This window comes from Rutidosis leptorrhynchoides, chromosome 2 (assembly GCF_046630445.1).
Source record: "Rutidosis leptorrhynchoides isolate AG116_Rl617_1_P2 chromosome 2, CSIRO_AGI_Rlap_v1, whole genome shotgun sequence".
Classification (NCBI taxonomy): domain Eukaryota; kingdom Viridiplantae; phylum Streptophyta; class Magnoliopsida; order Asterales; family Asteraceae; genus Rutidosis; species Rutidosis leptorrhynchoides.
This window is the reverse complement of record NC_092334.1, coordinates 659,997,570-660,069,658: the sequence shown is the minus strand read 5'-3', so window position 1 is coordinate 660,069,658 and position 72,089 is coordinate 659,997,570. Positions and strand designations below refer to the sequence as shown.

The window sequence follows — 72,089 nt, the reverse complement described above, 5'->3', positions numbered from 1 at the left end:
AAACGCTTGAAGACATGCTACGAGCATGTGTTATTGATTTCGGAAACAGTTGGGATCGACATCTACCGTTAGCAGAATTTTCCTACAACAACAGCTACCATTCAAGCATTGAGATGGCGCCATTTGAAGCACTTTATGGTAGAAAGTGCAGGTCTCCGATTTGTTGGAGTGAAGTGGGGGATAGACAGATTACGGGTCCGGAGATTATACAAGAAACTACCGAGAAGATCATCCAAATTCAACAACGGTTGAAAACCGCCCAAAGTCGACAAAAGAGCTACGCTGACATTAAAAGAAAAGATATAGAATTTGAAATTGGAGAGATGGTCATGCTTAAAGTTGCACCTTGGAAAGGCGTTGTTCGATTTGGTAAACGAGGGAAATTAAATCCAAGGTATATTGGACCATTCAAGATTATTGATCGTGTCGGACCAGTAGCTTACCGACTTGAGTTACCTCAACAACTCGCGGCTGTACATAACACTTTCCACGTCTCGAATTTGAAGAAATGTTTTGCTAAAGAAGATCTCACTATTCCATTAGATAAAACTTGTAAAAACTATATGATGACATATATATGGATATATATATAGTTAACATGATACTATGATAAGTAAACATATCATTAAGTATATTAACAATGAACTACATATGTAAAAACAAGACTACTAACTTAATGATTTTTAAACGAGACATATATGTAATGATTATCGTTGTAAAGACATTTAATGTATATATATCATATTAAGAGATATTCATACATGATAATATCATGATAATATAATAATTTAAAATCTCATTTGATATTATAAACATTGGGTTAACAACATTTAACAAGATCGTTAACCTAAAGGTTTAAAAACAACACTTACATGTAACGACTAACGATGACTTAACGACTCAGTTAAAATGTATATACATGTAGTGTTTTAATATGTATTTATACACTTTTGAAAGACTTAAATACACTTATCAAAATACTTCTACTTAACAAAAATGCTTACAATTACATCCTCGTTCAGTTTCATCAACAATTCTACTCGTATGCACCCATATTCGTACTCGTACAATACACAGCTTTTAGATGTATGTACTATTGGTATATACACTCCAATGATCAGCTCTTAGCAGCCTATGTGAGTCACCTAACACATGTGGGAACCATCATTTGGCAACTAGCATGAAATATCTCATAAAATTACAAAAATATGAGTAATCATTCATGACTTATTTACATGAAAACAAAATTACATATCCTTTATATCTAATCCATACACCAACGACCAAAAACACCTACAAACACTTTCATTCTTCAATTTTTTTCATCTAATTGATCTCTCTCAAGTTCTATCTTCAAGTTCTAAGTGTTCTTCATAAATTCCAAAAGTTCTAGTTTTATAAAATCAAGAATACTTTCAAGTTTGCTAGCTCACTTCCAATCTTGTAAGGTGATCATCCAACCTCAAGAAATCTTTGTTTCTTACAGTAGGTTATCATTCTAATACAAGGTAATAATCATATTCAAACTTTGGTTCAATTTCTATAACTATAACAATCTTATTTCAAGTGATGATCTTACTTGAACTTGTTTTCGTGTCATGATTCTGCTTCAAGAACTTCGAGCCATCCAAGGATCCATTGAAGCTAGATCCATTTTTCTATTTTCCAGTAGGTTTATCCAAGGAACTTAAGGTAGTAATGATGTTCATAACATCATTCGATTCATACATATAAAGCTATCTTATTCGAAGGTTTAAACTTGTAATCACTAGAACATAGTTTAGTTAATTCTAAACTTGTTCGCAAACAAAAGTTAATCCTTCTAACTTGACTTTTAAAATCAACTAAACACATGTTCTATATCTATATGATATGCTAACTTAATGATTTAAAACCTGGAAACACGAAAAACACCGTAAAACCGGATTTACGCCGTCGTAGTAACACCGCGGGCTGTTTTGGGTTAGTTAATTAAAAACTATGATAAACTTTGATTTAAAAGTTGTTATTCTGAGAAAATGATTTTTATTATGAACATGAAACTATATCCAAAAATTATGGTTAAACTCAAAGTGGAAGTATGTTTTCTAAAATGGTCATCTAGACGTCGTTCTTTCGACTGAAATGACTACCTTTACAAAAACGACTTGTAACTTATTTTTTCGACTATAAACCTATACTTTTTCTATTTAGATTCATAAAATAGAGTTCAATATGAAACCATAGCAATTTGATTCACTCAAAACGGATTTAAAATGAAGAAGTTATGGGTAAAACAAGATTGGATAATTTTTCTCATTTTAGCTACGTGAAAATTGGTAACAAATCTATTCCTACCATAACTTAATCAACTTGTATTGTATATTATGTAATCTTGAGATACCATAGACACGTATACAATGTTTCGACCTATCATATCGACGCATCTATATATATTTCGGAACAACCATAGACACTCTATATGTGAATGTTGGAGTTAGCTATACTGGGTTGAGGTTGATTCCAAAATATATATAGTTTGAGTTGTGATCAATACTGAGATACGTATACACTGGGTCGTGGATTGATTCAAGATAATATTTATCGATTTATTTCTGTACATCTAACTGTGGACAACTAGTTGTAGGTTACTAACGAGGACAGCTGACTTAATAAACTTAAAACATCAAAATATATTTAAAGTGTTGTAAATATATTTTGAACATACTTTGATATATATGTATATATTGTTATAGGTTCGTGAATCAACCAGTGGCCAAGTCTTACTTCCCGACGAAGTAAAAATCTGTGAAAGTGAGTTATAGTCCCACTTTTAAAATCTAATATTTTTGGGATGAGAATACATGCAGGTTTTATAAATGATTTACAAAATAAACACAAGTACGTGAAACTACATTCTATGGTTGAATTATCGAAATCGAATATGCCCTTTTTTATTAAGTCTGGTAATCTAAGAATTAGGGAACAGACACCCTAATTGACGCGAATCCTAAAGATAGATCTATCGGGCCCAACAAGCCCCATCCAAAGTACCGGATGCTTTAGTACTTCGAAATTTATATCATATCCGAAGGGTGTCCCGGAATGATGGGGATATTCTTATATATGCATCTTGTTAATGTCGGTTACCAGGTGTTCACCATATGAATGATTTTTATCTCTATGTATGGGATGTGTATTGAAATATGAAATCTTGTGGTCTATTATTATGATTTAATATATATAGGTTAAACCTATAACTCACCAACATTTTTGTTGACGTTTTAAGCATGTTTATTCTCAGGTGATTATTAAGAGCTTCCGCTGTCGCATACTTAAATAAGGACGAGATTTGGAGTCCATGCTTGTATGATATTGTGTAAAAACTGCATTCAAGAAACTTATTTTGTTGTAACATATTTGTATTGTAAACCATTATGTAATGGTCGTGTGTAAACAGGATATTTTAGATTATCATTATTTGATAATCTACGTAAAGCTTTTTAAACCTTTATTGATGAAATAAAGGTTATGGTTTGTTTTAAAATGAATGCAGTCTTTGAAAACCGTCTCATATAGAGGTCAAAACCTCGCAACGAAATCAATTAATATGGAACGTTTTTAATCAATAAGAACGGGACATTTCAAGAACACACCCGAGCCCATTCAAAGAAGCATCACAATAGACCGTCATATCATCTACACCTTCCGGAAATACTAAGACCGGAGTTTTACACAATTTCTCTTTCAACAATTGAAAAGCGATTTCTTGCTCGTTCTCCCAATTGAATCTCGTATTCTTCCTTGTCAACTTAGTTAATGGCGAAGCAATCTTGGAAAAGTCTTGGATAAACCGACGATAGTAACCGGCCAATCCGAGAAAACTTCGGATTTCCGTAGGCGTAGTCGGTCGTCCCCAATCCTTCACCGCCTCTATCTTCCCCGGATCCACTTGAATACCATCCTTGTTCACAATATGGTCAAGGAATTGAACCTCCCTTAGCCAAAATTCACATTTTGAGAATTTAGCATACAACTTCTCTTTTCTCAACGTCTTCAATACATCGCGCAAGTGGTGTTCATGTTCCGTCATGCTCTTAGAATAGACAAGAATATCGTCAATGAACACAATTACCGACTTGTCCAACATAGGTTGGCACACTCGGTTCATAAGATCCATGAATGCCGCCGGTGCATTCGTAAGACCAAAAGGCATAACCACAAATTCAAAATGCCCATAACGAGTACGAAAGGCCGTTTTCTCGATATCTTCCTCACGGACCCGCATTTGATGATAGCCGGACCGTAGGTCAATTTTAGAGAAGTACGTAGCGCCTTGAAGTTGGTCGAATAAATCGTCAATCCTAGGCAACGGATAACGATTTTTGATCGTCACTTTATTTAACTCCCGATAGTCGATGCACATACGCATACTACCATATTTCTTCTTCACGAACAAGACCGGAGCACCCCATGGCGAAGCACTCGGTCGAATAAAACCCTTCTCAAATAACTCTTGAATTTGATTCAACAATTCTTGCATTTCCGTCGGTGCTAAACGATAAGGAGTTTTAGCAATGGGAGTAGCTCCCGAAACCAACTCAATGCGAAATTCGACTTGTCTTTCCGCCGGAACACCCGATAACTCATCCGGAAAAACATCTTCAAAGTCACTTACCACCAGAATTTCATGAATGGGTGGTGGCTCATCACGAGTATCAACAACATGAGCAAGGAAAACCATGCCACCGGTAACAACGAGACGACGTGCCCGTGCAAAAGTGCATATCGGCACCGGTCTCCTTCGTTTATCACCATGAATAATTAACTCTCCCCCACTTGGGTCTTCACACGAATAGATTTTTCATGGCACGCAATATCGGCTCTATTATGATCGAGCCAATCCATACCAACCACGATATCAAAATCACCCAACGTCATCGGAATGAGATCAATATTAAAGTTCTCGGAACCAAACACAACGTTACAATTTTTACACACATTAACCACTAGCACCGTCTTGCCATCCGCTATTTCGACTTCTACCGGACGACTTAACTTAGCTAACGGTTTATTAAGTTTAGGCACAAATTTTGGAGACACGAACGATAAATTTGCACCGATATCAAATAGAATCCTTGCCGGATTAGAGTTAACCATGAAAGTACCTGAGACGACTTCGTTGGATTGTTTGGCTTCATCATTCGTCATCAAGTAGTTACGCCCCCTAGCCGACCCCGCCGCCTTCTCTAGCCTCTTTACTTGGTCGTTTGATAATTCGGGACATTCCGCCTTCCGGTGCCCCGTCTTTTGACAATTAAAACACGTGACCGTCTTGATCAAACAATCACGAGCATAATGACCCGGCTTCCCACAACTATAACAAGTAGGCGTAAAACTATTCAAACCACCCTTCTTCATACTTCTGACGCTTTCGGATACACCCTTGCTCTTCTTGTTGGAGTAACTAGGCGCTCCAAATTTTCTTTTGCTCGACCCATAACTAACCGGAACCGGACTCGGAGCTTGTGCTTCAAACCCTTTTGCCATTGCCAAAAGCTTAGCGAAAGTTTCAACATGACCGATACTAATTTTACCCTTTAAATCATCTCTAAGGGTTGTATGAAAGTCTTCCATTAGCATTTGATCATTTCCCGCATACTCGGGACAAAAACGTGCCTTGGCGAGAAAGTTGGTTTTGAGAATGTTTAGGTCCAACGACCCTTGACGTATGTTCCTTAACTCATTTCACAATTTAGAAAGATCCGCTTGCGTACGATATTCAAGGAAAAACTCTTTCTTGAACTCCGCCCATGATAAACCTACAAAAGCCGCATCACCCACCATATCAATTTTACCATCGAGTCAATCTTTAGCATGGCCCCTCAACAAGCTAGTAGCAAGCCTTGTCTTCTTCTCGGGTGGGCACTCGGTCGTGCGAAAACAACCTTCAACATCGAAAATCCAAGCCGCACTCTTCATATGGTCGAGATCCCCGTGAAAGTAGGAGGCTTAGTCGCCAAGAAGTTCTTATAGCTAAACTCCAACTCGCCCACATTTTGAGGTCTAGGAAACCTCCTTTCAACTTCTTCTTTGACGGCATTGGTCATTCGTTCTTGAATCATATCGATAATTTGTTCTGAAACCGACTCTTCGAATATTTGTTTAACCCTTCGTGAGAAAACCAAAACATAGTTTTCTAAAGCGGTCTAAATCTTGGTAGTCATCTTATCTTCCTACACATGAGAGGGACCACCATTGCCATTCATATTCGTTCCGTTTCTCGTCTTCATTCTAAAGATTAAAAATGGATTAGACATCACCAACAATTTAATACACATATATACCTATGCATATGACCGCACACACACCACATCTAGCTCGATACTTGTCGCACATCCTCGTTTGACTTGACTTGCAACCGTAATAGTGGTCGCGACTCACTATTACGCTCGCATGTCGTGCCATGCTCAAACGTATCACAACCATCTTACTCGATGTTCAAAACAATAACACACGATTAGTAACATCATAACATAGCATAGTTGTCCACTTATGCATCAAAGAACTAATCAAACCCCGCACTGATCCGTAATCCTACAAGTCCCGCATATAATTCCACAACACAACAGTCTAAGTCTAGGCGCCTATCTCAAGTCACCTAAATCCCTTAGACCATTCTCTGATGCCACTTGTAACAACCCAACCCGTAATCCTTACGATAAAATTTTTTTTTATACAACACAATTACATGCCAAATAAATATGTAACCCATTTCACGAGTTCTATTTAAAACGCACAACAATTAATTGTTTACAATAGGCACGAGGGCCACGAATAAAGTTTAGTACAAGTTTGACCCATTACAAATGATAGTTTATAAACCAAACGACGTTCCGAGCATGGTTTGGGACTAAACTACCCAAAACTAGGCCAACTTCCAAAAGCTCCAACATAACAACAACAAGGGACACCTAGTGCCCAACGACCCCCTTGCCCTTGTCCGCGCCTGCATCTAAAAAGATAAACAACGAGAGGGGTAAGCAAAGCTTAGTGAGTAGAATAGATATATACATGCATATAAGACTTACCCACACGCATCCACGATATCATATAACGCACACAATCGCATAACATCTCGATAAATAAGCTAGTATCGTCAAACTGTACAACTAGCCACATTAATAACATAAATATCATAGTCATAAATCAAATGCTAGCGCCACCAACTATAAACCATGGTTAACCAAAAACCTTCGCAAGGGGAATGACTTTGCGAAACAAGTCATCGATGTTCATAACAACCGTTAGCTCCCAAACCCGGCTATGGTATACTAACCCCCGAGGTGTTCCAAAAACGGCTATGGCATCACCCCCAAGTGTTCCCAAAAATGGCTATGGCATCACTTGATCAACATGTGAGTAAAACACGGCTATTACTCACAATCTTGTACACAAACACGGCTATGTGCACAAATAACACGGATAACAACGTGGGAGTAAAACACGGCTATTACTCGCCACTATATGCACAAATACGGCTATGTGCATAAATAACATACGTAGACAAAAACGGCTACGTCTCGCAACTATGGTCACAAAACGGCTATGTGACACCATCAATACGGCACATAAATCATATACATACATATATAGATATTCCACTCACCTCAAGTCCCTTGTGAAAGCTAACCGAGCTTGCAACCCTTCAATGTAATGTACCTATTACATTATGCATTTATTAACATACAATCTAGTTGAATTAAATGCCAACTTCTAACCCTTGAGCATTTAATGACCCGATTGGATTAAATGACTCAACTACCCCAAAACCGCCCATTAATGGCCACGCCTCGTCATAGATCATTTAAGGCTAGTGATTAGGGTCTATTAACATCAACTAACATAAACTTGGTGTATTTCATAACCATTTCGCCTGATTAGGTCAACTAGTGCTCTTTTAACTCTTTGACTCACAAATCAAGTCAAACTTACACAATAACAACTCTTTCATCATTTTAAAAGTGCATTAATGACTAACAACATAATTTAGCACTTACAACCTCAAATCACAAGACCAAACCCTAGATAATAGCTATTTAGGGTTTCCTTTCAACAATTCAGCCCAAAACCCACCCATTTAACCCTCAAATGGGTCACACTAGTTCCATATGAACCAAACCTAGCTTAAACTAATTAAAACTCAAAACTTAGAGTTGAGACTTACCAAAACTATCCTCTTGTAGCTAATAACAAGGAGAGCAACTTTAATTCTTGCTTCTATGATTGATTCACAAAACTTCACCTTCAAATCTTGAGTTTAATCTAAGTTGGTTTTAGGATTTGAGAGGAAAATGTGAAAGAAAATGGAAAAGAAATAAGAAAAATAAGATAAGTGGTTGATATTAAAGGCTCCAACCAGATCTACACGTAAAAATACTAAATTGCCCCTAAACCCTATTTAATTTGAATAGAATTCGGAGTCAGAATTGCAGAGGTGTCGCGGCGCGGCTCCTTTGTCGCAGCGCGACATAAAGAAGGAAAAATGACCCTTCTTAACTCAAGTTCTGATCTGGATTTGCTTTGTTTGTCGCGTCGCGGCCCCATTCCTCGCGGCGCGGCATTGGCCTGTTCCTGGTCACTTTGACGACAAATCATAAAACAAAGGTTCATACAACTAGCACACCTCGTTCACTATTCCAATGCACGTCTAAGCTTCGCCCTTAAGTCTCACACGACTCAATACCATCGCGACACATACATAAACACGTACACGCACGCATTCGCATATATATATATATATATATATATATATATATATATATATATATATATATATATATATATATATATATATATATATATATATATATTTACATATCCATACATGTACTTACACAAAACTAACACTTGGCTCACTTAATCACACAAACGAACAAGTTATAAGCGTGCTAATAAATAAGGTTGTACCTTTAAACGCGTACGGAAAACGGGGTGTTACATAGGAATTCAAATTTGAGATAAAGTAGAAAGCGATAAAGGATAAACTAGAAAACAATAAAAGATAAGTTTGGAATATAATCCCTTATTCTTTTCCAACTTAGCTGCTTCCTTTATCCATGATTACAATCACCTACTGGATCACCAATGTCATGGGCCACACAATATTCATGAAACCTACTTGTACCACCATCATTATCTGCATCATCCCCTCTCCCTTCAGAAAGACTCGGCCTCGAGTCCAAATTGTCATCGGCATCTCCTAGATAAGGCGATAGATCTGCAACATTGAAAGTTGATGTCCAGGGAGCTCAATTTTATAGGAATGATGATTAATCCTTTGTAGAACTCGAAACGGGCCATCCACACGTGGATTAAGCTTGCCACACCGACCCCCAGGAAATCTTTCTTTCCTCGTATGAATCCAAACGAGATCGCCTTCTTTGAATACGACCCGCTTCCTACGCGTGTCGTCCCGATGCTTATAAACAATCATATGCTTATTAGTAACCTTATGATTATCGGTAACCTGCTTATGTATGGGTGTTACATTTTCAGCGTATTCCATACCATCACGAGGACCATCTGTTGGTGTCAACCAAGTGGATTGGTCTACTGGATTATCCACAGAAAGTGATTAATGGATGAAGAAGGATTCCCCTTTATTAGGATATACGATTTATTCCTGAGTAGGGATACCCGTTGATGTATCTTGATCTCGCGTATCTTCAACATCATAACGGGGTTCGTCTCCTTCATCATATGCTGTAATTACACGTTTGTTTGGGCTTTCGCGAGCATAATGTCCGAAACCCAGGCACTTAAAACACTTGGGAACCCTCTGTTGTTGTGCATTTTGAGGTTGGGCCTCACCTCTCTTTATCATCAGGTGTAGAAAATGTTTTTGGGGTCATCGGGCTGCGTATAAAGGGTTGTTTTGCCTTCCCTCTATTTAATTGTTTTTCTACCTTTAATGCAAGTTGATATACATCTGTGTAAGTCCAGAAAGGTTGTAAACATACCATGTCTGCGATCTCAGGTTTGAGCACACCTAAGAAGCGAGCTATAACTTGTTCTTCTTTTTCTTGTATACCACAACGAATACGTAATTTATCAAACTCGTAAGCGATTTCTTCAACAGTCATAGTGCGCTGCTATAAATTAATATACTCGACAAAAGCATCTTGGCGATGGTTTTCGGGTAGAAACTTTTCCCGCATCAACTTCTTCATCTTCTCCCATGTTGTGACTTTGGATTTGCGATCAAGCGCACGCTATTTATTAATGTGGTCCCACCATAGTGATGCGTGTTTTCGAAGCTTAAGAGCAACTAGCTTGACCTTCAAGTTATCAGGAATCTCCTTTAGGTCAAACACGCGTTCGACTATACTTAGCCAGTCTAGAAATTTATCGGGATGAACCGCGCCGGTAAATTCAGGTATGTCGACCTTCATCCCTATACGACGCAAGGGATCGGTGTCATAATCTCTGTGAAAGCCACGGTCTGGTCATCCGAATGGATTTTCATAATCAAATCGATCAGAAGATTGTTCTGAGTCAGTCCGTTCCTGATTAATTTCAAGTTCCGCGATCCGCCTTTGAAGGCATTGGATTTCGACATATGGATCAGGGTCACTGATTCGAACACTGCGATAACAACCAACTCCTTCATGACGACCACGAGATGATTGTCCAGCCATTCCAAAGCTCTGAATACTACTTGATGTAAGGATCGATGGCTGTGATATTACACTATATAACTCAAGTGCATAAATTACACTATATAACACAAGTGCACAAAACCCTCTCGGTTTATTTATTAATCACGCTTTTATCAAAAATAAAAACTGAATTAGAAGTCTGCAAAACAAGGAATATAAATAGCCTAACAAGTGGCTGAAAACTAGGAATTCAAATCTGAGATAACCTAGAAAGCGATAAAGGATAAACTAGAAAACAATAAAAGATAAGTTTAAAATATAATCCCTTATTCTTTTCCAACTTAGCTACTTGCTTTATCCAGGATTATAATAACCTACTGGATCACCAATGTTATGGGCCATACAATATTCATGAAGCCCACTTGTACCACCATCCGTATCTGCATCAATAACGCTGCGTTAATAGAGGTCTAAATTTTTTTATTTTGTGATTAACCTAAGTTCACATCCTCCCATACAGGAGAGATATTATCTTATTCGAAATATCACCAACTTATAGTGTGTTTGATTATTATATTAATTGAATAGTTAAATACTGAATGCTTAATCATTCGACATTCAGAACATTTGTTTATGACCCCTGAATGATATATGATTCTGAATTGTTCAAAATTACATTATTTAAACATTTGGAGTTTAAATATTTTCTTAACTTATTTCAATTATAATGATTCATGCGAACCGTTAATAATGTATTGTTAATTAAAAATTATTATTATCAAATAAGTTATTACTAGTGAAGTGATCCGTGGAACCACGTGTTTGTTTAAACGAAATAGTTTAATGATATGTTTCGGTATTAAGTGAACGTAAATGCTAAAGTCATTTAGTTTAGTAACCCTTGAAATCACAGATTCCGACTAAGAAACTTGTCGTTGTTTTTACTAAAATATTGATATATTTAAATTAGTTAGAATAAATGAATTACATATATTCTCCCACCACCGTTTTTCAATTTTCATTACGATTATTATTTTTCTGTCATAAAAGCTACATTATAACATTTTATTGAGACATGTATTTCGCATATATATGTAACGTAATTACTCATGTAAAAATAACCTATATTCGAATAATAATAATAATAATAATAATAATAATAATAATAATAATAATATTAATAATAATATTAATAATATTAATAATAATAATAATAATAATAATAAAGTTTCCTCTAAAATTGAGTATTTGTATTTTTAATAATAATTATTAGTAATAACAAATGCCTCTTTAATTTTTTTAAAAAACTAAGATACAATTATTATATGAAAGTTGTACAATATGTTTCAAGTTTTTATATGTTTTCATAGGTTGTTTTGTAAAAAATTGTACATAATGCTTCATATATTATACAATTAACATGTTAATATTTTTATCAAAAATAATTAATTATTTTAATGACATTATCATGAGGGGCTTAGAAATTTTTTTGTATTTTTGAAATTTTTTAAAACTTGAATAATCCTTATTTATGACATCATCATTTTATATATTTATATGATAGTATAGATTACCATCCCTTCAAATAAATAAATTGAATGCACGTTTCGTTATAATTCAATTCTATTAGTAGTTTTTAATTTTGAAATCAGATGATGCAGTAACATAAGAAAATTTCTTTTATTTTTTTGCATCAATTATTCATTCGAATTCATTTTGTGGTCTTCATTTTGTATGTTGATTATGGATGTATATCAGTATATGAATCCTTTGTGTTTATGTTTTGAATATTGGAATGAACACAACATAGAGTAACATTCATCCAGTAACATTCAGTATTTTCATAATCAGAAAATCAATATATGGATGTATATGCATCTTTTTCATTGGATATTGGGATGAAGAGTGCATCTAGTAAAATTCAATTCAATGTTTTTATGATAAAAAAATCAATAAATGACACGAAGAAAAATTCTTTTATTCAACGTTTAATTCAAATGCTTATGATTTCTTTTGTTAGTCTTCATAATCTGACAATTATGTTTGAAGAAGTTAGATAAGTATGAAGGATATGCTTTTTTGATATTATAAATATTATCACGAATGATTTTATGATGGTATAAAATAGGAATGGTTGGGGTGATTGTGTATGATCAGTTTTTAACTTTAGAAGTTCATTGTTCATGCTGCTACAAAATAGGACATAGTGGTAACTGATATATGTATTTGAAGTACAAATTAATTTGGTTAATTAATTCAAAATTAATTTGGTTAATGACATAAACATGCTTAGATTTTTTTATTTTCTTTTTTAATTTTTTTAACAAAGAAAATAGTTTAATGATGATTTCATCATTTTAGAATTTTAATAGAAACTAGTGAAATGACCAGTGAAATCACGTGTTTGTTTAAACAAAACAGTTTAATAATATGTTTTAGGTATTAAATGAACGTAAATGCTAAAGTTATTTAGTTTAATGACCCGTAGAACCACATATTGCGACTAAGAAACTTATCGTTGTTTTTACAAACATATTGATATAAACATAGTCAAAATAAATAAACTACATTTATTCTTCCGATACTTTTTTTCAATTTTGATCACAGTTATTTTTTTCTTATCATAAAAGTTACATCATAACATTTTATTGAGACATGTATTTCGCATAAATATGTAATGTAATTAATCCCGTAAAGAAAACCAATATTTGAATAATAATAATAATAATAATAATAGAACAATACTCCCTACGTCCCACTAAAAGTGTCCAGTTACTTTTTCCACCAAGTTTTAGGAAATTCCACTAACTTCATTCTCTACCAATCAGAAATCTTATCAGCATTGTTATCTCATCGTATGTTGGTCAAAACAAACATTGAAGTCTACTGGTGATGTGAGCAAAAGAAGTAAACATTTGTAATTAGTTAGATATACATATCAATTTTTTGACAAAACGTGATTTGTAATATTCGTAGCCTATCAATTGAGAGAAATTAACAACAATAAAAAAAATTACAATGAGCTAAAGATATATAAAGATAACTAATAGTGATCACATTATGTATTCTCATCTTATAATAGCTTTACACCGTTGAAGAGAATTAGATAATTAGCATGTATCGATTATGGTAGTTAATATTGTACATACCTCGGAGAAGGAAAAAAAAAGCAAGCATAGATAATTGCCACTAAAAAAATTAGGGCATAAAGACGTATCACATTAAGATTGAATAAATGGGTAAATATGATGAGTTTATATGTTTAAAATGGACTCATATGATATAATCATATTTAAGTGGGTAAATATGTTATTAAAATTTAAGAAGGGTAAATATGATAATAACCCTAAATAAATAAATAAAATATTTAATTAATGTTAATGACATTTTTTTTCTTTTTATTTTTGATTTTTTCTTAATAAAGGAATTAGCCTAATAATGATATCATCATTATAGGATTTTAATAGAAACTGTAGATAGATAGATGCTTATGATTGCTTTTGTTGGTCTTCATAATCTGACAATTATGTTTGAAAAAGTTAGCTAAATATGAAGGATATGGTTTTTTAATATTATAAATATTATCACGAATCATTTTATAGTGGTATAAAATAGGAATGGTTGAGATGATTGTGTATGATCAGTTTTTAATTTTAGAAGTTCATTATTCATGCGGCTACAATATAGGACATAGTGGTAACTGATATATGTATTGGAAATACAAATTAATTTGGTTAATTAATTCAAAATTAATTTGGTTAATGACATCATCTAACATGTTTAGATTTTTTTTACTTTTTTTTTTAATTTTTTAATTTTTTTTTTAACAAAGGAAATAATTTAATGATGATGTCATATTTTAGAATTTTAATATAAACTATAAAATAGATAGATTATTGTTATTTAAAACCAATTAATTAAGTACTTTTGAATCATTTCAATTACGTTACACGTCCACCGCCTAGACCCCCACAATTTGCATCTGATTCAGCTCTATCAAAGTTCAAATTTTGATACCGTCTCTCAAACATTTGAGCACCAACACCATTTCTGTCATCAAAACTAGGTACTGTATAAGTTTTTCATCTTTTCATGGTCTTATAAATATTCTAGATAAAAGCTACTCAATAACGCCAATTAATCAATCTGTCCCCAATCAAATATGTACTTAAACTCACCATTCTTATCGAATGTGTAACTGTTGCAACACGTTACCTCTTGATTTTTGGTACATTATATTTTGCACACCAACTGTTTGATGAAATGTTTGTATGACAGTTTATGAGCAAGATACTTGAAGAAAAAGCTGAAGATTGAGCTGAAGACAAGTCATTTCGGTTTTAATCTCTGCAAAGATGATTTCAAGAAGTTTATATCAATTACGAAAATTAGCAACAACCAGTGGTTTTCCTGTTCATAATTCAAGTACCAATTGCAAACATGTAGTTGTTGATGCTTTACATCCATTTTTTCAGAATAGATCTTATGTGAATAGCCCTCAACCTTCTGTTTCTGCTTCTACGTCTTCTTTGAATCAAACTGAGCTTGATAAATTTGCAGCTATAGCTGATAGTTGGTAAGCTCATTTACTGTTGTTTATTGTAGGGGAAACTGGTTACTCTAATTATCGTTATCTTTTGCAAGCTTCATGTTTAATATCTGAATTTTGCGAAGCAAGTTGGAAAATGTGACGATGTAGGAATTTTAGTTGATCTTTAATTGTTAAGTGTTCGATCAAGAAGATATTTTTTTGTTGACAGGTGGGATGCTGAAGGGCCTTTTAAGCCATTGCATATCATGAATCCTACAAGACTGGCTTTTATTCGGTCAACTCTTTGCAGACATTTTGGGTATTGATTTCATTTTATATGCCGTTTTATTGAAAAATCCTGCTGGCAATTTTATGAATGGGTGGGTCGGTCGTTTTGTTATTTCAGCAACATACCTGATCTTTTGAAGTGCATATCTATTATTTTTTAGGAAATATGCTGAAGTTTTGGTCAATTTCTAAAAGAAGGATGATTTTACAATAGAATAACCTATGAAATCCACATTGCACTTTTTCATCATGTCTGTAATGATAAATTACACAGAATTAATGGGAAGTATCCATGAAATCGGGAAAAAAGTTATTCATTTATGACAACTACATATGCATAATGTTAAATGACCAAACAAATGAAAGTCGGATGGAATTTAGTCCTAGTTTCCTACTTGCAATAATCTTCATTTACATGAGACCACTTAAAAAACACGAGTGCATATTTCTCATTAGTCTATAGTAACTGTAGTAAATCGATAAAACACTTGTACATATCTACCTACCAGAAAAGTATATTCAAAAATTTATTGGGAAGTAACATGGACCATTTTGGGCAAACAAATTACCAATATTTGAATGAAGTTCAACAAAGGTTATTTGACTTTTTTTTCAAAACCCTAATTAAATGTTCTAGTTGGTATCTTGAGAGCAAAGTCCAAGTGTTGTCTCAATCATGTAATTCAACGAAAGAAGTCTTAAATTAAACACATGATCAAGTTCTGATGATTTTTGGCACCTGATTTGAGTGATTGGATATTGATTCTGATCTTGAATTTGCTTTTATTTGAAGTGTTATTGAATGTTAAATCCACTCAACCTTCAAAAAATTTTCCTTCTACCCTCATGGAACCCGTAGCCCAGTCCGTCGTAGTTCATTTAGAACACACCTTAAGCCTCAAATCACCCATAATGCTGTTATAGAAGTCCAAAATTGCCCATTTAGGCCTATTTTGCCAGCTCTAGGTATATGTCAGTGTATCATGTATGAAGAAATATATCCTTGTGTTAGATATCTATTTCTAGGATTATTGGAATCCACCTTACATTTATTTAATAAGTTATTATTTTGGTTAGTTAGTGGTGCAATTGGGTTATTGTGTGATCATTTTTCTCTTTTAAAGTAGATTTTTTCGTTCTTGACTAGAGAAACTATGTATATTTTTTTGCATAAGAATGCATCAGTTAATGTTTTGGAATAATTATTTTGATTTATGCTTCACGTGAATACTTCTCTTATTTTATTGTTTCTCAGCAAGGATCCCTTTTCTGCAAGGCCATTTGAAGGACTAAAATTTGTAGATGTTGGTTGTGGAGGAGGTATTTTATCTGAGGTATAAGTTAATAGTCTCTTTATTTTTTTTTATATATGTACATGTAAACACAGTACACACTTAGAACACACGTAAAAAAAGGCCCTAGTATCTCCATAATTATGTAGTCTTTAAGTTTAGATATCCACGTATCAAACGCTTGTATCCCTGTAGTCATATCCTTTGAACAAAGACACATTGATGATGCCGAGGCTATCTTCAACTCATTATGGATAATAGCATAATGAGAGTAATTCTAATTATCATTAGCTTTTGTTGTAGTTAAATTCAAGTGCTTTTTGTGTTCAATAAACTTAAGAGGCTTTGCAAAATTTTACAGGTGGAACATATGTTCTTATATAGACAGTTACAAATGATTAACATGGACCTTTTGAGTAGAATTTTGTTCTTTTCTATGGTCTATAAGACAACTTGATAACTATATTATCACATGTTTTTAATTTTTATTGACTCTTGTCAGCCTTTGGCTCGCATGGGAGCTTCAGTTACAGGAGTTGATGCCGTGGACAAAAATATCAAGATTGCGCGTCTTCATGCTGTACGATTAGTTTAAATGGTTTTCTCATAAAAATTACTTCGTCGGTCCCAAAGCAATAAATGTTAAACAAGGCACAAAATTTGATTAGCATGTTTAATTATTTGCAGAATTATCTAAGTTACCATGCGTATCGACAAAATAGGATAACTTCCTGGGATTGAAATGAATAATTTTAATATCTGAATGAGTTTTAGTTGGCAAAAAGGTATTCTGGTTTGGAACATGGCAAAAAAAGTTACCGTATTTCTGAATTTTATAATAAACGGAATTATTGCATTTACTTTGGGACTGAGGGAGTGTGTATTCTTCTTATTATTATAATTATTATTTTTTTATATTAATTTTGGGTACATAATGACATGTACAACGTCACAATTTGGTATGTTTAGGATTTGGATCAAGTAACTTCTTCAATTGAATATCGTTGCACAACTGCTGGTACTTCTTATGAAACTCCTTCCCTTTATTATTGTCATTCTGTCGTTGAAAATGACTATCCAGTTATTCTTATTTTTCAATACTAATAATTTTTACAAGTTCAGTTTTACGATTTTACAATGTTTTTGTTACAACTATTCAAACAGAAAATTTGGTTCAAGAGCAAAAGGAATTCGATGCAGTTATTGCTTTAGAGGTATGATAAAGTTTATGATGTATTATCCATAAAAATGGCATTCTCATGGATGTTAATATTTGTTTTTGTATCAGATAACCTTTTTTATGATATAAGTTTTGATTCTGTCATATGCTCCGTGTTACGTTTTTGTTTTTTTTTTTTTTTTTTTTTTAAATCAAAAGGCTGAAAATATCTACACAAATCTCAGGTTATTGAACACGTAGCAGATTCAGCCGAGTTTTGCAAATCATTGTCAGCTTTAACTGTTTCTCATGGAGCAACTGTAGTCTCAACAATTAACCGTTCTATGAGAGCATACGCAACTGCCATTGTGGTGGCCGAGTACATCCTGCGTTGGGTATGAATTTATTTTTCTTATTTTTTATTTTTATTATTTTATTATTTTCATTTTTATGAAAAAATCAACTTCTTACACTACCAAGACACTCAATATACTTTTTTGTGATTAATACTCATTCACATTGTTTAATCTGTAGCTACTAAAAAGTTCACATTTTTTTTATCTGTTGTTATTTATACTTTAAACCTTTGAGAGTTTATGTGTGCTTAAAAGTTATCTATTGACAGCTTCCCAAGGGTACTCATCAATGGTCGAGTTTCTTAACTCCCGAAGAACTCGTATTGGCGCTGCAGCGAGCTTCTGTCTCTGTAAGCTAACGCATATTGTTTCTGTTTAACATGGTTATACGCTACAAATTTATACATATTTTGTTCGGTTATCTGATGGATTTTTTATAGGTTGAAGAGATGGCTGGCTTTGCATATGACCAAGTAACCGGTCGGTGGACTCTTACTGATGACATTGGAGTCAATTTCATTGCTTTTGGTGTTAAAAACAGCCAATAGTTATACTTTGAGCTCACATTAGATGTATAACGAGTTTCAAACGTATTCATAATTTCTTGATTTGTACATTTGCGCTCACATGCACAACAGCGCAGACCTTTCCCATTTCCATATAGGTTATTGATTACTGATGAAATAAATATATGAATTCATCATGAAAGGATACATCTGCTCCTTTAACTAAATTTGTAATCGTAACTTAACACTGGTTTGGCGTTTGCTAATTGGCTAGCTACAACAAAGTTTTCAAAGTCGAGAGTTTACTCAAAATTGTTTTCGTCATTAAAAGCTTAAGATCTAAAAATTGAATAAGGATCTATATGAATATTATCAGATATGTAGTGCAATCATAATTGCATCACATAATCATTGAAATTATGAATATTATCAGATATGTAGTGCAATCCTAATCGTATTTTTGTACCTTTGACAAACTAACATCGAAGAGGACTTGACTGTAAACGTTGAAATCAATTATAGCTCTGGTCCATATCTATTGTATGTTATTTCCAATAGGTCACGTTCAATTATAGTTCATGTACCCTTTTATTTTACGGTTCCGTTATAATACGTATGACCAAGTTCATATTGAACTGCTTTGTGCATATCAATTCTTGTATTTGGTTGTCAGTCAATGGACAATAAAGGCCGCTTCACACCTATTTGCATATGAACGGAGATTGCACCCTCTTTAATTTTTCAAGTTGAACACCATTGACGCCTAAAAAGTTATGTACATTATTTGCTACATAGTGATTCTTGAAACGAATAAAACCAAAATGGTAACCAGATTACTTATAACTTTTTAAGATCATTATGTACCTATTTCCAAACTTCTCTAATATGATACCGGAAACGTATAAATATAAATTACCCACAAAAATCGTAATCCAAGAGTTATTAAGATTGGATTTTCTTCATCTCGAGCAAAAGTTTCTCCAATTATTTAAATCTCCGTGGCGGTGGTATCGATGTTCTGATTTTTGAACTTCAAGCATCAGATTTTGCTGGAAAATTACTTGGTTTCCTTATAGGAGTGACACTATATGACAAAAAGTAACATTAAATAAGGTTAGGTGATGATCCACATGGTGGCAAATTGGGCGGGTCAGGGGATATATGTCAATTTGGTAGATTTGAATTTAAAAGGAATAGAAATCAAGTAGGGTGTCAAATATTGTTATGTAGATAATTAACGATAATGGTACCTGTGACTACTGCGAATGACGGTGTTTTAGTTTAGCCTTCTTCATCAAGCAGCTCTTTGTATTGCCTAAGTTGATACCAGGGCCTACACACATTCAAGTTACATGGCCATGTCAGCCTCGACGAAAATGATGTTTCTGTCAGTAACTAAATGCAAAATTAATACTATACCTCCTATTTTTTAGCTACTAACAATCATGTTGTTGTTACATGCTATGTTCTTTTATCGATTATTTGTTTTAAAATGGTTCTAACGGACGAGCTCATAATCTAGACGTTAGTGTTCAATACTAATATTTTCGATACAAATACCATCATTAATAAAGAGTTTTTCATTGAAATTGTATTATACATTTAATAAGTATTAATACTAATATTATCGAATACTAATTTATACAATTACCGTGCAACACACTGGCTCATAAAACTAGTATGTATAGGGAAGGGGGAATTGAATTTTTATTTTTATTATTTCGTTTTTTTTTTAATTTTTTTTTCAAACATTAAGATCACATGAAAATATAAACATTTAAAAAAAAACTTTGTGATGAATGTTATTATTTTGGCCGGAAAACTATCAAAGAAATAAATGATAACAAGCATCATGAGTAATGTTTTAATTAGAGTTTTTTTCATAGTTTTTTTTCATCTTATGTGAATTTTTTTTTTTCAAAATTTAGTCCGATACAGAGTTTAGGTTTTAGGGTTTAGTGTTTTGGGTTTAGTCCCAAAACCCTAAACCCTAAACTTTAAACCGTACGTGTTAAAAATTCAATCTAAACCCTAAACCTTAATTTCTAAACCCTAATTTTTGAACCCTAATTTTTAAACCCTAATTTCTAACCACTTAACAAAAGCTTCAATTAAAACATTACATATGATGCATGTTATCATTTAATTCTTCGAGCGTTTTCCCGCCAAAATAATACGAGTAACATTTATTACAAAGTGTCTTTTTTAAATGTTCATATTTTCAAGTGATAAAAAAAAAGAAAAATTAATTCCCCAAAAAAAGTGCTTCCTCTTGATTAAAACACAACATTTGCAACATACAGTACTATGAAGTTTCAAAAAGTTTATAAACTTACTAGCATCTTCTTTTTTATATAGTTGCTTTACTCTCTTAAACGACTTTTGTTGGGCCTCCTTTACTTCCTTTAATTTTGCCTGCATTGATCAATCTAATTATGCAAAATACTTTATTGACATATTCTTACTCAAGATCACATTCTATGATACGCAAACAACAATCAAACAAAAAGGAAAAGTATACAAAATATTATCACCTCATACAATTGTCTCCATCTAAATGAAACGTGCATCTGTTTCATTCTATTGACTACAAGGCTAATAATATGATGAGTTTATATATTTAAAATGGGCTCATATGATATAATCATATTTAAGTGGGTAAATATGTTATTAAAATTTAAGAAGGGTAAATATGATAATAACCCTAAATAATGAAGGATATGGTTTTTTAATATTATAAATATTATCACGAATCATTTTATAGTGGTATAAAATAGGAATGGTTGGGATGATTGTGTATGATCAGTTTTTAATTTTAGAAGTTCATTATTCATGCTGCTACAATATAGGACATAGTGGTAACTGATATATGTATTTGAAATACAAATTAATTTGGTTAATTAATTCAAAATTAATTTGGTTAATGACATCATCTAACATGTTTAGATTTTTTTTATTTTTTTTTTAATTTTTTTTAACAAAGGAAATAATTTAATGATGATGTCATATTTTAGAATTTTAATATAAACTATAAAATAGATAGATTATTGTTATTTAAAACCAATTAATTAAGTACTTTTGAATCATTTCAATTACGTTACACGTCCACCGCCTAGACCCCCACAATTTGCATCTGATTCAGCTCTATCAAAGTTCAAATTTTGATACCGTCTCTCAAACATTTGAGCACCAACACCATTTCTGTCATCAAAACTAGGTACTGTATAAGTTTTTCATCTTTTCATGGTCTTATAAATATTCTAGATAAAAGCTACTCAATAACACCAATTAATCAATCTGTCCCCAATCAAATATATACTTCAACTCATCATTCATTCTTATCGAATGTGAAACCGTTGCAACATGTTACCTTTGATTTACGGTACATTATATTTTGCACACCAACTGTTTGATGAAATGTTTCTATGACAGTTTGTGAGCAAGATACTTGAAGAAAAAGCTGAAGATTGAGCTGAAAACTATTCATTTCTGTTTTAATCTCTGCAAGGATGATTTCAAGAAGTTTATGTCGATTACGAAAACTATCAAGAACCAAAATAATACGAGTAACATTTATTACAAAGTGTCTTTTTTAAATGTTCATATTTTCAAGTGATAAAAAAAACAGAAAAATTAATTCCCCCAAAAAAGTGCTTCCTCTTGATTAAAACACAACATTTGCAACATACAGTACTATGAAGTTTCAAAAAGTTTATAAACTTACTAGCATCTTCTTTTTTATATAGTTGCTTTACTCTCTTAAACGACTTTTGTTGGGCCTCCTTTACTTCCTTTAATTTTGCCTGCATAGATCAATCTAATTATGCAAAATACTTTATTGACATATTCTTACTCAAGATCACATTCTATGATACGCAAACAACAATCAAACAAAAAGGAAAAGTATACAAAATATTATCACCTCATACAATTGTCTCCATCTAAATGAAACGTGCATCTGTTTCATTCTATTGACTACAAGGCTAATAATATGATGAGTTTATATATTTAAAATGGGCTCATATGATATAATCATATTTAAGTGGGTAAATATGTTATTAAAATTTAAGAAGGGTAAATATGATAATAAGCCTAAATAAATAAATAAAATATTTAATTAATGTTAATGACATTTTTTTCTTTTTATTTTTGATTTTTTCTTAATAAAGGAATTAGCCTAATAATGACATCATCATTATAGGATTTTAATAGAAACTATAGATAGATGCTTATGATTGCTTTTGTTGGTCTTCATAATCTGACAATTATGTTTGAAAAAGTTAGCTAAGTATGAAGGATATGGTTTTTTAATATTATAAATATTATCACGAATCATTTTATAGTGGTATAAAATAGGAATGGTTGGGATGATTGTGTATGATCAGTTTTTAATTTTAGAAGTTCATTATTCATGCTGCTACAATATAGGACATAGTGGTAACTGATATATGTATTTGAAATACAAATTAATTTGGTTAATTAATTCAAAATTAATTTGGTTAATGACATCATCTAACATGTTTAGATTTTTTTTATTTTTTTTTAATTTTTTTTAACAAAGGAAATAATTTAATGATGATGTCATATTTTAGAATTTTAATATAAACTATAAAATAGATAGATTATTGTTATTTAAAACCAATTAATTAAGTACTTTTGAATCATTTCAATTACGTTACACGTCCACCGCCTAGACCCCCACAATTTGCATCTGATTCAGCTCTATCAAAGTTCAAATTTTGATACCGTCTCTCAAACATTTGAGCACCAACACCATTTCTGTCATCAAAACTAGGTACTGTATAAGTTTTTCATCTTTTCATGGTCTTATAAATATTCTAGATAAAAGCTACTCAATAACGCCAATTAATCAATCTGTCCCCAATCAAATATATACTTCAACTCATCATTCATTCTTATCGAATGTGAAACCGTTGCAACATGTTACCTTTGATTTACGGTACATTATATTTTGCACACCAACTGTTTGATGAAATGTTTCTATGACAGTTTGTGAGCAAGATACTTGAAGAAAAAGCTGAAGATTGAGCTGAAAACAATTCATTTCTGTTTTAATCTCTGCAAGGATGATTTCAAGAAGTTTATGTCGATTACGAAAACTATCAAGAACCAAAATAATACGAGTAACATTTATTACAAAGTGTCTTTTTTAAATGTTCATATTTTCAAGTGATAAAAAAAACAGAAAAATTAATTCCCCCAAAAAAGTGCTTCCTCTTGATTAAAACACAACATTTGCAACATACAGTACTATGAAGTTTCAAAAAGTTTATAAACTTACTAGCATCTTCTTTTTTATATAGTTGCTTTACTCTCTTAAACGACTTTTGTTGGGCCTCCTTTACTTCCTTTAATTTTGCCTGCATAGATCAATCTAATTATGCAAAATACTTTATTGACATATTCTTACTCAAGATCACATTCTATGATACGCAAACAACAATCAAACAAAAAGGAAAAGTATACAAAATATTATCACCTCATACAATTGTCTCCATCTAAATGAAACGTGCATCTGTTTCATTCTATTGACCAGAAGGCTAATAATATGATGAGTTTATATATTTAAAATGGGCTCATATGATATAATCATATTTAAGTGGGTAAATATGTTATTAAAATTTAAGAAGGGTAAATATGATAATAACCCTAAATAAATAAATAAAATATTTAATTAATGTTAATGACATTTTTTTCTTTTTATTTTTGATTTTTTCTTAATAAAGGAATTAGCCTAATAATGACATCATCATTATAGGATTTTAATAGAAACTATAGATAGATGCTTATGATTGCTTTTGTTGGTCTTCATAATCTGACAATTATGTTTGAAAAAGTTAGCTAAGTATGAAGGATATGGTTTTTTAATATTATAAATATTATCACGAATCATTTTATAGTGGTATAAAATAGGAATGGTTGGGATGATTGTGTATGATCAGTTTTTAATTTTAGAAGTTCATTATTCATGCTGCTACAATATAGGACATAGTGGTAACTGATATATGTATTTGAAATACAAATTAATTTGGTTAATTAATTCAAAATTAATTTGGTTAATGACATCATCTAACATGTTTAGATTTTTTTTATTTTTTTTTTAATTTTTTTAACAAAGGAAATAATTTAATGATGATGTCATATTTTAGAATTTTAATATAAACTATAAAATAGATAGATTATTGTTATTTAAAACCAATTAATTAAGTACTTTTGAATCATTTCAATTACGTTACACGTCCACCGCCTAGACCCCCACAATTTGCATCTGATTCAGCTCTATCAAAGTTCAAATTTTGATACCGTCTCTCAAACATTTGAGCACCAACACCATTTCTGTCATCAAAACTAGGTACTGTATAAGTTTTTCATCTTTTCATGGTCTTATAAATATTCTAGATAAAAGCTACTCAATAACGCCAATTAATCAATCTGTCCCCAATCAAATATATACTTCAACTCATCATTCATTCTTATCGAATGTGAAACCGTTGCAACATGTTACCTTTGATTTACGGTACATTATATTTTGCACACCAACTGTTTGATGAAATGTTTCTATGACAGTTTGTGAGCAAGATACTTGAAGAAAAAGCTGAAGATTGAGCTGAAAACAATTCATTTCTGTTTTAATCTCTGCAAGGATGATTTCAAGAAGTTTATGTCGATTACGAAAACTATCAAGAACCAAAATAATACGAGTAACATTTATTACAAAGTGTCTTTTTTAAATGTTTATATTTTCAAGTGATAAAAAAAACAGAAAAATTAATTCCCCCAAAAAAGTGCTTCCTCTTGATTAAAACACAACATTTGCAACATACAGTACTATGAAGTTTCAAAAAGTTTATAAACTTACTAGCATCTTCTTTTTTATATAGTTGCTTTACTCTCTTAAACGACTTTTGTTGGGCCTCCTTTACTTCCTTTAATTTTGCCTGCATAGATCAATCTAATTATGAAAAATACTTTATTGACATATTCTTACTCAAGATCACATTCTATGATACGCAAACAACAATCAAACAAAAAGGAAAAGTATACAAAATATTATCACCTCATACAATTGTCTCCATCTAAATGAAACGTGCATCTGTTTCATTCTATTGACCAGAAGGCTAATAATATGATGAGTTTATATATTTAAAATGGGCTCATATGATATAATCATATTTAAGTGGGTAAATATGTTATTAAAATTTAAGAAGGGTAAATATGATAATAACCCTAAATAAATAAATAAAATATTTAATTAATGTTAATGACATTTTTTTCTTTTTATTTTTGATTTTTTCTTAATAAAGGAATTAGCCTAATAATGACATCATCATTATAGGATTTTAATAGAAACTATAGATAGATGCTTATGATTGCTTTTGTTGGTCTTCATAATCTGACAATTATGTTTGAAAAAGTTAGCTAAGTATGAAGGATATGGTTTTTTAATATTATAAATATTATCACGAATCATTTTATAGTGGTATAAAATAGGAATGGTTGGGATGATTGTGTATGATCAGTTTTTAATTTTAGAAGTTCATTATTCATGCTGCTACAATATAGGACATAGTGGTAACTGATATATGTATTTGAAATACAAATTAATTTGGTTAATTAATTCAAAATTAATTTGGTTAATGACATCATCTAACATGTTTAGATTTTTTTTATTTTTTTTTTAATTTTTTTTAACAAAGGAAATAATTTAATGATGATGTCATATTTTAGAATTTTAATATAAACTATAAAATAGATAGATTATTGTTATTTAAAACCAATTAATTAAGTACTTTTGAATCATTTCAATTACGTTACACGTCCACCGCCTAGACCCCCACAATTTGCATCTGATTCAGCTCTATCAAAGTTCAAATTTTGATACCGTCTCTCAAACATTTGAGCACCAACACCATTTCTGTCATCAAAACTAGGTACTGTATAAGTTTTTCATCTTTTCATGGTCTTATAAATATTCTAGATAAAAGCTACTCAATAACACCAATTAATCAATCTGTCCCCAATCAAATATATACTTCAACTCATCATTCATTCTTATCGAATGTGAAACCGTTGCAACATGTTACCTTTGATTTACGGTACATTATATTTTGCACACCAACTGTTTGATGAAATGTTTCTATGACAGTTTGTGAGCAAGATACTTGAAGAAAAAGCTGAAGATTGAGCTGAAAACAATTCATTTCTGTTTTAATCTCTGCAAGGATGATTTCAAGAAGTTTATGTCGATTACGAAAACTATCAAGAACCAAAATAATACGAGTAACATTTATTACAAAGTGTCTTTTTTAAATGTTCATATTTTCAAGTGATAAAAAAAACAGAAAAATTAATTCCCCCAAAAAAGTGCTTCCTCTTGATTAAAACACAACATTTGCAACATACAGTACTATGAAGTTTCAAAAAGTTTATAAACTTACTAGCATCTTCTTTTTTATATAGTTGCTTTACTCTCTTAAACGACTTTTGTTGGGCCTCCTTTACTTCCTTTAATTTTGCCTGCATAGATCAATCTAATTATGCAAAATACTTTATTGACATATTCTTACTCAAGATCACATTCTATGATACGCAAACAACAATCAAACAAAAAGGAAAAGTATACAAAATATTATCACCTCATACAATTGTCTCCATCTAAATGAAACGTGCATCTGTTTCATTCTATTGACCAGAAGGCTAATAATATGATGAGTTTATATATTTAAAATTGGCTCATATGATATAATCATATTTAAGTGGGTAAATATGTTATTAAAATTTAAGAAGGGTAAATATGATAATAACCCTAAATAAATAAATAAAATATTTAATTAATGTTAATGACATTTTTTTCTTTTTATTTTTGATTTTTTCTTAATAAAGGAATTAGCCTAATAATGACATCATCATTATAGGATTTTAATAGAAACTATAGATAGATGCTTATGATTGCTTTTGTTGGTCTTCATAATCTGACAATTATGTTTGAAAAAGTTAGCTAAGTATGAAGGATATGGTTTTTTAATATTATAAATATTATCACGAATCATTTTATAGTGGTATAAAATAGGAATGGTTGGGATGATTGTGTATGATCAGTTTTTAATTTTAGAAGTTCATTATTCATGCTGCTACAATATAGGACATAGTGGTAACTGATATATGTATTTGAAATACAAATTAATTTGGTTAATTAATTCAAAATTAATTTGGTTAATGACATCATCTAACATGTTTAGATTTTTTTTATTTTTTTTTAATTTTTTTTAACAAAGGAAATAATTTAATGATGATGTCATATTTTAGAATTTTAATATAAACTATAAAATAGATAGATTATTGTTATTTAAAACCAATTAATTAAGTACTTTTGAATCATTTCAATTACGTTACACGTCCACCGCCTAGACCCCCACAATTTGCATCTGATTCAGCTCTATCAAAGTTCAAATTTTGATACCGTCTCTCAAACATTTGAGCACCAACACCATTTCTGTCATCAAAACTAGGTACTGTATAAGTTTTTCATCTTTTCATGGTCTTATAAATATTCTAGATAAAAGCTACTCAATAACGCCAATTAATCAATCTGTCCCCAATCAAATATATACTTCAACTCATCATTCATTCTTATCGAATGTGAAACCGTTGCAACATGTTACCTTTGATTTACGGTACATTATATTTTGCACACCAACTGTTTGATGAAATGTTTCTATGACAGTTTGTGAGCAAGATACTTGAAGAAAAAGCTGAAGATTGAGCTGAAAACAATTCATTTCTGTTTTAATCTCTGCAAGGATGATTTCAAGAAGTTTATGTCGATTACGAAAACTATCAAGAACCAAAATAATACGAGTAACATTTATTACAAAGTGTCTTTTTTAAATGTTCATATTTTCAAGTGATAAAAAAAACAGAAAAATTAATTCCCCCAAAAAAGTGCTTCCTCTTGATTAAAACACAACATTTGCAACATACAGTACTATGAAGTTTCAAAAAGTTTATAAACTTACTAGCATCTTCTTTTTTATATAGTTGCTTTACTCTCTTAAACGACTTTTGTTGGGCCTCCTTTACTTCCTTTAATTTTGCCTGCATAGATCAATCTAATTATGCAAAATACTTTATTGACATATTCTTACTCAAGATCACATTCTATGATATGCAAACAACAATCAAACAAAAAGGAAAAGTATACAAAATATTATCACCTCATACAATTGTCTCCATCTAAATGAAACGTGCATCTGTTTCATTCTATTGACTACAAGGCTAATAATATGATGAGTTTATATATTTAAAATGGGCTCATATGATATAATCATATTTAAGTGGGTAAATATGTTATTAAAATTTAAGAAGGGTAAATATGATAATAACCCTAAATAAATAAATAAAATATTTAATTAATGTTAATGACATTTTTTTCTTTTTATTTTTGATTTTTTCTTAATAAAGGAATTAGCCTAATAATGACATCATCATTATAGGATTTTAATAGAAACTATAGATAGATGCTTATGATTGCTTTTGTTGGTCTTCATAATCTGACAATTATGTTTGAAAAAGTTAGCTAAGTATGAAGGATATGGTTTTTTAATATTATAAATATTATCACGAATCATTTTATAGTGGTATAAAATAGGAATGGTTGGGATGATTGTGTATGATCAGTTTTTAATTTTAGAAGTTCATTATTCATGCTGCTACAATATAGGACATAGTGGTAACTGATATATGTATTTGAAATACAAATTAATTTGGTTAATTAATTCAAAATTAATTTGGTTAATGACATCATCTAACATGTTTAGATTTTTTTTATTTTTTTTTAATTTTTTTTAACAAAGGAAATAATTTAATGATGATGTCATATTTTAGAATTTTAATATAAACTATAAAATAGATAGATTATTGTTATTTAAAACCAATTAATTAAGTACTTTTGAATCATTTCAATTACGTTACACGTCCACCGCCTAGACCCCCACAATTTGCATCTGATTCAGCTCTATCAAAGTTCAAATTTTGATACCGTCTCTCAAACATTTGAGCACCAACACCATTTCTGTCATCAAAACTAGGTACTGTATAAGTTTTTCATCTTTTCATGGTCTTATAAATATTCTAGATAAAAGCTACTCAATAACGCCAATTAATCAATCTGTCCCCAATCAAATATATACTTCAACTCATCATTCATTCTTATCGAATGTGAAACCGTTGCAACATGTTACCTTTGATTTACGGTACATTATATTTTGCACACCAACTGTTTGATGAAATGTTTCTATGACAGTTTGTGAGCAAGATACTTGAAGAAAAAGCTGAAGATTGAGCTGAAAACAATTCATTTCTGTTTTAATCTCTGCAAGGATGATTTTAAGAAGTTTATGTCGATTACGAAAACTATCAAGAACCAAAATAATACGAGTAACATTTATTACAAAGTGTCTTTTTTAAATGTTCATATTTTCAAGTGATAAAAAAAACAGAAAAATTAATTCCCCCAAAAAAGTGCTTCCTCTTGATTAAAACACAACATTTGCAACATACAGTACTATGAAGTTTCAAAAAGTTTATAAACTTACTAGCATCTTCTTTTTTATATAGTTGCTTTACTCTCTTAAACGACTTTTGTTGGGCCTCCTTTACTTCCTTTAATTTTGCCTGCATAGATCAATCTAATTATGCAAAATACTTTATTGACATATTCTTACTCAAGATCACATTCTATGATACGCAAACAACAATCAAACAAAAAGGAAAAGTATACAAAATATTATCACCTCATACAATTGTCTCCATCTAAATGAAACGTGCATCTGTTTCATTCTATTGACCAGAAGGCTAATAATATGATGAGTTTATATATTTAAAATGGGCTCATATGATATAATCATATTTAAGTGGGTAAATATGTTATTAAAATTTAAGAAGGGTAAATATGATAATAACCCTAAATAAATAAATAAAATATTTAATTAATGTTAATGACATTTTTTTCTTTTTATTTTTGATTTTTTCTTAATAAAGGAATTAGCCTAATAATGACATCATCATTATAGGATTTTAATAGAAACTATAGATAGATGCTTATGATTGCTTTTGTTGGTCTTCATAATCTGACAATTATGTTTGAAAAAGTTAGCTAAGTATGAAGGATATGGTTTTTTAATATTATAAATATTATCACGAATCATTTTATAGTGGTATAAAATAGGAATGGTTGGGATGATTGTGTATGATCAGTTTTTAATTTTAGAAGTTCATTATTCATGCTGCTACAATATAGGACATAGTGGTAACTGATATATGTATTTGAAATACAAATTAATTTGGTTAATTAATTCAAAATTAATTTGGTTAATGACATCATCTAACATGTTTAGATTTTTTTTATTTTTTTTTTAATTTTTTTAACAAAGGAAATAATTTAATGATGATGTCATATTTTAGAATTTTAATATAAACTATAAAATAGATAGATTATTGTTATTTAAAACCAATTAATTAAGTACTTTTGAATCATTTCAATTACGTTACACGTCCACCGCCTAGACCCCCACAATTTGCATCTGATTCAGCTCTATCAAAGTTCAAATTTTGATACCGTCTCTCAAACATTTGAGCACCAACACCATTTCTGTCATCAAAACTAGGTACTGTATAAGTTTTTCATCTTTTCATGGTCTTATAAATATTCTAGATAAAAGCTACTCAATAACACCAATTAATCAATCTGTCCCCAATCAAATATATACTTCAACTCATCATTCATTCTTATCGAATGTGAAACCGTTGCAACATGTTACCTTTGATTTACGGTACATTATATTTTGCACACCAACTGTTTGATGAAATGTTTCTATGACAGTTTGTGAGCAAGATACTTGAAGAAAAAGCTGAAGATTGAGCTGAAAACAATTCATTTCTGTTTTAATCTCTGCAAGGATGATTTCAAGAAGTTTATGTCGATTACGAAAACTATCAAGAACCAAAATAATACGAGTAACATTTATTACAAAGTGTCTTTTTTAAATGTTCATATTTTCAAGTGATAAAAAAAACAGAAAAATTAATTCCCCCAAAAAAGTGCTTCCTCTTGATTAAAACACAACATTTGCAACATACAGTACTATGAAGTTTCAAAAAGTTTATAAACTTACTAGCATCTTCTTTTTTATATAGTTGCTTTACTCTCTTAAACGACTTTTGTTGGGCCTCCTTTACTTCCTTTAATTTTGCCTGCATAGATCAATCTAATTATGCAAAATACTTTATTGACATATTCTTACTCAAGATCACATTCTATGATACGCAAACAACAATCAAACAAAAAGGAAAAGTATACAAAATATTATCACCTCATACAATTGTCTCCATCTAAATGAAACGTGCATCTGTTTCATTCTATTGACTACAAGGCTAATAATATGATGAGTTTATATATTTAAAATGGGCTCATATGATATAATCATATTTAAGTGGGTAAATATGTTATTAAAATTTAAGAAGGGTAAATATGATAATAACCCTAAATAAATAAATAAAATATTTAATTAATGTTAATGACATTTTTTTTCTTTTTATTTTTGATTTTTTCTTAATAAAGGAATTAGCCTAATAATGACATCATCATTATAGGATTTTAATAGAAACTATAGATAGATGCTTATGATTGCTTTTGTTGGTCTTCATAATCTGACAATTATGTTTGAAAAAGTTAGCTAAGTATGAAGGATATGGTTTTTTAATATTATAAATATTATCACGAATCATTTTATAGTGGTATAAAATAGGAATGGTTGGGATGATTGTGTATGATCAGTTTTTAATTTTAGAAGTTCATTATTCATGCTGCTACAATATAGGACATAGTGGTAACTGATATATGTATTTGAAATACAAATTAATTTGGTTAATTAATTCAAAATTAATTTGGTTAATGACATCATCTAACATGTTTAGATTTTTTTTATTTTTTTTTTAATTTTTTTTAACAAAGGAAATAATTTAATGATGATGTCATATTTTAGAATTTTAATATAAACTATAAAATAGATAGATTATTGTTATTTAAAACCAATTAATTAAGTACTTTTGAATCATTTCAATTACGTTACACGTCCACCGCCTAGACCCCCACAATTTGCATCTGATTCAGCTCTATCAAAGTTCAAATTTTGATACCATCTCTCAAACATTTGAGCACCAACACCATTTCTGTCATCAAAACTAGGTACTGTATAAGTTTTTCATCTTTTCATGGTCTTATAAATATTCTAGATAAAAGCTACTCAATAACACCAATTAATCAATCTGTCCCCAATCAAATATATACTTCAACTCATCATTCATTCTTATCGAATGTGAAACCGTTGCAACATGTTACCTTTGATTTACGGTACATTATATTTTGCACACCAACTGTTTGATGAAATGTTTCTATGACAGTTTGTGAGCAAGATACTTGAAGAAAAAGCTGAAGATTGAGCTGAAAACAATTCATTTCTGTTTTAATCTCTGCAAGGATGATTTCAAGAAGTTTATGTCGATTACGAAAACTATCAAGAACCAAAATAATACGAGTAACATTTATTACAAAGTGTCTTTTTTAAATGTTCATATTTTCAAGTGATAAAAAAAACAGAAAAATTAATTCCCCCAAAAAAGTGCTTCCTCTTGATTAAAACACAACATTTGCAACATACAGTACTATGAAGTTTCAAAAAGTTTATAAACTTACTAGCATCTTCTTTTTTATATAGTTGCTTTACTCTCTTAAACGACTTTTGTTGGGCCTCCTTTACTTCCTTTAATTTTGCCTGCATAGATCAATCTAATTATGCAAAATACTTTATTGACATATTCTTACTCAAGATCACATTCTATGATACGCAAACAACAATCAAACAAAAAGGAAAAGTATACAAAATATTATCACCTCATACAATTGTCTCCATCTAAATGAAACGTGCATATGTTTCATTCTATTGACCAGAAGGCTAATAATATGATGAGTTTATATATTTAAAATGGGCTCATATGATATAATCATATTTAAGTGGGTAAATATGTTATTAAAATTTAAGAAGGGTAAATATGATAATAACCCTAAATAAATAAATAAAATATTTAATTAATGTTAATGACATTTTTTTCTTTTTATTTTTGATTTTTTCTTAATAAAGGAATTAGCCTAATAATGACATCATCATTATAGGATTTTAATAGAAACTATAGATAGATGCTTATGATTGCTTTTGTTGGTCTTCATAATCTGACAATTATGTTTGAAAAAGTTAGCTAAGTATGAAGGATATGGTTTTTTAATATTATAAATATTATCACGAATCATTTTATAGTGGTATAAAATAGGAATGGTTGGGATGATTGTGTATGATCAGTTTTTAATTTTAGAAGTTCATTATTCATGCTGCTACAATATAGGACATAGTGGTAACTGATATATGTATTTGAAATACAAATTAATTTGGTTAATTAATTCAAAATTAATTTGGTTAATGACATCATCTAACATGTTTAGATTTTTTTTATTTTTTTTTTAATTTTTTTTAACAAAGGAAATAATTTAATGATGATGTCATATTTTAGAATTTTAATATAAACTATAAAATAGATAGATTATTGTTATTTAAAACCAATTAATTAAGTACTTTTGAATCATTTCAATTACGTTACACGTCCACCGCCTAGACCCCCACAATTTGCATCTGATTCAGCTCTATCAAAGTTCAAATTTTGATACCGTCTCTCAAACATTTGAGCACCAACACCATTTCTGTCATCAAAACTAGGTACTGTATAAGTTTTTCATCTTTTCATGGTCTTATAAATATTCTAGATAAAAGCTACTCAATAACACCAATTAATCAATCTGTCCCCAATCAAATATATACTTCAACTCATCATTCATTCTTATCGAATGTGAAACCGTTGCAACATGTTACCTTTGATTTACGGTACATTATATTTTGCACACCAACTGTTTGATGAAATGTTTCTATGACAGTTTGTGAGCAAGATACTTGAAGAAAAAGCTGAAGATTGAGCTGAAAACAATTCATTTCTGTTTTAATCTCTGCAAGGATGATTTCAAGAAGTTTATGTCGATTACGAAAACTATCAAGAACCAAAATAATACGAGTAACATTTATTACAAAGTGTCTTTTTTAAATGTTCATATTTTCAAGTGATAAAAAAAACAGAAAAATTAATTCCCCCAAAAAAGTGCTTCCTCTTGATTAAAACACAACATTTGCAACATACAGTACTATGAAGTTTCAAAAAGTTTATAAACTTACTAGCATCTTCTTTTTTATATAGTTGCTTTACTCTCTTAAACGACTTTTGTTGGGCCTCCTTTACTTCCTTTAATTTTGCCTGCATAGATCAATCTAATTATGCAAAATACTTTATTGACATATTCTTACTCAAGATCACATTCTATGATACGCAAACAACAATCAAACAAAAAGGAAAAGTATACAAAATATTATCACCTCATACAATTGTCTCCATCTAAATGAAACGTGCATCTGTTTCATTCTATTGACTACAAGGATAATAATATGATGAGTTTATATATTTAAAATGGGCTCATATGATATAATCATATTTAAGTGGGTAAATATGTTATTAAAATTTAAGAAGGGTAAATATGATAATAACCCTAAATAAATAAATAAAATATTTAATTAATGTTAATGACATTTTTTTTCTTTTTATTTTTGATTTTTTCTTAATAAAGGAATTAGCCTAATAATGACATCATCATTATAGGATTTTAATAGAAACTATAGATAGATGCTTATGATTGCTTTTGTTGGTCTTCATAATCTGACAATTATGTTTGAAAAAGTTAGCTAAGTATGAAGGATATGGTTTTTTAATATTATAAATATTATCACGAATCATTTTATAGTGGTATAAAATAGGAATGGTTGGGATGATTGTGTATGATCAGTTTTTAATTTTAGAAGTTCATTATGCATGCTGCTACAATATAGGACATAGTGGTAACTGATATATGTATTTGAAATACAAATTAATTTGGTTAATTAATTCAAAATTAATTTGGTTAATGACATCATCTAACATGTTTAGATTTTTTTTATTTTTTTTTTAATTTTTTTTAACAAAGGAAATAATTTAATGATGATGTCATATTTTAGAATTTTAATATAAACTATAAAATAGATAGATTATTGTTATTTAAAACCAATTAATTAAGTACTTTTGAATCATTTCAATTACGTTACACGTCCACCGCCTAGACCCCCACAATTTGCATCTGATTCAGCTCTATCAAAGTTCAAATTTTGATACCGTCTCTCAAACATTTGAGCACCAACACCATTTCTGTCATCAAAACTAGGTACTGTATAAGTTTTTCATCTTTTCATGGTCTTATAAATATTCTAGATAAAAGCTACTCAATAACACCAATTAATCAATCTGTCCCCAATCAAATATATACTTCAACTCATCATTCATTCTTATCGAATGTGAAACCGTTGCAACATGTTACCTTTGATTTACGGTACATTATATTTTGCACACCAACTGTTTGATGAAATGTTTCTATGACAGTTTGTGAGCAAGATACTTGAAGAAAAAGCTGAAGATTGAGCTGAAAACAATTCATTTCTGTTTTAATCTCTGCAAGGATGATTTCAAGAAGTTTATGTCGATTACGAAAACTATCAAGAACCAAAATAATACGAGTAACATTTATTACAAAGTGTCTTTTTTAAATGTTCATATTTTCAAGTGATAAAAAAAACAGAAAAATTAATTCCCCCAAAAAAGTGCTTCCTCTTGATTAAAACACAACATTTGCAACATACAGTACTATGAAGTTTCAAAAAGTTTATAAACTTACTAGCATCTTCTTTTTTATATAGTTGCTTTACTCTCTTAAACGACTTTTGTTGGGCCTCCTTTACTTCCTTTAATTTTGCCTGCATAGATCAATCTAATTATGCAAAATACTTTATTGACATATTCTTACTCAAGATCACATTCTATGATACGCAAACAACAATCAAACAAAAAGGAAAAGTATACAAAATATTATCACCTCATACAATTGTCTCCATCTAAATGAAACGTGCATCTGTTTCATTCTATTGACCAGAAGGCTAATAATATGATAAGTTTATAAATTTAAAATGGGCTCATATGATATAATCATATTTAAGTGGGTAAATATGTTATTAAAATTTAAGAAGGGTAAATATGATAATAACCCTAAATAAATAAATAAAATATTTAATTAATGTTAATGACATTTTTTTCTTTTTATTTTTGATTTTTTCTTAATAAAGGAATTAGCCTAATAATGACATCATCATTATAGGATTTTAATAGAAACTATAGATAGATGCTTATGATTGCTTTTGTTGGTCTTCATAATCTGACAATTATGTTTGAAAAAGTTAGCTAAGTATGAAGGATATGGTTTTTTAATATTATAAATATTATCATGAATCATTTTATAGTGGTATAAAATAGGAATGGTTGGGATGATTGTGTATGATCAGTTTTTAATTTTAGAAGTTCATTATTCATGCTGCTACAATATAGGACATAGTGGTAACTGATATATGTATTTGAAATACAAATTAATTTGGTTAATTAATTCAAAATTAATTTGGTTAATGACATCATCTAACATGTTTAGATTTTTTTTATTTTTTTTTAATTTTTTTAACAAAGGAAATAATTTAATGATGATGTCATATTTTAGAATTTTAATATAAACTATAAAATAGATAGATTATTGTTATTTAAAACCAATTAATTAAGTACTTTTGAATCATTTCAATTACGTTACACGTCCACCGCCTAGACCCCCACAATTTGCATCTGATTCAGCTCTATCAAAGTTCAAATTTTGATACCGTCTCTCAAACATTTGAGCACCAACACCATTTCTGTCATCAAAACTAGGTACTGTATAAGTTTTTCATCTTTTCATGGTCTTATAAATATTCTAGATAAAAGCTACTCAATAACACCAATTAATCAATCTGTCCCCAATCAAATATATACTTCAACTCATCATTCATTCTTATCGAATGTGAAACCGTTGCAACATGTTACCTTTGATTTACGGTACATTATATTTTGCACACCAACTGTTTGATGAAATGTTTCTATGACAGTTTGTGAGCAAGATACTTGAAGAAAAAGCTGAAGATTGAGCTGAAAACAATTCATTTCTGTTTTAATCTCTGCAAGGATGATTTCAAGAAGTTTATGTCGATTACGAAAACTATCAAGAACCAAAATAATACGAGTAACATTTATTACAAAGTGTCTTTTTTAAATGTTCATATTTTCAAGTGATAAAAAAAACAGAAAAATTAATTCCCCCAAAAAAGTGCTTCCTCTTGATTAAAACACAACATTTGCAACATACAGTACTATGAAGTTTCAAAAAGTTTATAAACTTACTAGCATCTTCTTTTTTATATAGTTGCTTTACTCTCTTAAACGACTTTTGTTGAGCCTCCTTTACTTCCTTTAATTTTGCCTGCATAGATCAATCTAATTATGCAAAATACTTTATTGACATATTCTTACTCAAGATCACATTTTATGATACGCAAACAACAATCAAACAAAAAGGAAAAGTATACAAAATATTATCACCTCGTACAATTGTCTCCATCTAAATGAAACGTGCATCTGTTTCATTCTATCGACTACAAGGCGAGCATTCTTAGATCCAAACTGTTGTGTGTAAAAGTTCTTCCATAGCTTATCAGTAACAGGGCTAAGATCTTGGCCCTGCAAAACATTAAAAATTTAAATGTCTACATTTTAACACAATTTTTGAATGTTTGAAAAAGGTGTATAGTGTATGAAGATGCATCCAACGTAAACAATTTTTTATTTTTTTATTTTTTTTGTAATCCAAGAAGTTTCTATTGTGCGTATCAAATTTTCAATGTTTGCTAGTATATGTTTCCTCCTTATAACACCGGTTTTTTATGACGTGAGAGATGATTGCCACATTAGCAAAAAATATCGGTTACATGACTAATAAGTCATCCGATATATAAAATAACAATAACTAAAATAATAGAAAATTTTGAAGTTGGGTAAATACTCTGAACAAAGATAAACTAAACTGATTTTCTTATATTTCGCAATTCTATTTGTTGTACCATGTGCCTTTTATAAATACAAGAGGGGTAAGTGAAAGGTCAACGGATTAAGGAAACTTTTGTATAACCAACTACAATTCTAGAATTATATACATAATTTATAATTTATGCCTTAATTGTTTTCTAACACATACAACAAAATTTTGGGTAAACTTTAATACAATTTTCACACACTTAAAATAAGAAAAATATTGTATATCCCCTTCTTAAACAACAAAATTACATATTCCCCAACTAAGCACTTTAATATCATATATTCCCAAACTAAACCTTAAATCTCTCAAACTTACCCATTTTTAAAATTTATTATTGTAATTTTTTTTGGAAAGCATAACTTATTATATATACACAAGTTACTCAAATATGTACAATATGAATATTAACATCTTTTAAGCTTAGATCCATCTATTGTTCGAGACTAACTCACTCTAAGTCTATTATCTGTTATTACAGCATACCATACATATTTCAATATTTGTATGTATAATAGCTAATAGCTAAAAAAATAATTATAATAAAATTGAAAAGATATGTAAATTTTAAAGATTTTTGGTTTAAGTTGGGGATATATAATATTAAGGTGTTTAGTTGGGGAAATATGTAATTTTGATGTTTAAGGAGGGGATACATTATCCTTAAAATAAAACGACAATAACAATGCCCAATTCAACCAATGTGGAGTATGGGGTAAAATAGAAAACTATGTTATAAGAATATTTTTTTACCACATTTGAATCCTCGATACGTATCAGCTGATCTACAGTACAATGTGGTAAAATCCGCTCTAAAAGATGCTGATTTGTCTCAACTAGATCCCCTAGGTACCGAACGTCATCCACAACCTTCTCAGCACAAAGATCAAACAAAGAAGGCACTTTTCTTCCCGACTTTGTACACCATTCCTCCATTGTGTAACGTCCTGATCCTGATTTTGATTACCGCCTTGCGTAAGCACAAAAAAATTGCATATATTTTATAACAAAATTTTGAGTACAAAACCTCTTAATATTAGCTATAAAAACGTTGTTCTAACATAAACGCAACATGTCAACAAGATTCACATTTGAACAATGTTAGTCAAAGGGTCAGATCCTTTGAATGTATCATCAGCCTCGAAACCAAGAAGCATAAAAAGAGAATTTTTTAAACAAACTGATAAACAGACTGCAAACAACAATTCGCCATTTATAATAGTGGACGCGTGTTCATTGGTATGAAATAAAGATGCTTTATATTGGATCCTAATACATTTTTTTGCAAACACTAATTACTACTAACAACTAGTAAATTGAAAATATTAGAAAATAAATAAAACTACATTTTAATCTTGCCTAAACCTGAACCTGACGGATTTAATTTGATAAATTAAATAAAGTTAGCAAAGAATCAATTTGTTACAGTATTTTTTGTTTCTGATAAATTAAAAGATTTGTGTTGAAAAAAATCACATTCTAATTTTGCTTAGCCTGAACTGATGCATTTACCTTTTGATACATTACAAAATTTCGTGTGAAAATATAAAATAGAAAGAAATATTGAACATCTGACCTAATTTTATATAATTCCTATATTCTTTAGTAGAATTAGATGGAATTAACAGTATATCATTGCGAACTAGAATTTAATAATTGATTTACATACAGTTTCTTTTATAAATACGATAAATCTAAAGTAATAGCTGAGTATTACCTGTGGCTGCAAATAGGGCTGATAGACGAAGATCGGCAATCAGAATTAATCAAAAATAAAATAAAATAGGTTTTTGTTATGAAAGTCAATAATGTCTACAATTTGGCTACAAATTTCCTACCACGGTGATTTATTTTATAATATAAATATATAAAGATGTAGTTTGCAGAAGATGCACTTAAGATAATATATACTCTTCTCATATACTCTCTTTGTTCCTCTTATAATTTTATTAGTATTCTTAATCAAAAATCAAACCACTAAAGGTAGTTATAAGCCTACTGAATTATAACATCAAACCACTAAAGATAGTTATAAGCCTACTGAATTATAACACGTTATCAGCACGAAGTGCTCCGTATAATCAAGGTTTATCTAAGCAAGCACAAGTCACTAATCAAGGTAGGAAATTCTTTAACGATATCTTCTATTATTTATTAGTAAGTTAAATATTATTATCATCATAAGTAAAATTATATTTCTGTAATCTAACTTTTATTAACTTCACTAACATTTATATTTATGTTATTTAAGTTATATATGGTCGGTTATACCGCCTAAATTATATTTATGTAATCTAACTTTTATTAACTTCACTAACATTTATATTTATGTTATATATGGTCGGTTATACCGCCTGAATTATATTTCTGTAATCTAACTCTTATTAACTTCACTAACATTTATATTTATGTTAACTAACATTTATGATTACTTATGCAATTAATCATTATTTATTCCATGCATACTAATGTTTATTCTTAAAATTTATTATTTATACATAATATGTTTATTCTCTTAATCCTCGTATTTATACTAAATGTATTTATAGTAATCGTATTTGTACTAATAAAATTCTTTTATTAAAATTATTATTAATACAACGAGTACATAACAGTCGTTAACGTCAACTAACGACGTTACAACGGTCATATACACATAACGGTTGTTAACGTCAACTAACGACGTTACAACGACTATATTTTTCAAATATAAAATAAACATCTCCGTTTTCACATTTTCTCAAATTAATCTTCATTTTCTCAGATTACCACTCTCAAAAAGTTTTTTTTTGTAAAGATGATTCACACAAGGATGATTTTTCCTATTGTATTGATCATACTAACTATCATCATTGTTGCTAATGTACCACCGGGTGAACCTATATTCTATCCTGCTCTTGTGGTTTTATCATTTGTAATCATGTCATTATTCTGTTTTTTGCTACTTATGAATTTAAAATGATTCTAATTTTATTTTATTATTTGTCTATGAATAGAAGTTGATTATGATTATGATTTATGTTGTTCATCTTTTTGATAATAGAAAATGTCGAATTTGAAAAGGCTTAAATTTGCTCCTTTAGAATCAAGTGCGAACAACTACTTAACATGAGTTATGAATGTAGAAAAACATCTCGAATCAATCGGTATTTATGAAACCCTGAATGAAAATAACAATTATTCCGAACAAGAGAAAGCAATAGCAAGTATTTTTCTTAGCAAACATATTGACTAGTCTTAAAATCTGTATATTGTATTATTAAAGATCCAAGTGTATTATGGAAAGCACTCAAAGATAGATATGATGTTAATTATTCAGAAACAATCGTGATCTATGAACAAATAAAATTGAAGATGTTAGTAGACGCTCATATAAGAATCCCAGATATTCTTATTAATTATCTGGTAACATGGATCATCAGTTTAGTATTTCTTGAATGCATGAACATCTTGTTTAGCTCTACAAATAAGTCCCAAAAGAAGAAAAAAAAACGAGAGTGAATCTGTTGAAAAATCTTAATTAAGTAAACCCTGAGCTACCTTCAGACTTAAATGACCTGAATTTTCTAAGATGCCTAGCTTGTTATGTATCACTCCTAAGTAAATGATTTTAGACCATAATATATATATGTTTATTAGGTGTTATTTTTTTTATGTACTTCGGATTGCAACTTGTTTGCAGGTAATATAATTTGATTATCTAGCTGAAATATAACTCATTATTTGCTTATCTTATTTGAAGTTTTAGTATGAATCCTGCTGAAATACAACATCAATTAAATGGTAAAGGCCTATGTATTGCAGATAGTGGTAACATACACACTATGATCAAATCTAAGAAATATTTCATTGATTTAAATCAAATGAAGGAATTATAAATACTATATCAGATCTTGCAAACTTGATATAAGGAACGGAAAAGACAAAAATTCATATTACCAAATGGTACGAATTTTCTAATAAACAATGCTTTGTTTTCTCCCAAATCAAAGAGAAATTTGTTAAGTTTCTCTGATATATATCATAATGGATATTATTATCGGTCAATGATAACCGGAAATGAGAAATACATATGTAGCATCGAAAAAGCGCATATGATAAAAAGCGCAGTGCATATGATTAAAAGCGCACATGATAAAAAGCACATATGATGAAAAGCGCAACGCATATGATTAAAAGCGCATATGATAAAAAGCGCATATGATTAAAAGCGCAGCGCATATGATTAAAAGCGCATATGATGAAAAGCGCATATGATAAAAAGTGCATATGATGAAAAGCGCAACGCATATGATTAAAAGCGCAGCGCATATGATTAAAAGTGCATATGATGAAAATTGCATATGATGAAAAGCGCAGCGCATATGATTAAAAGCGCATATGGTGAAAAGGATATATGATGAAAATCGCATATGGTGATTAATGAAAAAGCACATATGGTGATTAATGAAAAAGAACATATGGTGATTAATGAAAAGCACATATGGTGATTAATGAAAAGCACATATGGTGATTAATGAAAAGAATATTGAAACAGAATCACCAATGTTTCTTGAAAGAATTCAAGGTTATATATATGGACCAATTCATCCATCATGTGGACCATTTTGATATTTCATGGTTCTAATAGACGCATCTAACGGATGGTCTCATGTTTGTGTGTTATCAAGCCGTAATATGGCATTTGCAAAGTTTCTTGCACAAATTATTAAATTGAGAACACATTATTCTGATTACACCATTAAAAGAATGAGACTTGATAATGCTGGTGAGTTAACATCTCAAGCATTTAATGATTATTATATGTCTACAGGAATTGTTGTTGAATATCCAGTTGCTCATGTGCATACACAAAATTGGTTTAGCTGAATCAATAGATAAACGCTTGCAGCTAATAACTAGACAATTGGTAATGAGTACAAAACTCTCAATATTTATATGGGGACATGTAAATTTACATGATGCGAAATTAATTCGCATTAAACCAAGTGCAAGTCATAAATATTCTCCATTACCAACTTAATTTTGGTAGAGAGCCAAATATTTTCTATCTTAGAACATTTGGCTGTGCATTGTATTTTTAATTGCACCACCACAACAAATGGTTCCTCAAAGAAGGATTGAAATATATGTTGGATATGAAACATCTTCAATCATAAGATATATTGAATCCATGACGGGTGATGTTTTTACAGCACTGAAACAACCCAACCCGTACTCCGTACGATAATTTTTTTTTTTAAAATGATACACATTTACGCGCCAATTAAATATGTAAACCATTCCACACGCTTCATTAAAACATACTACGATTTTAATGTTTACAAAAAGGCACAAATGCCATTAACGAATATGATACAAGTTTGACCAACTACAAATGATAGTTTATAATCCAAACGACCCCTTGAGCATAGTTTGGGACTAAACTACCCAAAACGTAGGTCAACTTCCAAAAGCTTCATCATAACATCAACAAGGACACCTAGTGCCCAATAACCCCCTTGCCCTTGTCCACACCTGCATCTAAAAAGATAAATAACGAGAGGGGTAAGCTAATGCTTAGTGAGTGCAACAATTATACGTTTACATATACAACCTACTTACTTGCAATCACTTACGCATTTACCGCATACATGCTAGCATTATAAGTATTCATACCATCACAAGTATAACACTAAACCTTCCACCATACGAGCTAGCATAACAATAGCATATAGTTTAAACAATATAATATGCTACAATCCACACACACACAACCATGGTTAACCAAACGAACGAGGGAACGGTGTTTAAAAACCGTCGGAGTTCATAACAACCATTAGTGCACTTAACACTTCGTACACTAACCCCACGGGTGGCATCTTAAAACGTCGATACTTCACCCCGAGTGGTGCCTTAACACTTCGGCACTTCACCCCGAGTGGTGTCTTAGCACATCGACACTTCACTCGTTACATCTCTCGAAGTGGCATCTTAACACATCGATACTTCACTCCCGAGTGGTGTCTTAACACATCGACACTTCACTCGCCACGTGAGGAGTGGTGTCTTAACACGTCGACACTTCACAACTCAACTACACAAATAAATACATCATATATGCACGCATATAATTATTCCACTCACCTTAACACTTCGGTGATGATTATGCACTTCCGAGCTTCAAAGCAAAGTACCTAATACATAAGTACACATTCCATTACACAACTAGTGGAATTAACCACATTGCACCTACTTGAGGATTTAATGACCCAACTCGCATTAAATGACTCAAACACACCACAACCGCCCCTTTAATGGCCAAGACTCGACTTTAATCACTAAAGCTAGTGAATTAAAGTATAGTAACTTCAGCTAGCACCAACTTAGGGTAATTTATACCCATTTCACCCAAACTAGGTCAACTAGCACATTTTGGATCCATTTTAACACTTTCACTACCAAACTTGTCAAACATGACCCAATTAACATCTCTTTCAACTTTAACAAGTGTTTTAGTGACTAAAAACGCCATTTAACATTTACAAATCCTATTTTCATTAGACCAAACCCTAGCTTGTGGCTATTAGGGTTTCATTACAACCACATAACCCAAATTCGCCCATTTTACCCTCAAATGGGTCAAACAAGTCTCTAGTAACCAAAACCCTAACCATTAACCAATTAAAACTCAAAACTTAGAGTTAGAACTTACCGAGACTATCAACGCGTAGCTAGAGACACAAGGAACAACTTTAATTCTTGCTCTAAAGATCAACCCTCAATCCTTCACTCTCAATTCTCACTTTTAATCTAAATGGGTGTTGAGTTTTTGGGAGAGAAAATGAAAGAAAAGATAAAAGAAATTAAATGAAATGGATGAGTGGTTGGGATTTAATGCTCCCATCAGATTTATACGCCAAATTACTAATTTGCCCCTTGAAGTCATTTAATTTGAGTTAAAACCGGCACCAGTCTGGCAGATATGTCGCGGCGCGGCTCAAATCGTCGCGGCGCGACGAACAAAGGGAAAATCACCCCTTCTTAACCCAGGTTCTGTCCCTGGTTTGCTCGATATGCCGCGGCGCGGACCCGTTTGTCGCGGCGCGGCCTAAGGCACTATCTGGCCATCTCGACAACCTTAAACACAAAATCGTTTTACACAACATTCAAGTCGTTCAAGCTTCCAATACACGTCTTAACATCGTATCTAAGCCACACAAGACTTAACGCTAACCAAACTCATATACAAACTTATATACGCACACATTAACAAGTATATATATATATATATATATATATATATATATATATATATATATATATATATATATATATATATATATATATATATATATATCTACACAATTACGCCTAAACGACGAGTTACAAACGTACAAACGATTAAGTATGTACCTTTCGATACGTTCGGGAAAAACGGGATGTTACAACTCTCCCCCACTTGAATCGGAGCTCGTCCTCGCGATCCAAGCCGCATGACAAGCCGGAAGATAAACCAAAACAAACTCTTCGGATTCCCACATAAACTCGGAACCCTTTCGATGTCACCATTGCACCTTGAAAGTTCTAATTTCCTTGTTCCGCAACATCTTAACCTTCTCATCAAGGATTGCAACCGGTTCTTCCGCATATTCTAGCTTGTTATTCAACGTAATCTCATCTAAAGGCACCCAAGTCGAGTCATCCGCAAGACACTTACGGAGATGGGAAACATGAAATGTGTTATGAATTCCCGCAAGTTCTTCGGGTAACCCTAGTCGATAAGCAACCTCACCAACACGTGCCAAAACCTTGAAAGGACCAATAAACCGAGGAGCTAACTTTCCTCGTTTCCGAAACCGGATAACACCCTTCCATGGAGAAACCTTAAGCATCACCATGTCACCTTCTTGAAACTCTATCGGTCTCCTACCTTTATCGGCATAAGACTTTTGTCTATCTTGCGCCGCTTTAAGTCGAGCCCGAATCATCTCAATTTTACTATTTGTCTCCAAAACCAAATCGGAACTTCCGATTTCTCGTTGACCCACTTCTCCCCAACAAATGGGAGTTCAACACCTACGCCCATAGAGCATCTCATAAGGTGGCATTCCAATACTAGTGTGGTAACTATTGTTGAATGAGAATTCCACCAAGGGTAAGTGCTCATCCCAACTTCCGCCAAAGTCAATAATACATGCCCTTAACATATCCTCTAACATTTGGTTCGTACGCTCAGTTTGACCGTCCGTTTGAGGATGATACGCCGTGCTCATTTTCAATTGAGTACCCATATCTTCATGAAACTTGTTCCAAAACAGGGACGTAAAACGAGTATCTCGATCCGAAACACTAGATATAGGAACCCCATGTCTCGATATCACCTCCTTGATAAACAACTTGGATAAAGTCTCCGATGATATCGTTTCCCATATGGGAAGAAACAAAGCACTTTTCGTCAATCGATCAACTATCACCCAAATCGTATCATATTGGGTTCTAACCGTCTTCGGTAACTTAGTAATGAAGTCCATGGTAATGTGCTCCCATTTCCATTTCGGGACTTCCAAGGGTTGTAACTTACCGTACGGCTTTTGGTGTTCGGCTTTAACTTGCAAACACGTGACGCATTGTTCAACATACTTAACCACATCACGCTTCGTACCGGGCCACCAATAATCTTTCTTCAAGTCATAGTACATCTTTGTTGCACCCGGATGAATGGAGTACTTTGACTTATGTGCTTCATCAAGTAGCACTTGTCGCTTACCACCCATCTTAGGTACCCACACTCTTCCTTGAAACGACAACAAACCACGCGAGCCCATTGCAATGAACTCCGTTTGCCCCACAATCCGCTCTTCATGCTTGTTGTGAACATACGCTTCTATTTGAACCTCACCAAGCTTTACAAGGAAATCGTTAGTAATAATCATGCGTAATGATCCTACTCATATCGCCGGATGTTGACTCTTTCGACTCAAGGTGTCCGCGACCACGTTCGCCTTTCCCGGATGGTAAAGTATCTCACAATCATAATCCTTTACCACATCCATCCACCTACGTTGATGATAATTCAAATCTCGTTGAGTAAAGAGATGTTTCGAACTCTTATGGTCCGAATAAATCGTACACTTGACACCATACAAGTAGTGGCGCCAAATTTTCAATGCATGAACCACCGCCGCCAATTCAAGATCATGTGTCGGGTATCTCTTTTCGTGTTCCTTTAATTGTCGAGAGGCGTAAGCGATGAACTTACCTCTTTGCATCAAAACACACCCGATCCCATTTAAAGAAGCATCACAATAAACCGTCATGTCTTCTACCCCTTCCGGCAACACTAACACCGGAGCTTGACACAATTTCTCTTTTAACAATTGAAAAGAGATTTCTTGCTCGTTCTCCCAATTGAATCTTACGTTCTTCCTCGTCAATTTAGTCAAAGGAGAAGCAATCTTAGAAAAGTCTTGGATGAACCGACGATAATAACCGGCCAATCCGAGAAAGTTTCGGATTTCCATAGGCGTAGTCGGTTGTCCCCAACTCTTCACCGTTTCTATCTTCCCCGGGTCTACTTGAATTCCTTCTTGATTCACAATATGGCCAAGGAATTGAACTTCCCTTAGCCAAAATTCACATTTGGAGAATTTTGCATACAACTTCTCCTTTCGCAATGTCTTCAACACTTCACGCAAATGGTGCTCATGTTCCTTCATACTCTTTGAATAAACAAGTATGTCGTCGATGAACACAATTACCGACTTGTCCAACATAGGTTGGCACACCCGGTTCATAAGATCCATGAATGCCGCCGGTGCATTCGTAAGACCAAAAGGCATAACTACAAACTCATAATGCCCGTAACGCGTTCGGAAAGCCGTTTTCTCTATGTCTTCCTCACGGACTCGCACTTGATGATAGCCAGACCGTAAGTCAATCTTAGAAAAATACGTTGCACCTTGGAGTTGGTCAATCAAATCGTCAATCCTAGGTAATGGATAGCGATTCTTGATTGTCACTTTGTTCAACTCCCGATAATCGATGCACATCCGCATACTTCCATCTTTCTTTTTCACAAATAAGACCGGAGCACCCCATGGCGAGGAGCTCGGTCGAATGAAACCCTTTTTAAGCAACTCTTGGGTTTGATTTAACAATTCTTGCATTTCCGTCGGCGCTAAACGATAAGGAGTTTTAGCAATGGGAGTAGCTCCCGGAACCAACTCAATGCGAAATTCTACTTGTCTTTCTGCCGGAACACCCGGTAACTCATCCGAAAAAACGTCTTCAAACTCATTAACCACCGGAATTTTACGAATGGGTGGTGGCTCATCACGAGTATCAACTACATGAGAGAGATAACATACATCACCACTCTTGAGAAAACGTCGTGCCCAAGCATAAGTGTATAATGGTACGAGTCTTCTTCGTTTATCACCATAAATAATCAACTCTCCCCCACTTGGGGTTCTCACACGAATGAACTTATCATGGCATGCAATATCGGCTCTATAACGATCGAGCCAATCCATGCCAACAGCAATATCAAAATCACCCAAAGTCATCGGAATGAGATCGATTTTAAACGTTTCGGTACCAAACACAACATTACAATCTTTACACACATCAACCCCTAGCACCGTCTTACCATCCGCTATTTCAACTTCTACCGGATGACTTAACTTAGCTAGCGGTTTGTTAAGCTTAGACACAAATCGAGGCGATACAAAAGACAAATTAGCACCGCTATCAAATAATATCCTTGCCGGATTAGAATTAACTGAAATGTCCCGTTCTTATTGATTAAAAACGTTCCATATTAATTGATTTCGTTGCGAGGTTTTGACCTCTATATGAGACGTTTTTCAAAGACTGCATTCATTTTTAAACAAACCATAACCTTTATTTCATCAATAAAGGTTTAAAAAGCTTTACGTAGATTATCAAATAATGATAATCTAAAATATCCTGTTTACACACGACCATTACATAATGGTTTACAATACAAATATGTTACAACAAAATAAGTTTCTTGAATGCAGTTTTTACACAATATCATACAAGCATGGACTCCAAATCTTGTCCTTATTTAAGTATGCGACAGCGGAAGCTCTTAATAATCACCTGAGAATAAACATGCTTAAAACGTCAACAAAAATGTTGGTGAGTTATAGGTTTAACCTATATATATCAAATCGTAACAATAGACCACAAGATTTCATATTTCAATACACATCCCATACATAGAGATAAAAATCATTCATATGGTGAACACCTGGTAACCGACAATAACAAGATGCATATATAAGAATATCCCCATCATTCCGGGACACCCTTCGGATATGATATAAATTTCGAAGTACTAAAGCATCCGGTACTTTGGATGGGGTTTGTTAGGCCCAATAGATCTATCTTTAGGATTCGCGTCAATTAGGGTGTCTGTTCCCTAATTCTTAGATTACCAGACTTAATAAAAAGGGGCATATTCGATTTCGATAATTCAACCATAGAATGTAGTTTCACGTACTTGTGTCTATTTTGTAAATCATTTATAAAACCTGCATGTATTCTCATCCCAAAAATATTAGATTTTAAAAGTGGGACTATAACTCACTTTCACAGATTTTTACTTCGTCGGGAAGTAAGACTTGGCCACTGTTGATTCACGAACCTATAACAATATATACATATATATTAAAGTATGTTCAAAATATATTTACAACACTTTTAATATATTTTGATGTTTTAAGTTTATTAAGTCAGCTGTCCTCGTTAGTAACCTATAACTAGTTGTCCACAGTTAGATGTACAGAAATAAATCGATAAATATTATCTTGAATCAATCCACGACCCAGTGTATACGTATCTCAGTATTGATCACAACTCAAACTATATATATTTTGGAATCAACCTCAACCCTGTATAGCTAACTCCAACATTCACATATAGAGTGTCTATGGTTGTTCCGAAATATATATAGATGTGTCGACATGATAGGTCGAAACATTGTATACGTGTCTATGGTATCTCAAGATTACATAATATACAATACAAGTTGATTAAGTTATGGTTGGAATAGATTTGTTACCAATTTTCACGTAGCTAAAATGAGAAAAATTATCCAATCTTGTTTTACCCATAACTTCTTCATTTTAAATCCGTTTTGAGTGAATCAAATTGCTATGGTTTCATATTGAACTCTATTTTATGAATCTAAACAGAAAAAGTATAGGTTTATAGTCGGAAAAATAAGTTACAAGTCGTTTTTGTAAAGGTAGTCATTTCAGTCGAAAGAACGACGTCTAGATGACCATTTTAGAAAACATACTTCCACTTTGAGTTTAACCATAATTTTTGGATATAGTTTCATGTTCATAATAAAAATCATTTTCTCAGAATAACAACTTTTAAATCAAAGTTTATCATAGTTTTTAATTAACTAACCCAAAACAGCCCGCGGTGTTACTACGACGGCGTAAATCCGGTTTTACGGTGTTTTTCGTGTTTCCAGGTTTTAAATCATTAAGTTAGCATATCATATAGATATAGAACATGTGTTTAGTTGATTTTAAAAGTCAAGTTAGAAGGATTAACTTTTGTTTGCGAACTAGTTTAGAATTAACTAAACTATGTTCTAGTGATTACAAGTTTAAACCTTCGAATAAGATAGCTTTATATGTATGAATCGAATGATGTTATGAACATCATTACTACCTTAATTTCCTTGGATAAACCTACTGGAAAAGAGAAAAATGGATCTAGCTTCAATGGATCTTTGGATGGCTCGAAGTTCTTGAAGCAGAATCATGACACGAAAACAAGTTCAAGTAAGATCATCACTTGAAATAAGATTGTTATAGTTATAGAAATTGAACCAAAGTTTGAATATGATTATTACCTTGTATTAGAATGATAACCTACTGTAAGAAACAAAGATTTCTTGAGGTTGGATGATCACCTTACAAGATTGGAAGTGAGCTAGCAAACTTGAAAGTATTCTTGATTTTATGAAACTAGAACTTTTGGAATTTATGAAGAACACTTAGAACTTGAAGATAGAACTTGAGAGAGATCAATTAGATGAAGAAAATTGAAGAATGAAAGTGTTTGTAGGTGTTTTTGGTCGTTGGTGTATGGATTAGATATAAAGGATATGTAATTTTGTTTTCATGTAAATAAGTCATGAATGATTACTCATATTTTTGTAATTTTATGAGATATTTCATGCTAGTTGCCAAATGATGGTTCCCACATGTGTTAGGTGACTCACATGGGCTGCTAAGAGCTGATCATTGGAGTGTATATACCAATAGTACATACATCTAAAAGCTGTGTATTGTACGAGTACGAATACGGGTGCATACGAGTAGAATTGTTGATGAAACTGAACGAGGATGTAATTGTAAGCATTTTTGTTAAGTAGAAGTATTTTGATAAGTATATTGAAGTCTTTCAAAAGTGTATAAATACATATTAAAACACTACATGTATATACATTTTAACTGAGTCGTTAAGTCATCGTTAGTCGTTACATGTAAGTGTTGTTTTGAAACCTTTAGGTTAACGATCTTGTTAAATGTTGTTAACCCAATGTTTATAATATCAAATGAGATTTTAAATTATTATATTATCATGATATTATCATGTATGAATATCTCTTAATATGATATATATACATTAAATGTCTTTACAACGATAATCGTTACATATATGTCTCGTTTAAAAATCATTAAGTTAGTAGTCTTGTTTTTACATATGTAGTTCATTGTTAATATACTTTATGATATGTTTTCTTATCATAGTATCATGTTAACTATATATATATATCCATATATATGTCATCGTATAGTTTTTACAAGTTTTAACGTTCGTGAATCACCGATCAACTTGGGTGGTCAATTGTCTATATGAAACATATTTCAATTAATCAAGTCTTAACAAGTTTGATTGCTTAACATGTTGGAAACATTTAATCATGTAAATATCAATCTCAATTAATATATATAAACATGGAAAAGTTCGGGTCACTACAGTACCTACTCGTTAAATAAATTTCGTCCCGAAATTTTAAGCTGTTGAAGGTGTTGACGAATCTTCTGGAAATAGATGCGGGTATTTCTTCTTCATCTGATCTTCACGCTCCCAGGTGAACTCGGGTCCTCTACGAGCATTCCATCGAACCTTAACAATTGGTATCTTGTTTTGCTTAAGTCTTTTAACCTCACGATCCATTATTTCGACGGGTTCTTCGATGAATTGAAGTTTTTCGTTGATTTGGATTTCATCTAACGGAATAGTGAGATCTTCTTTAGCAAAACATTTCTTTAAATTCGAGACGTGGAAAGTGTTATGTACAGCCGCGAGTTGTTGAGGTAACTCTAGTCGGTAAGCTACTGGTCCGACACGATCAATAATCTTGAATGGTCCAATATACCTTGGATTTAATTTCCCTCGTTTACCAAATCGAACAACGCCTTTCCAAGGTGCAACTTTAAGCATGACCATCTCTCCAATTTCAAATTCTATATCTTTTCTTTTAATGTCAGCGTAGCTCTTTTGTCGACTTTGGGCGGTTTTCAACCGTTGTTGAATTTGGATGATCTTCTCGGTAGTTTCTTGTATAATCTCCGGACCCGTAATCTGTCTATCCCCCACTTCACTCCAACAAATCGGAGACCTGCACTTTCTACCATAAAGTGCTTCAAATGGCGCCATCTCAATGCTTGAATGGTAGCTGTTGTTGTAGGAAAATTCTGCTAACGGTAGATGTCGATCCCAACTGTTTCCGAAATCAATAACACATGCTCGTAGCATGTCTTCAAGCGTTTGTATCGTCCTTTCGCTCTGCCCATCAGTTTGTGGATGATAGGCAGTACTCATGTCTAGACGAGTTCCTAATGCTTGCTGTAATGTCTGCCAGAATCTTGAAATAAATCTGCCATCCCTATCAGAGATAATAGAGATTGGTATTCCATGTCTGGAGACGACTTCCTTCAAATACAGTCGTGCTAACTTCTCCATCTTGTCATCTTCTCTTATTGGTAGGAAGTGTGCTGATTTGGTGAGACGATCAACTATTACCCAAATAGTATCAAAACCACTTGCAGTCCTTGGCAATTTAGTGATGAAATCCATGGTAATGTTTTCCCATTTCCATTCCGGGATTTCGGGTTGTTGAAGTAGACCTGATGGTTTCTGATGCTCAGCTTTGACCTTAGAACACGTCAAACATTCTCCAACGTATTTAGCAACATCGGCTTTCATACCCGGCCACCAAAAATGTTTCTTGAGATCCTTGTACATCTTCCCCGTTCCAGGATGTATTGAGTATCTGGTTTTATGAGCTTCTCTAAGTACCATTTCTCTCATATCTCCAAATTTTGGTACCCAAATCCTTTCAGCCCTATACCGGGTTCCGTCTTCCCGAATATTAAGATGCTTCTCCGATCCTTTGGGTATTTCATCCTTTAAATTTCCCTCTTTTAAAACTCCTTGTTGCGCCTCCTTTATTTGAGTAGTAAGGTTATTATGAATCATTATATTCATAGATTTTACTCGAATGGGTTCTCTGTCCTTCCTGCTCAAGGCATCGGCTACCACATTTGCCTTCCCCGGGTGGTAACGAATCTCAAAGTCGTAATCATTCAATAATTCAATCCACCTACGCTGCCTCATATTCAGTTGTTTCTGATTAAATATGTGTTGAAGACTTTTGTGGTCGGTATATATAATACTTTTGACCCCATATAAGTAGTGCCTCCAAGTCTTTAATGCAAAAACAACCGCGCCTAATTCCAAATCATGCGTCGTATAATTTTGTTCGTGAATCTTCAATTGTCTAGACGCATAAGCAATCACCTTCGTTCGTTGCATTAATACACAACCGAGACCTTGCTTTGATGCATCACAATAAATCACAAAATCATCATTCCCTTCAGGCAATGACAATATAGGTGCCGTAGTTAGCTTTTTCTTCAATAACTGAAACGCTTTCTCTTGTTCATCATTCCATTCAAATTTCTTCCCTTTATGCGTTAATGCAGTCAAGGGTTTTGCTATTCTGGAAAAGTCTTGGATGAACCTTCTGTAGTAACCAGCTAGTCCTAAAAACTGGCGTATGTGTTTCGGAGTTTTCGGGGTTTCCCACTTTTCAACAGTTTCTATCTTTGCCGGATCCACCTTAATACCTTCTTTGTTCACTATGTGACCGAGGAATTGAACTTCTTCCAACCAAAATGCACACTTTGAAAACTTAGCGTACAATTCTTCCTTCCTCAATACTTCTAACACCTTTCTCAAATGTTCACCGTGTTCTTGGTCATTCTTTGAGTAAATAAGTATGTCATCAATGAAAACAATGACAAACTTGTCAAGGTATGGTCCACACACTCGGTTCATAAGGTCCATGAACACAGCTGGTGCATTAGTTAAACCAAACGGCATGACCATAAACTCGTAATGACCGTAACGTGTTCTGAAAGCAGTCTTTGGAATATCATCTTCTTTCACCCGCATTTGATGATACCCGGAACGTAAGTCAATCTTTGAATAAACAGACGAGCCTTGTAGTTGATCAAATAAGTTCGGTAGTGGGTAGCGGTTCTTGATGGTAAGTTTGTTCAACTCTCGGTAGTCGATACACAACCTGAATGTACCATCTTTCTTCTTGACAACAAAACAGGAGCTCCCCACGGTGATGTGCTTGGTCGAATGAAACCACGCTCTAAAAGTTCTTGTAATTGGCTTTGCAGTTCTTTCATCTCGCTGGGTGCGAGTCTGTAAGGAGCACGAGCTATTGGTGCAGCTCCTGGTACAAGATCTATTTGAAATTCAACGGATCGATGTGGGGGTAATCCCGGTAATTCTTTCGGAAATACATCGGGAAATTCTTTTGCAATGGGAACATCATTGATGCTCTTTTCTTCAGTTTGTACTTTCTCGACGTGTGCTAGAACAGCATAGCAACCTTTTCTTATTAGTTTTTGTGCCTTCAAATTACTAATAAGATGTAGCTTCGTGTTGCCCTTTTCTCCGTACACCATTAAGGGTTTTCCTTTTTCTCGTATAATGCGAATTGCATTTTTGTAACAAACGATCTCCGCTTTCACTTCTTTCAACCAGTCCATACCGATTATCACATCAAAACTCCCTAACTCTACGGGTATCAAATCAATCTTAAATGTTTCGCTAACCAGTTTAATTTCTCGATTCCGACATATATTATCTGCTGAAATTAATTTACCATTTGCTAATTCGAGTAAAAATTTACTATCCAAAGGCGTCAATGGACAACTTAATTTAGCACAAAAATCTCTACTCATATAGCTTCTATCCGCACCCGAATCAAATAAAACGTAAGCAGATTTATTGTCAATAAGAAACGTACCCGTAACAAGCTCCGGGTCTTCCTGTGCCTCTACCGCATTAATATTGAAAACTCTTCCACGGCCTTGTCCATTCGTGTTCTCCTGGTTCGGGCAATTTCTAATAATGTGGCCTGGTTTTCCACATTTATAACAAACTACATTGGCATAACTTGCTCCGACACTACTTGCTCCGCCATTACTCGTTCCGACACCATTTTTTCCTTTCGTTCTATTAACCCCTGGTCCGTAGACCTCACACTTCGCCGCGCTATGACCATTTCTTTTACACTTGTTGCAAAATTTGGTGCAGAACCCCGAGTGATTCTTTTCACACCTTTGGCATAGCTGCTTTTGATTGTTGTTGTTGTTGCAGTTATTATTGTTGTTGGGATGATTGTTGTAGTTGTTGTTGTTGTTGTTGTTGTTGTTGTTGGGCCGTTTGTTGTAGTTGCGATTGATGTTGCGATTGTTGGGATAATTGTTGCGATTATTGTTGTAATTGCTGTTGTTGTTGTATTGGTGATTCTTATCACCGTTTTCCTCCCACTTTCTTTTGACTTGCTTCACATTGGCCTCTTCAGCAGTCTGTTCTTTAATTCTTTCTTCAATCTGGTTCACTAGTTTGTGAGCCATTCTACATGCCTGTTGTATGGAGGCGGGCTCGTGTGAACTTATATCTTCTTGGATTCTTTCCGGTAATCCTTTCACAAATGCGTCGATCTTCTCTTCCTCATCTTCGAATGCTCCCGGACACAATAGGCACAATTCTGTGAATCGTCTTTCATACGTGGTAATATCAAATCCTTGGGTTCGTAACCCTCTAAGTTCTGTCTTGAGCTTATTGACCTCGGTTCTGGGACGGTACTTCTCGTTCATCAAGTGCTTGAATGCTGACCACGGTAGTGCGTACGCATCATCTTGTCCCACTTGCTCTAGATAGGTATTCCACCATGTTAACGCAGAACCTGTGAAGGTATGCGTAGCGTACTTCACTTTGTCCTCTTCAGTACACTTACTTATGGCAAACACCGATTCAACCTTCTCGGTCCACCGTTTCAATCCGATCGGTCCTTCGGTTCCATCAAATTCCAAAGGTTTGCAGGCAGTGAATTCTTTGTAGGTGCATCCTACACGATTTCCTGTACTGCTAGATCCAAGGTTATTGTTGGTATGTAGCGCAGCCTGTACTGCGGCTATGTTTGAAGCTAGAAAAGTACGGAATTCCTCTTCATTCATATTCACGGTGTGTCGAGTAGTCGGTGCCATTTCCTTCAAAATAGTTAAATGGAACAAGTTAATCATACAGAATATTAAGAGTAGTTAATAGTATTTCGTAGCATAATATGAACTCATTTATAAAAGCTTTTTCTTCATATTAGCGTTTTATAAGTTTAAATTCGGGTAGTACCTACCCGTTAAGTTCATACTTAGTAGCTAATATACAATTCAACTACTACAATTCTATATGAAAAACTGATTATAATAATATTTCGCGTTCAAACTTTTATACAATATTTTACAAACTTACAATACCGCTTATTTTACATGAAGCATGAAATATAGCACACAATAACTTTGATACAAGATAGTTGTGAAGACAATTCTAGCTAGTACACAAGTCGTTCAGCAAAGGCAATAAAGACACGTAATTCATACGTCCAGAAACAAGTCATGCATTCTGGTTTTACTAGGACTACTTCCCATCCTTGGTCTTGTGCAACATAACCGTTATGGCCGTTGATAAGACAGCGTGTTGTAACGTCATCAAAGGGACGAGGGTTACGTAATGTCCAACAGTCCCGTAATAATCTAAAAACCTCATTTCTTACCCCAATTACCGACTCCGTCACTTGTGGAAACGTTTTGTTTAATAGTTGTAGCCCGATGTTCTTGTTCTCACTTTGGTGAGAAGCGAACATTACTAATCCGTAAGCATAACATGCTTCTTTATGTTGCATGTTAGCCGCTTTTTCTAAATCACGAAGTCCAATATTCGGATATATTGAGTCAAAATAATTTCTTAACCCGTTGCGTAAAATAGCATTTGGGTTCCCCGCAATATATGCGTCAAAGTAAACACATCGTAACTTATGGGTTTCCCAATGTGATATCCCCCATCTTTCAAACGAAAGTCTCTTATAAACCAAGACATTCTTGGAACGTTCTTCGAATGTCTTACAAACTGATCTCGCCTTAAATAGTTGTGCCGAAGAATTCTGGCCGACTCTAGACAAGATTTCATCAATCATGTCTCCGGGTAGGTCTCTTAAAATATTGGGTTGTCTATCCATTTTGTGTTTTTAAACTGTAAAATAGACAAGAGTTAGTTTCATAAAAAAATACTTATTAATACAAGTAATTTTTACATATATCATAAAGCATAAGAACACTATATTACATATATTACACCACACGAATACAACTATCTTATTCCGACTCGCTCGTTTCTTCTTCTTCGGTTTTGGTTCGTTTTGCCAAGTTTCTAGGGATATATGATGTTCCCCTAATACGAGCCGTCGTTGTCCACATTGGTTTAGAAAAACCTGGTGGTTTAGAGGTTCCCGGGTCATTGTAACAACTTAAGGACTTCGGGGGTTGACGATACATATAAAGTTCATCGGGGTTGGAATTAGATTTCTCTATTTTTATGCCCTTTCCCTTATTATTTTCTTTTGCCTTTTTAAATTCAGTTGGGGTAATTTCTATAACATCATCGGAATTCTCGTCGGAATCCGATTCATCGGAGAATTGGTAATCCTCCCAATATTTTGCTTCCTTGGCGGAAACACCATTGACCATAATTAACTTTGGTCGGTTGGTTGAGGATTTTCTTTTACTTAACCGTTTTATTATTTCCCCCACCGGTTCTATTTCTTCATCCGGTTCCGATTCTTCTTCCGGTTCCGATTCTTCTTCCGGTTCCGACTCTTCTTCCGGTTCCTCTTCGGGAACTTGTGAATCAGTCCACAAATCATTCCAATTTACATTTGACTCTTCATTATTATTAGGTGAGTCAATGGGACTTGTTCTAGAGGTAGACATCTATCACATAATATCAAACACGTTAAGAGATTAATATATCACATAATATTCATATGTTAAAAATATATAGTTTCCAACAAAAATGTTAAGCAATCATTTTTAAAGAAAACACGGTCGAAGTCCAGACTCACTAATGCATCCTAACAAACTCGATAAGACACACTAATGCAAATTTTCTGGTTCTCTAAGACCAACGCTCGGATACCAACTGAAATGTCCCGTTCTTATTGATTAAAAACGTTCCATATTAATTGATTTCGTTGCGAGGTTTTGACCTCTATATGAGACGTTTTTCAAAGACTGCATTCATTTTTAAACAAACCATAACCTTTATTTCATCAATAAAGGTTTAAAAAGCTTTACGTAGATTATCAAATAATGATAATCTAAAATATCCTGTTTACACACGACCATTACATAATGGTTTACAATACAAATATGTTACAACAAAATAAGTTTCTTGAATGCAGTTTTTACACAATATCATACAAGCATGGACTCCAAATCTTGTCCTTATTTAAGTATGCGACAGCGGAAGCTCTTAATAATCACCTGAGAATAAACATGCTTAAAACGTCAACAAAAATGTTGGTGAGTTATAGGTTTAACCTATATATATAAAATCGTAACAATAGACCACAAGATTTCATATTTCAATACACATCCCATACATAGAGATAAAAATCATTCATATGGTGAACACCTGGTAACCGACAATAACAAGATGCATATATAAGAATATCCCCATCATTCCGGGACACCCTTCGGATATGATATAAATTTCGAAGTACTAAAGCATCCGGTACTTTGGATGGGGTTTGTTAGGCCCAATAGATCTATCTTTAGGATTCGCGTCAATTAGGGTGTCTGTTCCCTAATTCTTAGATTACCAGACTTAATAAAAAGGGGCATATTCGATTTCGATAATTCAACCATAGAATGTAGTTTCACGTACTTGTGTCTATTTTGTAAATCATTTATAAAACCTGCATGTATTCTCATCCCAAAAATATTAGATTTTAAAAGTGGGACTATAACTCACTTTCACAGATTTTTACTTCGTCGGGAAGTAAGACTTGGCCACTGTTGATTCACGAACCTATAACAATATATACATATATATTAAAGTATGTTCAAAATATATTTACAACACTTTTAATATATTTTGATGTTTTAAGTTTATTAAGTCAGCTGTCCTCGTTAGTAACCTATAACTAGTTGTCCACAGTTAGATGTACAGAAATAAATCGATAAATATTATCTTGAATCAATCCACGACCCAGTGTATACGTATCTCAGTATTGATCACAACTCAAACTATATATATTTTGGAATCAACCTCAACCCTGTATAGCTAACTCCAACATTCACATATAGAGTGTCTATGGTTGTTCCGAAATATATATAGATGTGTCGACATGATAGGTCGAAACATTGTATACGTGTCTATGGTATCTCAAGATTACATAATATACAATACAAGTTGATTAAGTTATGGTTGGAATAGATTTGTTACCAATTTTCACGTAGCTAAAATGAGAAAAATTATCCAATCTTGTTTTACCCATAACTTCTTCATTTTAAATCCGTTTTGAGTGAATCAAATTGCTATGGTTTCATATTGAACTCTATTTTATGAATCTAAACAGAAAAAGTATAGGTTTATAGTCGGAAAAATAAGTTACAAGTCGTTTTTGTAAAGGTAGTCATTTCAGTCGAAAGAACGACGTCTAGATGACCATTTTAGAAAACATACTTCCACTTTGAGTTTAACCATAATTTTTGGATATAGTTTCATGTTCATAATAAAAATCATTTTCTCAGAATAACAACTTTTAAATCAAAGTTTATCATAGTTTTTAATTAACTAACCCAAAACAGCCCGCGGTGTTACTACGACGGCGTAAATCCGGTTTTACGGTGTTTTTCGTGTTTCCAGGTTTTAAATCATTAAGTTAGCATATCATATAGATATAGAACATGTGTTTAGTTGATTTTAAAAGTCAAGTTAGAAGGATTAACTTTTGTTTGCGAACAAGTTTAGAATTAACTAAACTATGTTCTAGTGATTACAAGTTTAAACCTTCGAATAAGATAGCTTTATATGTATGAATCGAATGATGTTATGAACATCATTACTACCTTAATTTCCTTGGATAAACCTACTGGAAAAGAGAAAAATGGATCTAGCTTCAATGGATCTTTGGATGGCTCGAAGTTCTTGAAGCAGAATCATGACACGAAAACAAGTTCAAGTAAGATCATCACTTGAAATAAGATTGTTATAGTTATAGAAATTGAACCAAAGTTTGAATATGATTATTACCTTGTATTAGAATGATAACCTACTGTAAGAAACAAAGATTTCTTGAGGTTGGATGATCACCTTACAAGATTGGAAGTGAGCTAGCAAACTTGAAAGTATTCTTGATTTTATGAAACTAGAACTTTTGGAATTTATGAAGAACACTTAGAACTTGAAGATAGAACTTGAGAGAGATCAATTAGATGAAGAAAATTGAAGAATGAAAGTGTTTGTAGGTGTTTTTGGTCGTTGGTGTATGGATTAGATATAAAGGATATGTAATTTTGTTTTCATGTAAATAAGTCATGAATGATTACTCATATTTTTGTAATTTTATGAGATATTTCATGCTAGTTGCCAAATGATGGTTCCCACATGTGTTAGGTGACTCACATGGGCTGCTAAGAGCTGATCATTGGAGTGTATATACCAATAGTACATACATCTAAAAGCTGTGTATTGTACGAGTACGAATACGGGTGCATACGAGTAGAATTGTTGATGAAACTGAACGAGGATGTAATTGTAAGCATTTTTGTTAAGTAGAAGTATTTTGATAAGTATATTGAAGTCTTTCAAAAGTGTATAAATACATATTAAAACACTACATGTATATACATTTTAACTGAGTCGTTAAGTCATCGTTAGTCGTTACATGTAAGTGTTGTTTTGAAACCTTTAGGTTAACGATCTTGTTAAATGTTGTTAACCCAATGTTTATAATATCAAATGAGATTTTAAATTATTATATTATCATGATATTATCATGTATGAATATCTCTTAATATGATATATATACATTAAATGTCTTTACAACGATAATCGTTACATATATGTCTCGTTTAAAAATCATTAAGTTAGTAGTCTTATTTTTACATATGTAGTTCATTGTTAATATACTTTATGATATGTTTTCTTATCATAGTATCATGTTAACTATATATATATATATCCATATATATGTCATCGTATAGTTTTTACAAGTTTTAACGTTCGTGAATCACCGATCAACTTGGGTGGTCAATTGTCTATATGAAACATATTTCAATTAATCAAGTCTTAACAAGTTTGATTGCTTAACATGTTGGAAACATTTAATCATGTAAATATCAATCTCAATTAATATATATAAACATGGAAAAGTTCGGGTCACTACATTAACCATGAAAGTACCTGAGACAACTTCATTGGAATGCCTGGCCTCATCATTGGTCATCAAATAATTCCGTCCCTTAGCCGTGCCCGCTGCCCTTTCTAACCTCTTAACATGATCACCCAGCAAGTCGGGACACTCCGGCCTCTTATGCCCTTCTTTACCGCAATTAAAGCAAGTGAGCTTGGTTGTGGTTGATTGTTTCGGGCACTCATGAGCCATGTGCCCCCTTTGCCCACAAATGTAGCAAGCATAAGTAAAATCACCGGAAGCACCCTTCTTAACACTACCAACACTCTCGGAGCCCTTCTTGTGCTTCTTGTTAGAAAAGTTCGAGTGACTAATAGCTTCGAACTTCTTTTTGCCGAAGGTAAAGCCACTCTTTCTCAAGATGAGCGACTCAAACCCTTTGGCCATATCAAACAACTCATTGAATGAAAGGACCCGTTCATATACATTATAAATGATTCACAATAGTTGATTACATTGCGAGGTATTTGACCTCTATATAATACATTTTACAAACATTGCATTCGTTTTTAAAAGACAATCTTTCTTTACATCGAAAATTGACAGGCATGCATACCATTTCATAATATCCACTATCCAACTATAAATTGATTTAATAATAATCTTTGATGAACTCAATGACTCGAATGCAACGTTCTTCGAAATATGCTATGAAAGACTCCAAGTAATATCTTTAAAATGAGCAAATGCACAGCGGAAGATTTCTTTAACACCTGAGAATAAACATGCTTTAAAGTGTCAACCAAAAGGTTGGTGAGTTCATTAGTTTATCATAATCATTTATTTCCATCATTTTAATAGACCACAAGAATTTCATTTCCAGTTCTCATAAATATACGTCCCATGCATAGAGACAAAAATAATCATTCATATGGTGAACACCTGGTAACCGACATTAACTAGATACATATAAGAATATCCCCTATCATTCCGGGATCCTCCTTCGGACATGATATAAATTTCGAAGTACTAAAGCATCCGGTACTTTGGATGGGGTTTGTTAGGCCCAATAGATCTATCTTTAGGATTCGCGTCAATTAGGGTGTCTGTTCCCTAATTCTTAGATTACCAGACTTTAATAAAAAGGGGCATATTCGATTTCGATAATTCAATCATAGAATGTAGTTTCAATTACTTGTGTCTATTTTGTCAAACATTTATAAAAGCGCATGTATTCTCAGTCCCAAAAATATAAAGGGTAAAAAGGCAAATGAAACTCACCATACTGTATTTCGTAGTAAAAATATATATAACGTCATTGAACAAGTGCAAGGTTGGCCTCGGATTCACGAACCTAAATTAATTATATATATTTATGTGTTGGTCAATATTTGTCTAACAAATTAGGTCAAGTCATAGTGTACCACAATCCTAATGCTCGAGACTAATATGCAAAAGTCAACAAAAGTAAATTTGACTCAAAATAATTTCCAAAAATCTATACATGATTAATATATAGTTTAAATATCGTTGTTTTATATTTTTAAATATTTTTAAAAGATTTATTAGAGTAAATAATATAATTTATTTATTAATAAATAAAATTTTATATTAAATTTATATAATAAAATATACTTTTATATATATTAAGTAATAAAATTTATAGGGTTCATTTAATATCATAAAGATAATATGATAGGTATTATTAAAGTAAGTTATTACACGTAGTAAAATATGTTTGTATCACATATTTATTTTATAAAATAATATCTATAATGATAGTAAGTAAAAGTTGTATTATTTTGTAATAATAATTATTATTATAAAAATATCAATATTTATAATTACTAAGATGACGTTATGATAAAACGATAATTCTAATTATGATAACTTTAATATTTACGATAATTTTTAATATTATCTTTAAAATAATAATTCTATTTAAAATAATAATAATAATGATATTTTATAGTAACAATGACATTTCTATTAAAATGATAATTTTTGTTAAAATGATAGTTTTAATACTAACGATACTTTTAATAATAATAGTAATGATAAAAATAATAAGAACGATAATTTTATCTAAATCAATATCTTATAATATTTTAATTTCATCATGATACTCTTACCCATTATTTCCTAATCGTTTCGTTTAATAGCTTTTAATCGTCTTTTATATCGTGTTCATAATAATGATAATAATAGTAATCAAAATAATTAGGTGTTACAAATATTTGTTTTAATTACACTAATATTAATAATGATAGTTACTATAACATTATTAACGATAATACTAATAATTATCTTAATGATAATATAGTAATAATAATAATAAAAATAACAATAACCATTTTTAAATAATGATATATATATTAATAATGATAATAATAATAATAATACCAATAATAATAATAATAATAATAATAATAATAATAATAATAATAATAATAATTGGATAATAATAATAATACTAATTATAACTTTAACGATAGTAATAATAAAAAAAAATAACAATTTTTAATGATAAATTCCTTTTATTGATAAAGATAATAATAATGATAATAATAAGATAAAACTAGAACGATGATAAAAACGACGATAATAATAATCATTTTTAATAAAAATATCGAAAATTCAATTGATTATAACTTCTAATCCGTTCATCGAAACCATTCGATATCTAAAGGAAAAGTTCTTAATTTTTCGCTAGCTTTCCAAGGACATGCATATCTTATACCTTATCTCAACCGCAAGTGTAACTAATTCAACATTCAACCTAACCTGTCTAATGGCAATATCAAAAGTACAAGCATGCATAATCCTAAATACTCAAGCACTAGTCAGGGATACACTATTAGTATGTAAAAGTTAAATTATGAGTACTCACGTATCAATATTGAAATTCAATATTGCAGGAAAGGTACGTGGACGCAACGGAAATGATAAACACTATATTGACCTCACGAGCATACCCATGAACCATACTCAATCACCTCCATAGCTATAACTGATGTTTTAGCAGAGTGGTATAAAATAGTTATTAATTTTAGCACGAAACACTATTCAATACGATACAATTTTACACAAGATATTTATTTATTTATAGAATGGATATATTTAAACCTTGCTACAACACTTATAGGCAGTGTACCTAATCGTACAGTAGTGTAGTTTTTAGTAAGTCCGGTTCGTTCCACAGGGAAATCTTTAAACAAAGCTCAACGCTATATTAGTTTACTTTTATAAAAATACAAACATATATATAAGTAATATTATTATTATAAAGGGGGGTTTTTACCGTTTAATGACCGGTTTGTCGATTTTAAAACTTTAGTCGCAGTTAAAACCTAATGTAAAATATAAAATAAATACAAGACTTAAATTAAAGCGTAAAGTAAATAACGATAATGAAATTGCGAATAATAAAAGTGCGATAAAATAAACTTGCGATAATTAAAAAGTACGATAATTAAAAGTGCGATAAAATAAAATAAATAAAAGTGCGATAATTAGAAGTGCAATTAAATATAAAATAAAGGAAATTAAATATGAAATAAAAGAATTATGCTTATTTAAACTTCCGTAATCATGATGTTTGACGTGTTGATTTTAGTTTTATGCCCATGGGTTAATTGTCCTTTGTCCTGGATTATTTAATATGTCCGTCTGGTTTTTGTCCATAACAGTCCATCAGTCATAAATATAAAGTGCGAGTGTCCTCATCAAATTATTATTATACCCGAAGTTAAATATTCCAACTAATTGGGGATTCGAATTGTAACAAGGTTTTAATACTTTGTTTAATGAATACACCAGGTTATCGACTGCGTGTAAACCAAGGTTTTACTACTTTGTTAACAATTACACCAATTACCCTTGAATGTAATTTCACCCCTGTTTTAATTATTCTAGTGGCTATTAATCCATTCCCGTGTCCGGTTAAATGAACGATTATTCGTACATATAAATACCCCGCCCATCGTGTCCGATCGAGTGTATATGGTAATTTATAGGGACGCCCAATTGTAAATCTTTATATTAACATTAACAAACTTTCATTTAGTTAAACAAATATAAAGCCCATTAATAGCCCATAGTCTAATTTCCACAAGTGTCGTTCTTTTATCCAAACCCCAATTATGGTACAAAGCCCAATTACCCAATTTTAGTAATTAGCCCAACATCATGATTACTTCGTTTTAAATAAGCATAATAATAACTTAGCTACGAGACATTAATGTAAAAAGGTTGAACATAACTTACAATGATTAAAAATAGCGTAGCGTTACACGAACAGAATTTCGACTTACACCCTTACAACATTCGCTAACATACCCTTATTATTAGAATTAAAATTAAAATTAAAATATAAATTATATATATATATATATATAAGTTTTACGTATGATAAGAGAAGAAAAAGATGATTAATTTTGATCAGAATTCGGTTGGCTTTATAGCCAGAGTTGAAATTTGGGGCTCCGCGACTCGCGGCAAAATGCTCTTCAAACTTCGCGAGTCGCGGAGGTTAATTTTACAGCTCAGTCCTTGGAGTTTTCTCTGCCGACGGTTTTATATATATAAATATAATATATATATAATTAATATAATTAATTATATATTATATTATATTTATATACATAGTTAACTTGTAATTTTTAGTCCGTTGCGTCGAGCGTTAAGAGTTGACTCTGGTCCCGGTTCCGGATTTTCGAACGTCCTTGCGTACAATTTTATATTTTGTACTTTGCGTTTTGAATCTTGTACTCTTGTAATTTCGAGACGTTTCTTATCAATAATTGGAACCTTTTTTATTGTCTTTTGTACTTTTGAGCTTTTTGGTCGTTTGCGTCTTCAATTCGTCGAATCTGTCTTTTGTCTTCACCTTTTATTATTTAAATGAATATCACTTGTAAATAGAACAATTGCAACTAAAAGCTTGTCTTTCTTGAGGAATAATGCTATGAAATATATGTTCGTTTTTAGCATTATCAAATATTCCCACACTTGAGCGTTGCTTGTCCTCAAGCAATATTGTCTTGAAATACTAGAATCACTTCTTTATTCTTCACACTTTGTACATCAGTGATTTCTATACGGCGGTATAAACAATGGTAGTAACGATATGGTTTACAGTCCCACATGACTATAAAAATTTAGATCCATTAAGGAAATTGGATCTTTATGAAAACATTTGATCTTTTGAAAATTAAATCTAGTTTTTACCCTAGATAAGTTTTCCGGGATAACCCTTTACCGGTGTTTGCAAAATATTTTTGTGGGTTTGGTGGGTTTCAGATTTGAAAATTTTAGCTCAAAACTTGCTGTTTTGTGTCACCCACTTGCTAACCTTGTATTTGGAAAGCAACACGTCCAGTTTACTTGTCCCGTATATTACCTTTCGATAAACTACCGTCCGGTTGTAAAGGAAAGCGTTGAACAAGCAACTGTTAAGGCAATGTCCCGTGACATGCTTTTGATTATGGTCTATAACGTGTCGGACGCAATTACTATCCTTGGTAGGAGCAATAGTAAAGCTCACCCTTATAATTTTTTTCGGTCTGGCACAAGGTCCTGTCTTTGACCATGTTATGCAACCACCGTTCTTACGGTTGACACCCGATTTAGTTCAGGTGACCTAATGAATTCCAGGTGAATTCCTAGGATTTTACGTTCAATGGTAATGAACGCATTGAAAATAGGGTTTTCAGAAAACAAATCGGTTTGTAATTTTGATCAAAATATTTTCTCGTTTAAGCTCGAGTTTAGATATCATCGAATTCCATGAGTTTGTAATTCTCAATCTTTAAGGTCAATCTCAAGGATTGAGTAATATCAGTCTTAAAAGCTGATTTTTAATCTTTAAGGAGATTATCCTTTCTGGGGATCTGATTCATTAGTCTTATCCAGCTAATTTGCATGGTGCCCCCCCATTGTACGAGATAAATCCTTCTCATGGTTAGGATAAATCTGACCACATGGCGACCCTGTTTAATGCTGAGGTCCGTGGATTTCCTGCTGATTTTAGTGATGACTTTTCTAGATTTTTCGTCAACCTACAGCTGGTCTGAATGACAACTTCATGACCTAAATCAAGAAGCGCGTTTCTTTTTCGGAAGACTTTACTTCCTTTTAATGATGGAATTGATTCATCGTGTAGATCCATCTCTTCTTTTCTTTCATCGGGTAAAACAGTTTAGTTTAGTCCAAAGCAAAAGTATTTTCAGTTATTTGTTACAGATATATGTGACATATGTTTAAGATAACTTGGTAAATTTTCCCACACTTGGCTTTTATTTTCCTTTTTATCGTCCTCTATTCCATTTTTAAATGAATTTTAACATTTTAGTTTGTTTCTCAATTTATGTCATTTCCGAGGTAACAATAATTTCGGTGTTAAAACCTAGTTTTATCGTTCATAAATATGTATAAACATGATTTTGAATTCATTTAATTGAAAATTTTGAAAAATTTTACTAGAATTGGGTAGTCAGTATATAAGACTAGGGCTGTTCTTTTTTTATCAGAGAGCACTAGATTCTAATACAACTACTGCTTTACTAGTATTTTTAATGGTAACCAAGTGTTTAATATAAAAATTTTAAAATCCGAAAGAATTTAACCCCTTCCCACACTTAAGATCTTGCAATGCCCTCATTTGCAAGAAATCAGTAACAATTTAAATTATTAAGGGTTATTTGTGTGAAAATGATTAAATTTTTACCAAAGTTTCCAAATATATTGGCGTTTGTTTGCTGAATGATAAATGGTGCACATCATTTGTTCATTCCGTCTTGTTGTTATTTCACATATATTTTGCATCTTGTCGTCAAAATTAGTTGCTTTTGCTGAACTTAATGACAGTCTTTGAAAATGCGTTGTTTTACCCTGTTGTGTACATAAGATAAACTGCAAACATATATACATATTTTTGAAGTTTGGTATATTACCCCACATTCTAAAATTATTAAAATCTAAGAATAAAAGTTAGATAATTATAAAAATGATTACAATATTAACAAAAATATTAAATGTATCAATAATTACAAATTACAAAATAAAAAAAATAATAATAAGTAAACTAAGGATGATATTGGTACCAATAGGGGTTCCAGGCATAACCATAAGTGCTATAGAATGCTTCGGCAGGGTCATACGTAGGATATGGTGGCTGCATCTCTATCGACCAAGGAGGGAAGATGGGTTTCGGTGTAGGAATATAGTTTCTACCTATATGTTGGCAATGAGCTATGATCTGGTTCTGATGAACTTGCCAATCTTCAAATGCTCTCTGTCTAGCATTTTCGTATTCCTGAGAAGCTATAAACCTATGCATTTCTTGCATCTCATTCCCCCCTCCTACATTACCTTGTTGCTGGTTTCTCTCCACCTGTGGATGTCTACCATGGTATCGTACTGCGGCGTTATTTCGCCTCTTCCAAACTTTTGCACCATGGTATACATTTAAACCTATAGTATCGCTGGGTTCCGGCTCTTCTAGTAATAATCCCCCCCGACTTATATCCACACCGAGATATTCACCAATCAAAGTAATAAAAATACCACCTCCTATTATGCTATGTGGTCGCATCCCCCGAACCATAGCTGATAAATAATAACCCACACAATATGGTATACTTACAGCGCTTTGTGGGTCTCGAATACACATATGGTAAAACAAATCCTGTTCATTTACTTTTTCTTTGTTCTTACCCCTTTGTGTAATCGAATTAGCTAAAAACCTATGTATCACTCTTAATTCGGCTCTATCTATATCCAAATAAGAGTAGTTTCCCCCTTTGAAACGGTGATGGCTTGTCATTTGACTCCACACACTGTGTGTATCAAAATTCTCATCTATCTTTCTACCGTTTAGTATCAATCCTCTACAATCGGCAGACGCTAATTCCTCAGGCGTATATATACGTAAAGCCTGAGCCATGTCCAGTAAAGACATGTGGCGCATCGAACCGCCTAACAAAAATCTAATAAAAGAACGATCGGTTAAACTAGCTACCCGATCATTCAACTCTATACTACATAACAATTCTTCACACCATACTTTATATACAGGTCTACGTATGGTGAATAAGCATATCCAGTCATTAAAAGAAGAATTACCATACCTCTGTACAAGTAATTCCCTAATTGGCCCGGCCAATTCTACAGCTTCTAAGGGTCCCCATTCTATGACCCTCGGTACCTCAACAACCTTAGAGTGAAGAGTATGCAAACCCCGTTGATATTTTGGATAATCTATCCAAAGTCTGTCAAATCTCAGGTTCGGGTGCAATTCTTCCAAGTGCATATCCGAAAAGGTCATGACTGGATGAGGTACATCCTACTTGTAGTAGTTATCTACCTCCTGTTGTTCCAAATTCTCAGCAGGAGCATTGCGGGCTTGGGATGAAGATTCACCCCTTTCATTCTGCAAAACACATCAAACACAAATTTTGTGCATCCAAATATGCATTAGTGTCAGCAAAATCATCAATCAAAATAATTACAATGACATTATCAATTTATATCAAACTTAAGCTCATTTTCACATTTTTATCAAATCTACACTTTTTCAAATAAGCATATACGAAAATTTTCGCCAAGTTCATAAGCATTCAACTCAAATAACATGTCAAAATAATCGTTACTAGCAAATAAACAAGTCTCAAATGGCATTATCTTTCAAAAATCAAGTTCATGAATTTTAGACTTGAAAAAGTCCACTTTAATTCTCAAAATCATGTTTTGGCTCAAAGTTTGGATCATTTAATTACCTAGACATGTTACACTACTCAATTTAGCAACAATTCATGACAAAAATCGGCCATAACCTGTTTATATCAAAAAGCCCCAAATTTGCTCAAGAACACAAACCCTAGATTACTTAAAATTTGAAGTTTAAGGCTTCTAATCATGTTAAACAGCATCAATCTAGGTTATACAAGCATAATACATAAACAATTTAAGTCTAATTACACTAAAAAGCATCAAAATCAAATTGGGGAAAAAATAGCTCAAGAACACCTAATTTCGAATTAAATGGTGTTTAGGTGTAGAAATTTACCGTTTTTCTTGAGTAATTCTTAGATAGCATCCTTCTCAACATGATTTTAGCAAAAGATTTGGTGATTAACGGTTAAAAATTGGGATTTTTGGGGTTTTTTCTCGGGTTTTTCGGGTCTTTTTTCGCTGTGTTTCGCAGTGTTTTTGTGTGTGGGGGAGTGAAACTGATCAGTTCTTGCGTTATATTTTTTTTTTCTGTAAATTGGTCCCTCCGCGAGTCGCGGAGGTTTTTCACT

General features: G+C 32.1%; 2 protein-coding genes and 1 long non-coding RNA gene across 3 annotated transcripts; 1 reads left to right on the top strand and 2 right to left on the bottom strand.

Moving 5' to 3' along the window:
* Nucleotides 1–14,560: 14,560 nt before the first annotated feature.
* Nucleotides 14,561–18,971, top strand: LOC139893844 (ubiquinone biosynthesis O-methyltransferase, mitochondrial-like). Its single transcript, XM_071877028.1, has 10 exons — nt 14,561–14,706; nt 14,919–15,216; nt 15,401–15,490; nt 16,715–16,793; nt 17,254–17,331; nt 17,721–17,769; nt 17,916–17,965; nt 18,156–18,305; nt 18,536–18,616; nt 18,707–18,971. The coding sequence occupies exons 2-10, from the start codon at nt 14,996–14,998 to the stop codon at nt 18,812–18,814; spliced, it is 906 nt and encodes a 301-aa protein (XP_071733129.1). The 5' UTR covers nt 14,561–14,706; nt 14,919–14,995; the 3' UTR covers nt 18,815–18,971.
* Nucleotides 18,972–19,509: 538 nt separating this feature from the next.
* On the bottom strand, nt 19,510–21,368 carry LOC139893843 (uncharacterized). Its single transcript, XR_011774725.1, has 4 exons — nt 21,307–21,368; nt 21,109–21,187; nt 20,023–20,105; nt 19,510–19,856 (listed from the first exon to the last, which is right to left on the bottom strand). It is a non-coding gene; the product is annotated as an uncharacterized lncRNA (long non-coding RNA).
* Nucleotides 21,369–36,072: 14,704 nt separating this feature from the next.
* LOC139890197 (uncharacterized) lies at nt 36,073–39,935 on the bottom strand. Its single transcript, XM_071873094.1, has 6 exons — nt 39,723–39,935; nt 38,480–38,617; nt 38,282–38,360; nt 37,928–38,058; nt 36,705–36,783; nt 36,073–36,200 (listed from the first exon to the last, which is right to left on the bottom strand). The coding sequence occupies exons 1-6, from the start codon at nt 39,903–39,905 to the stop codon at nt 36,073–36,075; spliced, it is 738 nt and encodes a 245-aa protein (XP_071729195.1). The 5' UTR covers nt 39,906–39,935.
* Nucleotides 39,936–72,089: the final 32,154 nt, after the last annotated feature.

What these genes read in the sequence shown, in the direction of transcription:
- LOC139893844 (XM_071877028.1), top strand. Translation starts at nt 14,996, where the DNA reads ATGATTTCAAGAAGTTTATATCAATTACGAAAATTAGCAACAACCAGT. An exon ending in ATATCGTTGCACAACTGCTG is followed by an intron (nt 17,770 to 17,915) that starts GTACTTCTTATG and finishes CTATTCAAACAG; the next exon opens with AAAATTTGGTTCAAGAGCAA. An exon ending in ATGCAGTTATTGCTTTAGAG is followed by an intron (nt 17,966 to 18,155) that starts GTATGATAAAGT and finishes CACAAATCTCAG; the next exon opens with GTTATTGAACACGTAGCAGA.
- LOC139890197 (XM_071873094.1), bottom strand. Translation starts at nt 39,905, where the DNA reads ATGGAGGAATGGTGTACAAAGTCGGGAAGAAAAGTGCCTTCTTTGTTT. An exon ending in GATGGAGACAATTGTACGAG is followed by an intron (nt 38,361 to 38,479) that starts GTGATAATATTT and finishes TGATCTATGCAG; the next exon opens with GCAAAATTAAAGGAAGTAAA. An exon ending in ATATAAAAAAGAAGATGCTA is followed by an intron (nt 38,059 to 38,281) that starts GTAAGTTTATAA and finishes TCATCCTTGCAG; the next exon opens with AGATTAAAACAGAAATGAAT.